The sequence below is a fragment of the Spea bombifrons genome, chromosome 2 (genome assembly GCF_027358695.1).
Source record: "Spea bombifrons isolate aSpeBom1 chromosome 2, aSpeBom1.2.pri, whole genome shotgun sequence".
Classification (NCBI taxonomy): Eukaryota; Metazoa; Chordata; class Amphibia; order Anura; family Pelobatidae; genus Spea; species Spea bombifrons.
Window position 1 is genome coordinate 66707977 of NC_071088.1, and position 72089 is coordinate 66780065.

Consider the following 72089-nt stretch of genomic DNA (forward strand, 5'->3'; position numbering starts at 1 on the left):
ATCTTCTCTAGCAAAATGGAAATTTTCCAAGCTAATAGCGGGGAGAAAAGGTTTTTCCAGCACATGGCAGGGAAAACAGGGTCTCCAAGGCTACATACAGGAAGCTAGGACAACCCAAAAGTAGGCAGGGAAGCTAGAGTTTAGTGATAACTGCTCTGAAGAGCCTGACTGTAGCCAAGTTGATGCAGCCATGTGTACCCATATACCGTATTTGCTCGATTATAAGACGAGGTTTTTTTCAGAGCAAATGCTCTGAAAAATACCCCTCGTCTTCTAATCGGGGTCGTCTTCTAATCAGACCTCAAATAGAGGTCTGATTAGGAGACTAAGATCCAGATCCCCCGCACCGCTGCAGGGGACCTGGATCCTCCTGTCTCACCCCCCCCCATAATACACACACTTACCGGTGCTTCCTGCTGTATTGCCGGGGCAGCGGGTTGACGTCTACGCGATCCGCGTAGACAACGTCCGCTGCAGCCGGAAGGAGGTGTGGCTAGCAGCGGGGGTTGTCTGCGTCCGTCGCGTAGACCTTCCCCGACTGTCAGAGATCAGAGTTCCTGATCTCTGACAGCCAGGGAAAGTATACGCGACGGACGCATACAAACCCCCGCTGCTAGCCACACCTCCTTCCGGCTGCAGCAGAAGGCGACGTCAACCCGCTGCCCCGGCTGGAAGCACCGGTAAGAGAGGACTGAGAAGGGGAGAGGGGTGAGAGAGGGGGAAGGGGGGTGAGAGAGGGGGGAGAGAGAGAGAGAGAGTGTGTGTGTGTTAAATGGGGGTATAGGGTGTGTGTGTGTTAAATGGGGGCATAGGGCATTTCTGGAGTGGCGTTAAGGGGGCATTTAATAGAGCACTCTGCCTCCTGAAATGCCTTATACCTCCCTATATGCCACTCTGCCCCATAATATGCCTTTTAACCCCCTAAATGCCAGAGTGGCATATAGGGGTATAAGGCATTTCTGGAGGCAGAGTGCTCTATACAATGCCTTTTAACTCCCTTAATGCCACTCTGCCTCCTGAAATGCCTTATACCTCCCTATATGCCACTCTGCCCCATAATATGCATTTTAACCCCCTAAATGCCAGAATGGGATATAGGGGTATAAGGCATTTCTGGAGGCAGAGTGGCACATAGGGGGTCAAAAGGCATACCATGGGGCACAGTGGCATATAGAGGGTTAAAAGGCATATCATGGGCCACAGTGCCATATTGGAGTGGCAAGCCTGGGGGCAGATGTGCGTAACTGGGGGACAGTTTGGAAAATACAAGAAATAAAAACAAAAAAAATATTTTTCTCAATCATAGCTTTTATTAAAAAAAATATTTTACACTAATTAACATTTACTGGTAAAACTTTTTTCCTTTGGGGTCGTCTTATATTCAGGCTTTTTCTTTTTTTCCTAAGTTAATAATCAGATTTTGGGGGGTCGTCTTATAATCAGGGTCGTCTTATATTCGAGCAAATACGGTAGTTCTCCATGTCTTCATCCCACATTGCTCTGGAACTGCATTGCTTTATACAAATAATTTGTAAGAAACCACCCAAGTAAGCAATGTATTGTGTTTTACTATAATTATTGTAATACTGTGTTAATTTGTACACTGCATTCATAAGTGTATAGCCAAAAAATGTATAATTTATCCTTAATCTCAACACCCATACATCTTTATTGTTGTTCAGTAGACACATATTAGACAAGTTAAGTTCTTAGTTAGAATGTTGAATGTATTCTGGTTTATTAAACATTATTTTATTTGCTAGTGTTCAGGTGCAGATTTTTATTTTCTGTATTGGTTGTTAGCATTTATCTTTTCCAAAATACTGTGTGCTTCTGTCACTAGCTGCTCACACACCATCTTGGCGCAGAGCTCATACACAGTTGCACTACAACAAATCTGTTTGATTTTGGGTGATTGCAAGTGCATTTGGTTCCAGTAGCTCCGCTTGTGTCTTTTCCATTTAGTGAGTATTTGTTAGTGTAAGCAATACTGTAAGCATATTTGCCTGGTGATTAGATTAAGTGAAATTAGGTTGTGTATTTTGCTCACCAAGCACATGGTGTCTTCATTTAGGAAAAAGCACACTAAGTAGCCATTGTGAGTGCTTGATACGTTTACAGTCCCTTCTCATAGTTTCTTGTCACACTTGCATACATTTATTTTGGTTTTGCAGCTAATGCTTGCTTGTTTTTAAAACATAGCAGTTATTATAAAACCTGTTATGCCTATTCTTGCTCAAACAATTTTTAATTTATCCTTAATCTCAACACCCATACATCTTTATTATCTTTTAGTAGACACATATTGGATACGTTCTTATTTCCTCCATAGGATAGCAAGTATGTGTAAGGGCAGTGTGTGTGTTTTATAGTCTATCTATTAGTTTTCTCCTAAAAGGTATAGACTGATGCAACAAATTTGAACCCATGGGGACTATTTACGATTATTATAAGTAGTTATAGTTATTATAATAGTAATTATAGTTATGTATTTCAGTGCAAAGCAACTGATGCATTTGCTTTGTGATCTCCTGATCCTGGGAAGTCATTGTGGACATTTGCCATAATCAGCCTTAAAATTATCCTTATTAGAATTAGATGCTTCATTGTTTTCCTTCAGTTTCATTGCAACGGCAAACGAAAAGAGCTACAAAGGGTTACCAAGTGAAGGGCTTTAGGAAAGTTATATAAAGATGTGTATTCATAACATTCATGATTACAGCCTATTCACCAAAACAGTAAAATATCTTGCTTCACATACAGCTGTAATTATACAACTTAGTTGTTGCTCTATCAGTGTACTATTCATTCATCTGAATAACTTGCTGATAAATGATTTTTTTTGCTGACAGTAAAGCTACCTTTAGAACCCAGGCTAAGCATGTCTTTGGTACTGTGTCATGAATCTGCCTTCTTATTCCTACATGAGAACCAGGCAAGGCCACAACCCCCCATCAATACTAAAATAAGCATCAGCAATCTTGGTACCCCCAAAACAGTAAGAATTTGTTTCAGTAATAGATCTCCGAATGCCATTAATACATTTTCAAAAGCATAATTTTTCCTTATTTGAAATAGGCTTTAAGAAACATTTCATAGTTTGAAAATGTTTGAAATGCTCAGTCAGGAAGGTTTAGAGACTGATGAGAATTAAGAGTTAAATTAAGCCCCGTGTGGTTTTGATTTCCTAAACATTCATGTGTTGAAACAGAGACACATTTCCTTAGATGATGCTACATTTATCAGCAGATTGCCCCATCAACGAGGACCATCCAAAAGTGGCTTTTTCCTGATTATCTTAAATTAATCCACTTAAAGCCCCTTAATCTAAAATAAAGCAACACTAAAAAAATAAATATGCACAGAACACACAAAAACATTGTTTGCTGTGAAAAACTTTATTAGACATATGCATATAACAACCATCTTTATTAAAATAGTTTACATAGTAATTGGCACCTTCATTAAGTTATTAGACAAGGATTGTGGACAGTGGTAAAGTCTAATCTTATATATAGTGTCAAAAAACATACTAAAATGTATTTGCTAAGTTGGCAATATTGTAGACTGCAAGCCTCTTTGTACTGAGAAATAGAGCTAATAGAGTAAATGTGTACATATAATATTGATAAGAATAATCTTCTTAATAAACATTGATACCGTTCTCCAACGGTTTTCCTCAGAATTGATCTCCATCTCTACATCTTTTATAAGCTTTGAAGAATTAACTATTCACTAAACATTGTGTTGATGCAGGTTTAAAAAAACAAACATGGAGATTTTATTAACTGCGTCCAAAGAAGCAAGATCCTGATGTATGCATGTGGGAGCAACCGGCATTGGGTCCGTAAATTTCCTGCAGGAGGACCACGCCTGGACCAATCAGCAAAAGCAACAAGAGGAAAACAAAAGTACGGAGTCCAAAAGTGCTGTTCAATGCTCATAAACCTTTTAGTTTACATCCACATTGAGCAAAACAACCTCCAGCAGAACAAGAACAATCTCTTCATGCATTTTAAAATTAAAAAATGGGCTTTGAAAAGTTTTGAGCTCAATTCATATTTACTTACCACCCTATTGAAGGAAATGGAGGCTAAGTGTGGTAAATGATTATTTTTATATAGGACTCAACCCACAGGGCAGAAACTGATGGGAGGAGGAGAGGGACAGGATGCACTTTGTGCCTCTTCAAGGCTGGAGGACTTAGGTAAACTGTATGCCCATGGATACTAGTTTAAGCACTCTTCATTTTACAGACAGGCCACAGGGTCTGACACAGGAACTGATGGGGGCAGCACCGGATTTTTTTTTTGACTGCCCATTTAACTGGGAACAGGATAAGGGTACAGGTAGATTCTATACGTAACTGAAGGTTATTTTATCACCCTTACCTTGCTGCATATGGAGAAAGTGGGGGAAACTGTTCCAGTGGGTCCCTATTTTAAATAAAAACATTAAATAGCATTGTTTTTCATAATGTCATTCAGCATGAATTGCCTGTAACTCCTAAAATTAGAGATTTCATAAACTCCAAACAGTGGTATATTAGTGACTTTAGTCATCTTAACCCATATCTCAAATGACCTCTAAGTGAAGAAATGCAAATGCATTTGATGTATGTATATGGATTTTATAAAATGGGGAACAATTTTAAAAAAGCACTTTTTCTTACTTTTATTGGATAACTCTTTTGAAATCGAATGAAAAAAAGCTACTAAATAGATTCTACTATTTGTCCTGAGTTTAGAAATACCCAATGTTTTAATGTTTTGGGATTTTTTTTGCAAGTTATAGGGAAATAAGTACAAGTAGCATATTATTTCAACCATTTTTTCAAATCTGGTCATTCTGCCCCCATGTCCCATTTGGGATACCTCTAAAGCTGGTCGGTTCAGTTTACCCCATAAAACAATACATGTCTGAAAACTGGATGCCCCAGGGTATTTCAGATGCTGGTATTTTAACTCTTTCCATGCACTTATTCTTCCAGCCTTTGTAGTAGTATTTTTTTTTGTAACACATTGTACTTCAGTTATGAATTTACACCTCCTGTTATATGACCCTGCCAAACACCCCAATATTTGTTCAGCAACATCCCTTGAGTACAGTGATCCTACCCATGGATAGGTTTGTTGGGTTGTTTGGGGGATATAAAGCCATATTTGGGAGCTGCACATTTTTTTGAATTTTGACATCTGATCAGTTCGTGCCCATCCCCTACTTGGGACATCTTGGTTGCCTCCTAACAAGGCTGGTGCAAGGAATAACAAACTTGACCTAACACATAAAAAGAAGCCCTGCTGTAGCAGCTGCCGTCCTCCATTGTCAGACTATTCTTGCTGATGACTGGCTGCTCATATTGATGTCAGTAGGAACACTTTACACATATATGTACAGGGGTTTGAACAGACCATCGCCCACAGCTTTTGATGAGCCAGTACTGAAGATGTGCACATGGAGATGTGTTTGGCTGAATACATCTACCGCACAGCATTTGCTTGGGTGATGAGGAAAGGGGCAAAAGCATATGGGGGAATTCTGCAGACTACCCCCATACAGTTGCAAAACTGACTACATGAAAGTTTAAAGGGACCACACATCTGACATTTCAATTAAATGCATGTGATGGCTGGAGGTTCACTTTAACGTTAAAGAAAGGCGTATTCTACTAATTACATACTTACATATTTTTGATCTATTTATTCTTCCCTGGGCACCTACAAAAAAATGCAATATGTTAATAAAAATGATTGCATCATCACAGATATTGTTCAAATAAGTAGTTAAGCACAGGAGCCAATGATGCTGCTGATTTGATGCTGCACATTTTTCTGCAAACCCTCATGTAAGGAATTTGTTTCTATTAAATTCATATATTCTGATTTTGGCTCTTTCCTTAATCGGATAGGCTCTCTTATTATCAGACTGGGAAGCTTTCAAGATAGCTACATGGGATCCCTACAGAAAGACATAAAATAGAATTATGGTGTCCCATCTATATACCATACATGGTGGGACACCATAATTCTATTGCATTTTATGTGAAGCATATCCTTACCATTAGTTTGTTTTTTGATATGTTTATTTGTGATAAAGGGTATCACAGTTTAGATTACAGCTTCACTATAACTTAAGCGCTGTAGACACATTTTGTTTTTTCTAATGTAGAAAATGTTTGTATAGTAATATTACATTAAGAACCATAAAGCTAACTCATGAAAAATATATAATTAGGTCACCTGCAGTTTCACAGATCATAGCGGACATAATTTTCTTTAAAAAGAAACAAATCTGTAGTGCATTTTTAAAGTAAGCATGGATGACTAGTATGTGTTTGTAAATAATAAATGCTATATAAGCATGGTATATAAAGGAGTGAAACATAAGCAGTAGTAAAAGGCCACCATTTTTGCATAGGCGACTTATCATATCCTTAAATGACCAAGGCTTTGCTTTTTGTAAAATAGATAACTGTGGTGTTATTGCTAAATAGAGAGTTGTATGCACAAACACTGCACTTTACTTTGAGTCCCCTCCCTTCATTGTGATGACCTCCTTCAAGTTGAGTTTTAAGGCCAGCTTTAACTGATGCCTAATATTCACTATGAGCTATACACAAAATATGAATTAAGTTAGGGGAATGGGAACCTAGAGAGACTAGCATTATTTAATTTTTTAAGATGACTTACCCCTTGAAATTATCAGTTGAGCAACAAGTAGTACAGGAAGTACTGTGCGTCATTACATCCATGCTTCCAGGCCCTAAAGGGATAACGAGAAACTATGGCCAAAATATATTTGTAATAGTCACAAATATAGAACAGCTTATATACCTTAAGAACAATTTCATATATTTGAAATAGCATAGGCCTTGTTCCCAGCACGTAATTCACCTTGGGAGTTGATATTTTTAGCTATGCTAGGCAAAAATGGTTGAGAGAAGATCATTTTCATCTTATGTTGTTACCTAAGGGCTTGAAACACTATCACTACATAATCTCAGGCATCATGTAATCTTCATGAGTTGGGCAACTTGAAATCAATGGGATATTAACATTGGATAACTGAATATGCGTCATCATAAAACTATTTTATTTATTATTTGATATTGTGTTTTGTTATTTAGTGTCAATGATTATATGTCCAATGATGAGAAGTGTTTGCTCACTTGGGAAAGACAACCAACCAATTGCAGAACAGTCTTTTAGCCCAATCGTCTTTGTGATATAGTTAGACATCAATCACTAATTCTAACTCCAATCTGCACACGTGAGATAATGTGACTCCTATCTGAAATAAATTGTAATAATTTGAAAGACCACGGGCATTAATGGGATTTACCGACTACTGTGTGACTGACATAACAAGCCAGTCACACAGTTCTTATTTGATACAGTGGCAGGCATTGGGTGAATTTTTCTGGCACAAAATGGTGCAAATATGTAACTTTTTATAAATTAAAAATTTGAAAAAAAAAAAAAAAATTCTTCTCTGTTTTAGTACAAATTGCCCTTTGTAATCACATAGACGCACAATCAACACTGCAAGTTTACTTGCCCCTTTTACATATCTGCAGTTAAAACTTAGATTTTGTGATTGGGAACATTGGCTTGCATGTCATTATAACAGGTGGCCACACACATCTTATTCACATGTGACCACAGAAACATAACACATAAATTAATCTGCATACATAGCTTAGAAATGAATCATGACCTTGCATAACTCTACGTATTTTTCTATGTTGGCCGAATAAAAAGGATCACCTTAAAAAAATAAAAAAAGACACCATCTTCTCTTCTCTACAGTGGTTTGGTCATGTACAGAATATGCTGAATTAAAACATAACATATGCAATATGTTTACATTCACAGACTTTTGAAAGAAGTTTTCTTTAACATGAGGAGGTTACACAATCTTCCCATGCTAGTTAGGGGGTATCCAGTAGATCGCTGTGCATTTTCAATCTATATATTTATTTGATGCATGGCTCTACAATCTTGGAGACTAGCCTATCATGGGATACAATCCAGTAGTCACTACCTTGGTAAACCAAAAAGGCAGCGATCAATCGGAATGGTCTTGTAGCAGAAGTGTATACAATACAGAAATTTAGGCACACATGCTGTAGGCAAGAGTTTATTTTCAAGACCAAGGACAACATATGTACATGTGAGTATGCCTTATTTGAAGTTGTGTTAGACTATTCACAGCTTTATCCCATGCAACTAAATTTGCACCGCTTATTACGATATACAAGAGATTGTATTTATGATTGACCACCTAAAAACATTTAAAGTCTACAGCCCCAGATACAGATGATCTGCTGCTGTTTTTTTTTTTTTTTTAAATAATTTTTTATTAATAATGGAAACATACGAAAGGACACAGGCACCAAAAGTAGGTTGTTCACATAAGAACCTTAAACAGGAGGTTCATTTTTTGTCTTGGATTTTCCATACTAGTTTGTTACCCAGTTATTTTGACCAGCTGTATTATTCCACCTAGCAGTTCAGACCATCACCCTTGAACCACTGATCTGTCAACTTCATGTTATTATGCATACTTTAGTTCTCCCTTAATGTTATGCATACTTTAAGTTCTCCCTTAATCATATTGCATATCTTTACTTTCAGGTGGCACATGTAAGCAAAGTTATAGGTTTCTTTAACCCTTATGCATGATTTTGTAGTGTGATGCACTAGGACCCATCAAGTTGAGTTCTTCTTTTGATACCACGTAAATTTAAGAAATAACAATGTTGTTTTAATAGCTCCTTTTTAAACATCTCATTCCGAGCTATGGGTTACTATTAACTAAAAGGCAGGATATGAATGGATTTCATGCATGACATCTTACCAATACGACTGGTGATTTGAGCCCTGAACATTTCAGATCTGGGTCCCAAAAAATCATGTTATAAACTATTAGTATAAAAATTAGTAGGTGATGAATACATTAAAATATTTTTAGTATTTTCAACAATGTTGACTAATAATGTATTATTCTGTGATGTTTTATTTATCAGTCATTATATAATACTATGAGTATTTCCTGTTCTTTGTCCATTTCCAATTACAATGTAAAATCTGTTGGAATTATAATCTCTATTTGGAAAATTAGTCCCCACTGAAATTTGCTCTACTCAGAGCCTACAAACAACTGCCAATATTTCAAAACAACCATAAGATAACATAAATCTTTATTAAGTTGCTTTGCAGTCACAAACTATACAGATTAGTGAGTGCTGTATAATCTAGTCAATACTGAAAATAAGAGCTAGATTGACTACCAATCTGTTGCACTTGCTTTATTTGAGATCAAATCTCACCAATGGCCTTCGTGATTAGGAATACACACTCCAAAACAAAGTGATTTCAAATTTGACCCTTTGATTTTTTTCTTTTTATTCAGAAAAGTAGTTTTGAGACAAAATGTTAACCGTTTAATATGCATTGTCAATTGTAAATATTGACCCACTCACATTCTTTGAAATTTTGAAATTATGTTTTTGGTTGGTTTGAAGTACAGTTTAAAAATAAATAGGAAAATAAACAAAACAAAAACGCAAAAGATCTTACCAAACAATCCAGGGTTAATCGATGCCAAAGCTACTGTGGTTTAGCCTATTCTCCATTCATGACATTTCAGGACACAGCAGATTCTCCGGATAGTCAGGTAAAAGGGAAGTAGTTAATATATACAGTACTGACAGGGTCTCACGTTCTGGATATCTGCATACAAAACCATAAGTGTTCATTATTTCCACATAGTGTGCGATGTAGTCCCTATGATAAACAAATATGAAAAGTGCTCAAGCAGCCAAGATTTCATAATAGTGTAAGCATTTAGCAGGTGCAAAAGCCGTTCTTATCTAAATTTAGAAATTAAATATTCCCTGCAAAGTAAGTACCTACTGCTTATGGACCCAAAGCCAACAGGTAGCTCTCCAAAGCATTAGCGCTTTCCACAAGTCTCAGTCACTAGAGAACTAGGGCTGTCTCAAAGCCACTGGGGACTTTAGTTCAATATCTCAATAAGCAGCTAAGCAGCTATCCCAACATGAGTGAAAACTACTTTTTAAAATAGTATGCTTACACTTTATATGTAAAAACTAAAAATAATTAAAATAAGTGGGCGGTGCTTACCAAGGGTGACTGGAAAAATTTAGGTGCAAAGTTCAATATTTAGCATAGTTAATTTAATATTGCTACAGTTTCAAAACTATGGACCAGAATTTCTCCAGTTCTGCATGAGAAATGCAGTCTCTTATTTTTTGTTAAAGTCTTGCTCTCTTTTCCTTTTTTCTCTTGCTGACCCATGCTAGTAGTGTACTTTAACTAAAACCCCACCTTTTGTGCTTAGAGTCTTCCTTGTACCACATTTACCAGCATGACCCCAACTCTTGTCTGCTAAGTTTGTGTATTCATAAACATCTTAAAAAATCATGAGTAGAAACTCTTAGAATAGCAGAATAGGATAATATCTTTAGATAACACTAGAGAGTAAAACCCTGTTTTAAAGGAAAGGGGCTACTACATCCCTGTACAAAAAATTGTTTTATGCTGCAACTTACTTTGTAAGGATTTTATTATGCATAAAAAAAACTTGATACAAAGGTGGAGCCCATGTTTCATGCCAGTTTTGGCTGCTGCAGGTAGCTAATTAATGGAAGGAATATTATCCCATTTAAATTAATAAATGAGATCTGTGCACATGCCCCTTAGAACTCTCACACAAGCATTGCCGAGCAGGAGATGTGTTCAATCAAACATATCTGTGGCAAGGCAAGTAGCGGGGGGGCTATAATATGCATATTCTCCCATTTAAGATAATAAATGAGATCTGTGCACATGCCCCTCAAAACTATCGCTCAAGCATTGCCGAGTAGGAGATGTGTTCAATCAAACATATATGTGGCAAGGCAAGTAGTGGGGGGGAGCTATAATATGCATTTACGTGCTCATGATTGTTGGAGTGACACTTTTATTGGACCCTGCAGGAAAGATTACACCATACTTCACTACATTAGGCTATCTTGACTGCTGGTGCTGTGCTTCCATTTGTAAAATTACAGTAGTGTATTCAGCCTCTTGCCCATTGATGCAAAGTTGAGGGCTTACTAAGATCTTTATAGAGGTGATAGCTGGGGGAAACAAAACCATTGGTGATAGAATTAAGACATCCCAGCATTTTTAGTACAACATACATATGTATGTTTTGAATATATTATCTTAATACAGTTCTGAAAGTTAGAAAAGTATTACACATTTATAATTGGTGCTTTCAAGGACTGCAGTAAACAAATACCACTGAAAGTAACTTGTGGTATGTAGGAACCAAAACACTAGATTTCAATATCACTCAGGATTTTTGATATTGTCAGTGTATCTGAAACCAAGTTGTGTTCTACATAAAAATGCACTCTCTATGTACATAGTTATGCCAGTAGCAAAGGCATTTAAAACTTTATGGAAGTACACTGCTTTTTCCCAAACATATCCTAATCTGCAGAAACACCTAATGTCCTGCAGCCTATTTCAGGTTCAGCCTACTGCCATGGGCTGGGTGGTGACACTGCCCACTATGGAAAAGCACTCATACATCCTTTTTCAAGACTCGTTTAAGTGTGTCCACACTGAAAGGTGGTACACTATTTAAATGTTCTTTGGTGGCCAGCTGCATATATTCTTAAAGTTCAAAAAACCCACATCACCAGAAATTGTAAGGTGTGCTTTCATCTTGAAGCAGTAAGTACATGAGCAAACAATCATGTAAAAATATCTGGTGACATACGTAAGAAATAAAAAGTAAATTATTTATGTTTAAGAAACCCTATTGTTTAGTCCTGAACACAATGCTTTCCCCATTACGCAAGGTGCTATAAAGTAGGCTTGTTGGTAAATACAGCAGGACACTATTAATGTGACTCATTATCCACAAATGCCAAGCTCTCTCTACAAAAAAAAAAGGGGGAACAGTGGTATTAAAATGCTCAAACTGGTTAAAGATTATGAACATACACATTTACAAAAGCAAACTGTTATAGATGGTAAGGAATAATAAAAAAAACCCACAAGTGTAGCCTTTCTACCCCTAACTATACTGATGGAGCTGAAATCAACAAGGAGCAACGTTACTATGTATGATACATTTAAAACCTTGTAACACTATTATTAACTTCAGGTTGACATGTTCCTCTTTTTAGCTGCAGGGCAGGCAGCATTTTTGTTGCTTGTCCAGTTTATTAAATAAAATTTTTATTAGGGTCAAGTATCTAGCTTCAATTTCACATGCAAAAAAATAGATTGAACTGGACCTTCAATTTGTAAAAATGTTTACAATTTGAAACTTTACAAGTTGACTTTCAAGTACATAATCAATATCACTTTATTTACAAAATAGAATTTATTCGGAGAAAATTTGGATGGCAGATTCTTGACGTAGATCTTGACAAAGGTAATATGAATCCACGGTCAGTAAATGATTTTGATCTTTGAACTGACTGTATCCTCTGGTCAGACCTGTTTGGAATATGAATTTTGGTTTATACATAACATTCATCCATGTAGTTTTGTTACAACTGCTTTAAATGAGTGATCAAATTAGAACTGAATTTTGTATGGTATACACAAAGTATTCACATTTATTAAAGTAAAAAAAAAGTTGTCCAACTCTGTCATTTAATAATCAAAGCCTTTTGGAAACAAATGATACATTTGCCCTGTTTTAAGGGTGGATCCTAAATGACTAAGAAATTTTATGAGATCATTGTTATCACAATTATAAACCTGGGAAAATGTTGCAATGAACTGGAGACGTTTTCTGGTTCTGTTTGTTGGTTTGCGTACCAGCTTCAAAACTGAAGATCATTTAAGATAACTAATTATAAAAAAAGTTTATTTACTTATAGTTGATTCAATCAGACCAAACCCACAGATTGGTTGTTGCATTTTGATGATGGTTTGGATGCATTAATGTTGAGCATAAAATGTCGCATAAAACTGCTCGTCTATATGGACTGCTATAAAATATATAACACCGAACCAGAATTACGATCAATTGAAACTGCAAGAATACAGAAATTGTTTTCACAACATTTCTTCAAGTGTCTGAAAAACAGTTTGTTTGTAATTTTTTAATGGCCATTAGTATATTTTTATATGTCTGTTGAATTTGTCAATATCCATTTCTATATCGGAAGAGTAACTCATAAGTCAAGATTGGCTCATTTGGAAGAAACCCCCTCTGTTGAAGGGATGGAACAATCAGCTGGTAATCATTTCTGGGATCGGGATTACATTTTAGTTCTCATAGAAGCTTTTATTTCCATTCTAGTAGTTACCTACACTGTACATATAAGCTATAATCCTACTAAGATCACGCAAAAGTCTATTCCCCTCTGTTGCTTTCCTCAAAATTAGTTCCTAACTATCCCAACGGTAAATATTTTCCTTAACAGTTACACAAGCACAGACAATCAAAAACAGAAAAAGGGTGAAAGGAATATGACAACAAAGACCTGTGCAGCTCACGTATTGAAATGTTGTTTGGGTTCAAGTGCAAAGCAATATACAGAAGAGATATGGTGGTCTTAGAGGGTTTTTATAGAGGTGAGATATAAGGAGTTACTAGTGGGCACTAAAGCACCTGGTGTGTCCTTTTAAAGACCTATAAGCAGGTTGAGGAAGGAGTATAATATATGAAAAAGGTTACTTGCTGTATACAGTGCATAGGTCATGTACAACACAAGATCACTGGAACAACAGACTAATCTACTTCTAAGTTATTTACTACCCATAGTCTGCACAAGTTCTAAAGGAAAGCTACAGCCTCAGAAGCAAGGGATTCTATAAAGGTACATGAGAAATGCACCATAGAGTGGTAGAATTTCAAGTTAACTTTATTAATTGAAATATAATGGTTCTTATTTTACAACAGATAAGAACTATTCAGCCCACCTAGTCTACTCGTCTTTTTTTAAACTTCAATCAGTCATTGGTCTCACCTTATATTCAATATACATATCCCATACAAGTTTATAATACTATAAGCTATTCCTCTTATGCAACTTCCCTCACTGGTAATAAAAAGCTGCACCATACCTCATTTCATTGTATTTTTGTTTATTCATGTGGGAGTATTTTAGATTTAACCCCTTAATGACAAAGCCTGTATATGTACAGGCTCAAAATGCATTGTTTTCAATAGGTTTTGGGACCGCCCATTGTCCTTAAGGGGTTAAATCGTTCAGGATTTGTATTGTTTACAATTATTTGGTTTCATCAATAGCCACTGTGCATGTACAGTGTCTCAAACACATGTATAAGAAATCTCTGTTATATATCTTTACCCTGAAGTGTTCAGCCCATAAAGATATTGAAAGTACTTGACCAATCCCATTTAAAAAAAATGTGGGAATTCCAGCCTGGAAAAAAAAAGGAAAAATCCTTACAATAAAATAAAATAGGAACGTACCCCTGCGTGAAAAAAAAATATGTATGCATATGTGGAGAGGCATTAATTTCTGAGAAATGTATTGCTTCTATTTGGTAGTTTTGTACTTAATATCTTAAGTGGGTAGACCAGAAAGCCACCTAAAATGTCAGTGTCTTAGAACTGTACCATAAGTCTGTTTGGAGCGGTGAAACAAAGGGAATTTGATTCAAAACTTTTGGTTAAACACTTGTGTACACATTGGAAGATCACAAGTTAAACACATTAGGAAAGGTCCCTATCGTAAAGCCTCATTTCTTGCAGATAAAACCTTTAGTTTTAAACATGCAAGACACGGAGACAAACAACTATACTTGCTGTTATGCGTCTCTTGTAGTGTGTTACAGTCATTTGACAGCCAAATTTGTCTAGAGCATTTTGTATTAATAACAGTTTTTTTATTTGCAAAATTGATTTGATCACTCACATATGCAGTTCAAACTTTTGAAAATATTTCTCTTTTTTTTTTTTTTTTTTTTGCAAGAATCACAACTCAGAATTGGTTTTCTTTGTTTAATAGGATACAACCATGTTTCCAAATAGAGGAGGTTGTTTGAAGTAGGGTGTTTTCTTTTTTTTTTTTGCAAGAATCACAACTCAGAATTGGTTTTCTGTGTTTAATAGGATACAACCATGTTTCCAAATAGAGGAGGTTGTTTGAAGTAGGGTTTTTCGTTTTCCTTTTGAGTTTTATTGAAATTGTACATGAACAAGTAAATTGTAAATACAATCACAGAACAAATTGCCAAGTACTCTGGCATCCAAGCCAAAACAATTGGCAGGGAGGTTTTTTTTTTCTTTTCCAAAAAAATCTCAAATAACGTTTTAGAGGGTAGAGAAAGAAATTAAACCTACTTCTAGGAATGCAAAACATACAGTTATTTAACACATGAAACTTTTAAATGTTTAAAGTTTAAAACTACTAAAGACAGCACTAGTGTTTAGATTTATGTACATCATAATCCTGTGGCATATACGCCAAAGTAAAAGTGAAATGGTCAAAAAAACTAAAAACGTAGCATGATTAAACCTTACCCAACAGCTTTACGAACCGCTAAAAAGGGGAAAAAAACAAAACTTCTAAAACCAGTAAAACCAGACACTGAGAGCTTGTGGACCCTACAAGCCAATAGCATTTACTTTGCAACGAGTGTGATGTAGAGAAAAATCCTCCTAGGAACAGTCAATGTAATCGCTGCCATTGTCACCTAACAGAGCCCTTATGGAAAATATCATAATCCTACTAGAGCTTAAGTGCTGGATACCAATGATTAACCAAAAAATAAAATTAAAGAGAAAAAAAATGTATTTACAGTATGATGTGATGAGATTCAACCTAGTACAAATTACACATAAATGCTACTAGAGCGTGTTTCTATATATACATGTAGGTGTTGGTAGCCTTGCCTATTTCCACTGCTGCCCATACGAATCCTGATAAAATTCCTGGTTGTCATTACTGTAACCATAGTTACCAGTGTAATCACCGCCTTGCTGCAATGGCTGCTGGGCTATGGGCTGGGTCCCCCAGTTCTGCTGGTTGTTTGTCTGGCGGCGTTTGGAGTCTGGCTGATTGTATCCATCTGCCTTCCTTTTGCCACCAACATTTCCACCTCTACTGCCACGGTTGCCCCGTGAGTTGCGGCCCCGCTGCTGCTGTTGCTGAGAAGGCCCTCTTCCGCCTCTTGATCCTCTAGGTGGGCCCATGGGAGATCCCCTGGGGGCATAGCTGGAGCGGCCTCCACGTTGTGGAGGAGCTGGTCTTCCTCTTGGTGGTGGGGGCCCTCCACGGCCACCTCTGCCGCCTCTTCCTCTCATTGGGTAGCTATCATCATACCCATAGTATGGATCATCGTAGCCACCACGGTAGTCATGGTAGTCATACGAGTAGTAATCATCATAGTAATCTTCATAACCATAATAATCTTGGGGGTAGGAATAACCGCCTCTGCCACCACGTCCCCTGCCTCTTCCTGGGGGTGGCAAACGAGGAGGGGGATAGTAGTAATAATCATCATACCTGGCAAAAAAAGAAATACTATCAAACCAAGTGAAGGCTACTTTTGTAGATCAGAAATGTCTGCAATAGCAGTCTACAAGGTGTCTATTGCAGGATAGGGATTTAGCCATATTATGCATTAAATGTATGTGCTACAATCTCATCAGCAGGGCACAAGTGTTTATGACAAGTGTGTAAAAAAGTGAATCTATATAGCCATATATATATATATATATATATAGCCAAGAACTTCAGTCTTAAATGTAATTAATGATTCTGTGAATCTGTATTTATACAGTGATTCCACAAGCGAGTGCAGCTTTCATTACAAGGCAAAACTGCATTGTTAGTGAGGTCTTTAGGCTACTTCCAGAGCAAGAGTAGGAAGCAGTATGTGCCATCCAAGTTATATGACAAGCCAAAAAAAAAAATCAAGGATTTTTTTATAGTTGTAAATCTGCACTGCATTATTTGCCTTGCTTTAAAATCACATGTCAAACACAGGGCCATTGAAATTTTCAAACAGCAACAAAAGGGGATTCTCTTTCTACAGTTTTTGCATAAAGGTCATATTTCTATCTAAATGCAGTGTCATGTTTCATTGCATGGGTCTTTTTACCTAGAGGGGCTAGGAGCACATAGATTTATACATTCTACAGAGGTGGCTCCGCATGTGCTTCAGACAAATGGTGTTAATAAAGAAAGGTTAAGTACAATATGACCCTCTGGTCTTTCAATGCAATTTCACAGACTTTGAGAGATGCATCCATTTATAACAAATAAAAAAATGGTTGTTCTTTAAAAATGTCAAAAAAGTAGCAGTTCTTTAAAAATGTCAAATCGAAGACTATATTCTTACATATCTGATTTTAGGACCCCAGAATTTAGATTGTCATTGAGTTACAATCTGTTACTATTTTTAAAGCACCAGTGCCTCATATATATGTGTGTGATGCTTACACTGTTGAGTGCCAAAGAGGTTGTGCACAAAGTTGAAAAGGCCAAGGAATGCTCACCCCTCTGTCATTCAAGTGTACCAACTAAAAAAGGAAGGTAAAAAAATATATATACAAGTACTTGTAAAATTATTTCTTGTGAAAGAAATTATTATTATTATTATTATTATTATCCTTTATTTATATAGCGCCAACAGTTTACGTAGCGCTTAATACAATACATAAATTCAAGGGATATGACAAGACAAGAATTGACAGACTAAGACAAACCGATACATTTGGTGGAGAGAGAAATTAGTCATTACTACTAATTAATCCACAGCACCAGATACTTACGAACCACCACGGGAAGCCTGACGTGCAGCTTGTCGTTCCTTTCTTTTCTTGTCAGGAGGCTTTGCCAGCACTATTTCAATTTCCTCCCCTTCTAATTCTGTGTTGTTCATTTCATCCATGGCCTTTGGGGGGGAATAAAACAAACAAAAAAAAGTGAAAGTTTTAGAAGAAACAAACCCTCAGATTTTTTTTATTTTCCCCAGTCTTTAGTCTCTATGTGGACAGAAGTATTGGGACACCTGATCATTACACCAACAGGAAATTTGATGACATTGCATACTAAATGCATAGACATTAATATGAAGTTGGTTCTGCACTTTGTAGCTATAATAGCTTCCACTCTTTGGGGAAGGCTTTCCACGAGACTTTGGAGTGTTTGTGTTTGATTTTTTTTCCATTCATCAAGTGGAGCATTTGTGAAGTCAGGCACTGATGTTGGACAAGAAGGCATGGCTCGCAATCTCCATTCCAGTTCATCCCAAAGGTGTTCCCTGGGGTTGTGGTTAAGGCTATGTGCGGGCCTGTCAAGTTCTTCCACACAAAACAAAATCCAATGTCTTTATGCTGGACTCATGTTATTGCTACAATCACAATTATGTACCTTACAAACACTAAGGTAATACACAAGGATCTAAAACAGCTGCTTTGCTGGCAATCTTTTTCTTTTGACTAAGGCAATGATAATTTTATGACAAGACACGGAGGCTCCTATTGCTTAACTCTTTCTTTACTGGATAAAAATAGCAGCAAGAAAAAATGAATAAAGGTACAAAGAGAAAAAACATCTATAGGATAACATGTGACCCCAACAACCAATCCCACAGCAGACTGCTTCATAATGCCAAACTCCTCCTCCAAAACTTCCTCTTTCTTTGCTGCTCACTGGAAAGATAAGTATTACCAGTGCATTCTCTCATATTTACCATATATATATTTTGAATTCTTATATGATTTTTTCTGTTATTTTCGATATGCGTATGCTCTTTATTTATTCTCGTTTGTTTATTTCTCCTTCGGCTGACCCCTCTTTAGTATGTAGTGTTTGCTACCTCCGGTGTTTTTTCTCTCCTTATTGGCGTTTTGCAGGGCTTTTAGTTTGCTTCTACCGTTAGTATATTTGAATTGTTTACCTCCTAGACGCGAACCCGACGGCTCTGTTCCATTTTTCGGCTGTTCGTGGCTTTTTTTTTTTTTTTCTCTGCCATTCCGGCAACGTTAACACCTCATTTTGTATTGAGAGGCGTAAAGCCATTCTCTTAAAAGTGGAGCCTAAGTTAGTTAACCTTGCCCTTACTGAATCGGGCAAGGATGCTCAGGGGTTATTGTTTGGAGACTCTTTTATAAAAGAACTTGGGAGGTTTGTAGGGGCTTTCACTGCTTTAGACAAGGCCCAATCCTCTATGAGACGTGTCTTCGACAATCGGGTTTCCACCAGGGCCGGCAGATTCAGGGGCCGTCTGGCCGGCCGTAACACCTTTAGTTCATCACGAACTTCCAGAGGCTCCTTCTCCCAACCCCCTCCTACCAGGATGGACAACTTTCGACAGTACAGACAGGTTTCACCATTCTTCCCGTCAAGAGCCAGACCGTGGCGCTCACGAGGTTCGGGGAGAGCACAGCGACGTCCCTATGGTAAGTACGCCTATATCCATCCCTTCTTCCCGTCTTCAGGTGGGAGGTCGTCTCCGTCATTTTTTCCCTGCTTGGGAAAATCTCACGGCAGACATGTGGGTCCTCAATTGTGTTCGGGGTTACGAAATAGAATTGATAGATATACCGTACCAACCTGTTCTTCCGTCTCCTATTATGTTCTCCCCTCAAGACCAGATTTTGATAGAGACAGAATTGTCAAATATGGGAGAAAGGTGCTATAGAACTCGCCAACGCAGAGTCGCCAGGTTATGTAAGCAACATATTCCTGGTTCAAAAGAAGGGAGGCGGTTTTCGGCCAGTAATCAATCTCAGGTCTCTAAACGCATTAGTTCGTTACAGACATTTCAAGATGGAAGGAATCCATCTCCTTCGAGACTTGCTTTTACCAAACGACTGGATGGTGAAGTTGGACTTACAGGACGCGTATCTCACTGTACCCATGGCGGAATCGTCGCGAGACCTGCTCCAGTTCTTTTGGAAGGCACAGAGATGGCGTTTCACCTGTCTTCCTTTTGGGCTTTCATCAGCTCCGTGGTGCTTCACCAAACTGTTACGGCCTGTGGTGGCTTCGCTTCGTATGCAAGGAGTAAGGCTTATCATCTACCTGGACGATCTCCTGATCATGGCCCAGGACCAGCAGATGTTGTTGTTGCACCTTCGGTTGACGATTTCTCTGCTGTTGGATTTGGGTTTCCTCATCAACGAGGAGAAGTCATGTATGACGCCTGCCCACAGGATGGAATTTCTGGGTTTCCTAGTAGACGCGGAATCGGGATCCCTCAGTCTACCCTCTGCCAAGATCCGTGCTATTCGCAAGGAATTGACCCGGGCTCTCAACCGCCCTTGCATTTCTATTCGTTACCTTGCCAGGATCGTGGGGTTGTTAACATCATCAATCCAGGCAATCTTTCCAGCCCCGCTCAACGTCTGAAGATAGCTCACCTCCGCGAAGGGGCATCTTACGCAGATCTCATCTCCTTGGACTCGGACACACGGGACGAATTGCGATGGTGGATCAAGAACCTGGAAGCGTGGAATGGCAGAGCCATTATAGGTCCGCAGCCGGAGTTCACCATAGATTCGGATGCCAGCCTTCATGGTTGGGGTGCTCATTGCGAGGGATTCACTACGGGAGGCAGATGGTCTCCAGGGGAAACCAGACTCCATATCAATTGTCTGGAACTTCTGGCAGGATCGTTCGCGGTTCGCAGTTTTTCGAAAGATTGCGCCAATATTTGTATCAGGCTCCGGATGGACAATGTCTCGGCAGTCCGATACATCAACCACATGGGAGGTACCCATTCCAAGGCTTTAGCGAATCTGGCGTTGGATTTCTGGCACCACTGTCTTCTCAGGAACATTACCATCCAGGCCGAATACTTACCGGGACTGCGCAACACGGTGGTGGATTGGAATTCGCGATACCTACGGGACTACAGCGACTGGAAATTGGATCCGACGGTGTTCCTTTCTATTGCTTCTCTTTGGGGCCCCTTATGTACAGACCTGTTCGCCTCCAGACTCAACGCTCAGCTCCCGAGGTTCTTCAGCTGGCGCCCGGAAGCTGTGGCAGTGGACGCGTTCGCGCAGGATTGGACGGGAAACCTCCACTATGCGTTTCCCCCCTTTTCCATGATACCTCGTACCCTACTTCAAGTCAGACGTCAAGGGGTTCAGTTGGTGATCATTACGCCACTATGGAGGTCACAACCGTGGTTCCCTTCTCTGTTGGAAATGTCGATAGATCATCCCAGGTTGTTGCCATCGTCTCTCTTCCTTCTTCGGAATCCGGAGGGTCGTCCCCATCCTTTGGTACAGGAGGGCTCCCTGCTTCTGGTAGCATGGTTGATCTCCGGGAACCTTGGTCAATCCGCGGCGTATCGGACACGACTAATCGGCTTTTGGCAGCATCTTGGGCTCCGGGAACCAGAAAGGCTTACGGATCGGCTTGGGGAGTTTGGTCCCGTTGGTGCGTGGCTAGGGACTTGGATCCCGCTTCAGCACCTTTGAATGCGGTGCTCCAATTTCTTACATCTCTTTTTGAGGACGGAAAAGCTTACAGGAATGTTAACGTTTACAGATCTGCCATTTCTGCTTCGCATGGAGGCCTGAATGGTTGTCCGATCGGGAAACACCCTTTGGTTTGTCGTTTACTAAAAGGTGTTCGATATAGTAGACCTCCTCGTCCTAAGTATTCCACTACATGGGATGTCTCCTGTGTTCTCTCTTTCCTGGAGGCCTGGCCTCGGAATGAAGACCTTTCCCTAAAAGACTTATCAGCCAAACTGGTTACTTTATTGTGTTTGATCTCGTGCAAACGAGTAGCCGATGTCCGTGCTTTGGATTTTGACAATCGTTCCTTCGACCCGGACGGGGTAACCTTTAACATATCCAGGCGGACAAAAACGTCGATCACGTATTATGGGGCTCGCCGGGGTGGACACCTCGGTTTTTGGGGCTCATTCATCCAGGAGTGCAGTGGCTACCAAAGTCATTACTTTTGGTGGCCGTTTGGAGGATCTTATGAAAGCGGCAGATTGGTCCAGACATTCTACATTTAAAGAATTTTATTTCAAACCTGCCCCTCATCTTTTCTCCTCGTTTATTGCACAGCTTTAAACTTGCAATAGGAGCCTCCGTGTCTTGTCATAAAATTACATGATTTTGCTATTTACATGACGAAAAGTCATGATTTTATTAAAGACACGGAGGCGAGTATTGCTTCCCTCCCTTCGTCTGATTGTCCTCGTTCCCTCCCGATGATTTATTCTGGTATGGGTAAGTGGTGGATGCATACTTGTATGATCATTTTACTTTTTCTCTTTTCATTTCATCTTTGATTGTGAATGATGTTCTGTATTTTTCATTGCCAGTTTTGTATTTGTTGCCTATGCCGTATCATTCTGTTTGGTCCGCTGGTACTAACCGAGGAATCTCCTACTATTTCTTGTTTCTTCTGCAGCCTAAAGGGATTCCAGGAGGTTTCTTTGTTCTACGTTTCTCCCAGATGTGGATGTCGGGACCTTGACATTCGTGTTTGACTACTGGTTCCAAGTTTTCTTCACGTTCGCCAGCCAAGAAAGAGGAAGTTTTGGAGGAGGAGTTTGGCATTATGAAGCAGTCTGCTGTGGGATTGGTTGTTGGGGTCACATGTTATCCTATAGATGTTTTTTCTCTTTGTACCTTTATTCATTTTTTCTTGCTGCTATTTTTATCCAGTAAAGAAAGAGTTAAGCAATACTCGCCTCCGTGTCTTTAATAAAATCATGACTTTTCGTCATGTAAATAGCAAAATCATGTAATTTTCTAGTACAAATGTGTATGTAGACTCACCCTCACAGCAGCATCCCTGTCCTCAAAGTGCACAAATGCATAATCCTTCAATTTCTTCACTCTTTCGAGCTTTCCAAAGACTGAAAAGGCCTTTTCCAAAATCTCTTCAGTCACTGTGGAAGACAAGTTCCTCACAAACAGAACTTTAACCTAGCAAAAAAAAAAACAAATAAATAATAATAAAAAAAAACAGCACGAGTAAATTTAGGTAGTTCCCTAGTCGCATACAATGGGGTTACAGTTTACCTTTGCCATAATTTCAGGGTCTGGCTCCTCCACTGGATCTGCCCATTCTACAGTTACCACATTGCCCCACACTTTCACCTTGCCACTCATCAAACGGCGGCGTGCCTGGGCTGCACTTTTATGGTCTTCATACTCCAGAAAGCAAAAGCCACGGTTCTTCTTCTTGTCATCAGGCTGGTGGTAAAGGATTACATCCACCAGACCCTCTGCAAGGCATATATTATGTTATAGGTAAGAATAACATCCAAGATGCACACACTAACTTTTTCTAGTTCCAGAATTGCAAGAAGTCAAGAAAATATCCAGTCAAGAAAATATTCCAGTTCATCCCAAAAGCGTTCCATGGGGTTGAAGTCAGGGCTCTGTGGGGGCCAGGCAAGTTCTTCCACACCAAACCATGTCTTTATGGACCTTGCTTTGTGCACTGTCCAAAATGTTTTGGTATGTCCCTTTCAGCATACCAAGACATTTTGGACGATGCTATGCTTCCAACTTTGTGGGAACAGTTTAGGGAAGGCCCTTTTCTTTTCCAGGATGACTGTACCCCAGTGCACAAAGCAAGAGTCCTGACCTCAACCCTATCTTGTGGAAAGCTGTTATAACTGCAAAAGGGATGACCAACTACATATGAACGTCAATGTATTTAGAATGCAATGTCATAAAATTCCCTGTTGGTGTAATGGTCAGGTGTCCAAATACGTTTATCCATACAGCGCATGTGAGATATATATATATATATATATACACACACACACACACACACACACACACACACACACACACACACACACACTGGCCTCTTTATTAGGTGCACCTAATTGCTTGTTAACACAAATAGCTAATCAGCCAATCACATGGCAGCAACTCAATGCATATAGGCATGTAGACATAGTCAAGACAACTTGCTGAAGTTCAAACTGAGCATCAGAACGGGAAAAAAGGGGATTTAAATGGCTTTGAACACGGCATGGTTGTTGGTGACAGACTGAGGCTACAATTCGCACAGGCTCACCAAAATTGGACAATGGAAGACTGGAAGAACGTTGTCTGGTCTGATGAATCTCGATTTCAGCTGCGACATTCAAATGGCAGGGTCAGACTTTGGCGTAAACAACATAAAAGCATGGATCCATCCTGCCTTGTATCAACGGTTCAGGATGGTGGTGGTGTAATGGTGTGGGGGACATTTTCTTGGCACACATTGGGCTCCTTAGTACCACTTGAGCATTGTTTAAACAGCCTACCTGAGTATTGTTGCTGACCATGTCCATCCCTTTATGACCACGGTGTACCCATCTTCTGATGGCTACTTCCAGCAGGATAATGCACCATGTCACAAAGCTCACATCGTCTCATCTCTGTTTTTTTGAACATGACAATGAGTTAACTGTACTCCAATGGCCTCCGCAGTCACCAGATCTCAATCCAGTGGAGCACCTTTGGGATGTGGTGGAACGGGAGATTCACATCATGGATGTGCAGCAACTGCCTGATGCCATCATGTCCATATGGACCAAAATCTCAGAGGAATGTTTCCAACACCTTGTAGAAAGTATATCACGAAGAATGAAAGCAGTTCTAAAGGCAAAAGAGGGTCCAACCCGGTACTAGCAAGGTGCACCTAATAAAGTTGCTGCCATGTGATTTGCTGATTAACTTTTTGTATTAACAAGCAATTGAACAGGTGTACATAATAAAGTGGCCAGTGAGTGTATATATACACATTAAGCTAGTCTCAGGCTCAAATAATACAAATGTATAATACGAGGCCTACCAAATAAAGTTGGCAACAAATATATAAACATAATATAAATGAGAGGTTTTGGTTATATGAATTGGCCAAAGCATAATTAAGCTCACCTGCCACGTCAAGGCACCTACGCTCACCTCCTACATAGTGGGCACACAAAGCAGTTTATACTGCCACCAAAACCTTTTCTTTTCCCTGTTTGCACATATTTGAGGTTGTTGGCTCCTCATCAGTCTGGTTGAAGCTTGCTGTCCAGGGGTTAATGGGGAGGAGGTTAAATTGCACCTCCCCCAACACAAGGTTTTGGTAGCAGTATAAATTCCTTTGTGTGCCCACCATGTAGGAGGTGAGAGTAGGTTCTCACCCTATTGAGAGTGTGCCTTGACGTGGCGGGTGAGCTTAATTATGCTTTGGCCAATTCATATAACCAAAACCTCTCGTTTATATTATCCCCTTAAGGACAATGGGCGGTCCCTAAACCCATTGAAAACAATGCATTTTGAGCCCGTACGTGTACCGGCTTTGTCATTAAGGGGTTAAGTTTATATATTTGTTGCCAACTTTATTAGGGTAAGAAGCGCAGACAGTTTTTTTTTTTTTTTTGTATATATACACATTACACACACACAAATTCAAAACTCTGTTTTCTAACATAAGAAGGAATTGTAAACCGCATTCCAGAGAGATTTTAAACTGAGACAGACTTGCCAAACTGAGTTACACAGTCCAGGAATTATGGGCGTGAGTTAGTACCTGTCACTTTACTGAACTCCTCCAGAATATTTTCCTTTGTCTTGTTTTTGGGGATAGAGCCTACAAACAACCTGTTGTTTGCCACAGAAATGCAAACGCCAATATGCTTTCCAGGACGTATTTCATAGTTATCACACTGAAACAGAGAAAAAAACAAGCTGAGAACTAAAATGTCACAATGTGAGGGACTCAGGAATACTAACTTGAAATCTGCTGCTACAATATCATATTCTGGTTGTGTACAAATTACAGTAATACAAATGTATATTAGCAGCCCCCCCCCCAAAAAAAACACCTTTCAACTGTTTAAGATAGCCTTGTATTATATGGTAAATGTAGATTTAAATGTAGATTGAATTTGGAAAACTAGATAGCTTTTATAACGCTGGATAATGCAAGTAACAGAGAACCATAGTTTATGTACTAAGTTACAGCAATTAAAACAACCTCCCTGTTCATTATTAAAGTCCACCACAGTCGTTTCACCAGCAAAAGCTTGTTTTAGCTGCGTATTATGCAGGCCAGCTGACAAACTTCTTGCACAAGCAGCTCAATTGGGTTGGACCTTCAGAATGCATATGGAAGTCAAAAGAAACCGGCAGCAAACTCTACTGCCAACTCATGCATTAGAGAATAAATTGAATTACATTGAATTCGGTTCACATAGAAAAAGGCTCTCTGGAGTATAAGCTTTCATCCAAATTTAGATTGTGGCACAGATATATTCCTTACCTCATAGCTAATCTTCTTTAATGTAACTATCTTTTCAACAATATATTTTACACTGTAACCATGCTTTCCATCATTATGGAGTGCTAGATATCTTGCTGTCCTGCTTCCTTGACAAAAAAATACCATTGAGAAAAAAACTTTCAATTATGATTAAAGTGACAGTTTACTGTAAATCTTGGCCCCATTAAAGATGAATTCATATTAGACACTTAGAACAGAATCCCCCCCACCATGCATTTGAAAGGGGAACAATGTGAAAAGATACAGGGACTACAGAGCTTTCATATGAATTTAAGTGCATATGATGGCTAGGTGTCCTTTTAAGTATAATTATTAGCCTCTGGCCCTTTTTTGTCAGGAATTAGTGTAACCCACCAATTGACAGCAATAGCTGTAGCTATCCATGATGCGGGAACAAAAGAGCAAAAAATATCCTCTTATGTATTTGTATAGCAAGTATTCCCTACTTTTGCTGCATGTTGTCAAGAGCTGAAAATACCCACCAATTTGACAGCTTCTTGGGCTGCATCCTTATTACAGAAAGTAATAAAAGCATAGCCTCGATTCTGTCCAGAGAGTGGATCCATCATCAGACGCAAGTCCCAAATCGGACCTGCTTTCTCAAAAAGAGGTACCAGCTCATCTTCATATAAGTCCCTGGGTATCTTGCCCACAAACACCTGCTTAAAAAAAATACAATGGCTTTTAAACATCCAACCAAACTGTGATGCTTCAGACTACCATAGAATTATAAAACAATAAAAGACGACAGACACTAAGCTACTGAATTAACCACTGGTACCGACCTCTGTTCCAATCCCAGGTTGAGCACAAGAGGATATGGATTCTGGAGGAGGACCTCCGTATTTTCTCTGCCCTGTGGTTACATCCAATGTGTAGCCAGTTCTTTCTAGCAGTGCCTGGGGGGGGGATACAATTATATACAATTAGGAAAAATCATCAGAATATTTTGTCAAAACTTCCATAAAACAGGATCAACGCAATTAAAATATATACAACGTAAGATTAATAAATTGTAAGTGGCACACAGGAAAATAAGGGCTAATATGTTAAAACAATTTGCTAAAGCAGTAGATTTTATGTTAGATTGTTAGAATCATCTAGCCAGTATGCATTGAATGTTTCTGACAGCATCTCTGCAAATTTACCGTATTTGTTCAATCATAAGATTAGTTTTTCTTTTCAAGAAACAATTAAGGAAAAAAAAATAAGGTTAACACTAACAATTCAGATCTCTTCAAACAGTTTACCTTTATCTTTGATTCATCTGGACCCTTGGCATTCTCCAAGGCTTTGGTCCCCTGCTTCTCTCTTTGCCTATATTGTTTCATAACTCTGGAGCTTCAATTCTGCAAAAAACAAAATAATTTAAAAATGTAGCAAACACCATGGTCAAAATACCATTTGATTATATAGGGCTGCAGCTTCAACTGGTATCAATGGGTACATCTCTGTCCCTAAGGAATGATTAAAAGAAATAAGGGGCTACCCAATCTAAAACAAATTTGGGAGCGGGGTGGTCAATCCTGTGAGTAGGCAGAAACATTTGATGCCAGATAAGACCAATTGATCCGATCTAGTCTACCCATTTTTCTGGATGTAAGACTCAGATCTTACAGAGTCCTTGATCTTGTATTAGATTCAGGATAGCTTTACGCCCATCCCATGCATGTTTAAATTCCCTTTCTGTATCAGCCCCAACCACTCCTGTCCAGGTGGAAGGAAAGCGAACATTTCCACTGGGTCGGATTAAACAACTGCACATAGAGTCATGTATGCCAAAAACTGCACCCACAAAGGATAGAATTTAAATGGTAGTGCTTTATAAAGCTAAATTAAAAGATTAGCTTTATGAGATGGGAAGCATATATGCAGTACAACTTACATTTTGAAGCAAGAGGTGTACTCCAAAGACCCTCTTTTGTCTACCGATTTCTACATGGTTGGATTTATTCTCTAAAGCAGGAGATGGCAGGTGCATTTGTAGTTCTTTTAACTTTCATATGCATTCCGAAGGTCCAACCTAGTGAGCTTATTTTGCATTTCCTACCTATGACCAGGATGCCACAATTTATCTAGTAGAAGAGGCTTTAAGGACATCAAGAAACTCGTTTCTAGCTGCTGTGTTCTAGAACTAAGTAAGGATAGAGGCAGAAGAAAGGTGATCTTCTGTTTGTGATGGAAGCTGGTAGCAACATTTGAAACAAACTCTGGAACCAGAATAAGAGTAATCTTCTCCTCAAAGATCTTCAAAAACAATTCCCTCTTGGAAAGGGCCTGAATCTCACTCAGCCTCCTGGCTGATGTCAAGGCAATAAAAAAAGTCTTGACTGTCGGCAGACACAAAGAAGCTTGGACTTTACGCTGATTTACCTCAACTGGTTGAGAACCAGCATCAAACCCCTTTTGGGAACCCTTGCCTTGACAGCTATTTTTCGGTCAAGAAAAATGCTGAGGGCTGCAACCTGAACCTTGATGGTAGGGGAAAGGGACCTTTCACAAACCCACCTTGTAGAAAAAAATAGCAGAGATGATACAGCAACTGGTGAAATTCACCTACAATTATTTCCTCAAAATCTTCTCATAACAAAGAAGTCAGCTTAAGTGAAGCGATGAAAGGATTGGAAAAGCCCTTCTGAATCAGAATTTCAATAGCCATGCTGTCAACTTTTCAGGGGCCAAGTAGCTCACTGGACTCTGGCTAAGTAGATCTGGCGATACAGGCAGAGGAAAGGACAGCTCTAGCAACATCCTCACCAGCTCTGACTACTACATGTTCCACAGCCAGACCAGAGCAATAACAATAACAAAGGAATAGTCTTTTGTCATTTTCTGGACCACCCTTGATATTGTTGGCAAAGGTGAAAAAAGATACTTGCCACACTGAAGTCCCAGGCATGTGCATCCAGGCCTTCCAGACTTCCTCCGGGACCTAAGGAAAATAATCTTGTCACCTTTATATTGGATGGTGATAACTGGATGGCCCCATCTTTGGCATACAAGATTTAATACCTCTGTTTGAAGACTCCACTTTCCCAGTAGCACAGGATTTCAGACAAGATAATCTGCAGTGATGTTCAGAACACCTCTGATAAAAGCAGCAGTCAGCCTTTCCAGAAATGACTCCACCTGGAAATGCATGCAGTTAGTAGGCAGAGATTGTGATGGCCTTTTCAAGTAATCTTCACAGATCGACTCCTGATGCGCTATTCCCAATGCCTTAACACATTTCAGACTGTGAGAAGCTCACAATAATTGAATGATTCGTGCTGCACATTGTAAACCAGCTGAAAGGATATCACATTGCTCCTTAGAGATTAGCATTTCCTAACCGCCAAAGAATAGACACATTGTTGGGAAGCATGGTGTAATTGTCCACAGGCAAGGAAGACCTGTCATCTTAGAAGAAAAAACTGTAGTTGATGCATGATCGCTAGGACTGAGGCAAACCTGATGCTGAACTTCAATTCCAGGGCAGATCTTATTAGAGAAACCATCCTCCTTTATTTTAACAGGTGTATCTTTTAAAGCTAATCTCTTGCTTAAAAGGAAAGAGGAATCTAACTATTAGTATATAATTTAAGAATTTTTCAAACATTTTCACACCAAGCCCCACTTATATATATCCATAAATCTCACCCAGAAGGATGCACAATCCTCACTGTCAAAACCTTGCAAAGTAAAGGACAGAAGAAATGACCATCATTAGTTGCCTTTAGATAGCAAAAAAAGTACATACATACATATACACACAAAAATGTGCCACTGGAACACAGGAGGGATGGTTGTGGTTAAAGGGCCTCTGTACATCTATGAAGCTAAATCATTAAAGATCAGCCGTTTCCCGCTACAGTCATATACAACTTTAGCAATGTCTATGCTGTATTTCTGATCCATTTTATGTTATCTTGAGTGACTAATATATATATATATATATATATATATATATATACATACATACACACAATTTTAAATGATTCAAGAACTATGAAACCAAACATTTCACGAAATAGTTTGATTTGTTCATACAATGAAACGCCACATATGGTTGAGTACTGATTAAACTGGGTGTCCCAAACACCATAGAAAGTTGGTTAACAGCAAAAGAACCAACGCAAAACCACCACTCTAATGCCATCCAATGGACTTTAATGCACTAGCCTAACTACAGGGGTAGCAATGGTGGCAGCTGTGACGGGGCCCGTGCCGATCATGTGAACCCTTGTTCCTGTCTCCTCGTACCGGTTCAAAATAGCTTAGAAAGGGGCCTTCCGACCTAGACCTCAACACTCCAGGTCCTAAGGGCCCTTTCTAAAATATTGTTAATCAGCACGGGAGACAGGAGCTTATCAGGGTTACATTATGCCATGGATGAGTAGGTGTGTGAGCATGTATGTATAAGTGGGTGAAATGGAGTATGTGTTAGAATGAATGTTTGGGTGTTAGTAGGAGTAAGTGTGTTTACATATATGTGACAGAGAGTATGTCGGAGGGAGGGCAAGGGCCAAAGAAGGCACAGACAAGTTGTGAAGTTGGGGGCCATGGGCAATTTTCACACCAAGGCCCTCTGGTTCCTAGTTACTTCCCTTTAATGGATATGATAGTTGAGATATTCCTTTAACTTTTCATAATGCCCTCCTTGTAAATGTATGAGAGGATTTATGTATGGGAGTGATTCATACCCAGAGGCGTATCTAGGGTATGGCACCTATGGCTCGTGCCATAGGCGCCATTTGAAGGGGCGCCAGTGAGCGGCTTTCAAACGCCGTCTTTTTTTTTTTTTTTTGATGCAGAGGAGAGAGAGGGGCGCCTAGCAACCGCTCGGCGCCCCTCATTCTCCTCCACGAGGCCTCTACCTCCATCCCGGTTCCGGTGAGCGGCTTTTTTTTTTGATGCAGAGGAGAGAGAGGGGCGTCTAGCAACCGCTCGGCGCCCCTCGTTCTCCCCCGCATCAAAAAAAAGAAGACAGCGTTTAAAAGCCGCTCGCTGGTGCCCGCTGCTTCACTGCTGGGCGCCGAAATATGACATCATATTACGGCGCTCAGCAGTGAAGCAGCGGGCACCAGCGAGCGGTGCAGGATGACAGAAGCATTGTGCTCCCGTCGGTGGACTTCAAGGTGATAGAACTACGGGGGGGTATATAGTGGCTAGGGGGGGAGAGGATATATAGTGGGTAGGGGGTGAGAGGGTATATAGTGGGTAGGGGATGAGAGGGTATATAGTGGGTAGGGGGGAGGATATATAGTGGGTAGGGGGGGAGGATATATAGTGGGTAGGGGGAGAGGGTATATAGTGGGCAGGGGGGGAGGGTATTTATTCCTTCAGTGCTGAGATCACAAGTGAATTTCAATTGATCTGGGTTTGTGTGTTGATCTATACCCGCTATCGGCAGCAGGTAGAGTTGGCGTTTTAACTTCACTACTCATTATAAAGGGACATCCACAGCAACTTTCTTCAGCAAGAGCACAGATATGATACATAATAAAATGTGTAAGAAGACTGAACAAATCTCACTGATTTAACTATGCATTAAATTGCGCCAATAAAGCTCTCCCTGGAGCAGAAGCTTACTGCAGTTGGCCCTTGAGGTTTAGTGAAGTCAAGGAGCTAAAACATAACTCTTCTGCCAACAAGACACTCCTTAGAGGTGTAAGCAGGCTGTCTGATAACAGTCCTCTCACCTGACATTAGGAGCCAGCATCTCTACAACACTGAAAAGGATTTAAATGTCCTTAAAAGCTTCCATGACATTAGAAAAAAATAAAGCAGACAGCTGCACTAAGACACTTGTATTTATTTTTCATATTTTTATAAAGTTCTGCAACACTTAAGTAGGAAAACTGCTAAATTGTGCACTGAATATTTTCTAAATATTTTATTTTTATTTCTTTTAAATTGGGTTGATATTTATTGAGAATTTTTTGTAAAATGCTGGCTTTTAGCACTAGTACAAAAACATTATGTTGTTAATAAACATAAAATAATCAAATTAAATTGTATCATAATATCAAATTACCCGTAAACTTTTACAATGACATATGAGTCGGCTAAAACAGAAGTTGAAGTTTTAACAAAGCAAAAGAGGTCTTAAATCTAACCAAAGGTTCAGAAAGAAGAACTTGCATATAGCATTATATATTACAGCACACATGCAAATGTGCATTAGATCTTCAATTAATACAACCTGATCATGGTATACAATACTTTAAGCTAGAGCGTAAAATCAATTTTACATTATAAGCTTTTATGACCAGTGAAATCTGAGTGGTCCCTTTAAATTTACAGGTGGTCCCCTTTGCAAATGCATCATTTTGCAGAATCCCCTCATATGCATTTGCCCCTTTTGGCAAAACGCATCTCCTGCCACATTGTATTTGTATGACCAGGCAGCTCCAGTGCTTGCTCAGAGAGGGGGGAGTCTAATGAACCCCACCATGCAGATGTGAAGAAAGTGCTCCCATGATTTCAATTGGAATACTTTCCTGCCACTGATTGGCTGTTTGCTTCAGCCAATGAGTGGCACAAACAGTCAGACCATGGAGGTGGTGTTCGACTGCAGATTCTCCATGAGGTTTTTTTTTTTCTTTTTACATTTTAAAAAATGCATAGTAAAATAGTTTAATATGTATAATGGAAAGGCTGCCTGTGACATTAAACCGACTATCTGCACTGTACAATGAGTAACAGGACAAAACAAGTAGTGTATAATGTAACAGTTTGGCTTCAAATAATTTTTTATGCTTTGAAACGTATTCTTTATTTAATAGTTTTGCTGCAAATAGAAATACCAGTATAGGTTCCAAGATGTCCTACACATGGAAAAAAATTCCTTTGGCCCCAGAGTCATTTATAGCTAAAATTAGAGTAGCCTTGTATAGTTCATGTTAGGGTCATAGTAATGTTCTACACTGAAAAGGCTTCTTATCAATGCAATCTCTTAATAACTTGGAAAGACAGGGGCGAAGAGTATAAATTAGGTGGTGTGATACTTAAAGCATACAGACAGTATAAATATAATTTTTAAAACACACACACTTTTTTGATACTAGCTAAATAACCATTTGCAGGAGTCACATATACCACGTCTTATCAGTCTTGCACAATTAATAAACTGGTTAACTAAACACATTTCCACACATAGATTTCTTAATAATTTACAAAAAAAAATCAGTACTGACACAGAGACAGGTATATTGTGTTTTCGTGTAACGATAGCAGGGGATCATTTTATTTTAAGATGACAGACATTTTACAGCAGTAGCTATGGTATTTTTTAGACCGGCAAACATAGCTTTCAAAGAGTTTGGTACACAAAAGATCTATAGAATATGCAAACTAGTGCATACTTGTCTGTTTTAGTGGAATGATTAAACAGTCTTTAAGGGTCAATTCATATTTTTTCACTAAACTAAAAAAATTAAAAAAAAAGTAGAGCAGTGTATTAAATTTCACCAAAATACCAAGAAAACTATTGTTAGAAAGCTTTGAATGATGCCACACACCCATTGCTTCATCGAGAACTACCCCAATACACAAAGATCATATTTAAACTTCCCAATGTGTACTGTCCTCTTCTTTATAAGACTCGATTCATATTTTCATTAAGTAAAGTTGACAAACACACACATTGTATGATCTCAAAAGCACGTAATCGTACAAGACACAAGTCATAGAACTACTTAGAAAACGTTAGATGTCATCATGATACTTAAGCCACCTCTACATGACGTAACCAAGAACACAGACCACAGCGATGTCATGCCAAGTTGCTAATGGTTTATTGCACGTAACAAAACATCATAGACACTTAAATGAATTGTAACGTAATAGCTAAATATGCCTCGTAAAAAATAGACTGCGTACACACTATTAAACACGTATATCCAGGGACTGAATTGCATAGACGCTTTACTCCTGGTCCACGGATGACATGAACAATAATTAACCCCATTCAAATAGACACCGGCTCCACGCCTCCTCCTTATCTCCTAACACAACAAGAACAATGGCGGCCGCCTATTGACAAGGAGCTGCCACTAACACCGACCACCACGTTATTTGTTTTCAGGGAATCTAAGGCCACGAAGTACAGCCGTTTATATATCATATATGGAGGCACTTACCGAGCCCGGTAAAATGTAACACCCCCAATCCCGTTATCAATACTCTACGATGGTAAAATGGCGAGCCTCCCCTTGTCAAAAACACGCCCCCTTCTCCTGTGTCATTCAACCAATCACACAAGCCGTATGCAAGGTTTACGAAATTACATTTCAGGGGTTAGCCTATTAGATCACAAAACTCGGGAACGAGCGGGAATGGAGGTGGAAAGTATTGGCCAATTAGAATGCTGAAGAGAAAAAAAGGGTGCCAATATTTTATAAGAAAGGGATATGAGATTGATGGCAGTGGAAAAATCACAGGATCATCCAATCACATGATAACTTTTAGGAGGCGTGTCAAAGCGAGTGGGCGGGAGTAAGAGATGCTGATGACAAAATGACAATAGAGACCTTACAGTCGTGGGTAATCCTATTGTTAAACGCAGAAAAGGGAAAGCACTGTGGAGTTAAAATATAAAATCATTGTAATTCCAAGCAACGACATTCAAGGACAGCAGCTTTGGGTAATGCTTCCCGCCAATACCGTGCGTGCAGCGGGATGTGCACCTTATGTGTGATGAACAAGCGAGTTTTAATGAAAATTTGCGTTATTCTTCTAAGTGATTTATTCAGTTATATTAACACACATAATTTATAAATGTAGTTCAGATTTGCCTCTGGGTATTCTTCTGATACTCTAACTGTTGGATTTCTAATTCTTTGAACATTTTTTGTGAGCTTGCATATTTCCCAACAATATATTAATTATGAGGTATTTAGAAGAATAATGTATTTTATTCTCACAATCTTATTACAATTTGTGTAATCTACCAAATACATATGCCCCTTACCCCATTCAAAGATATTTTCTCAGACAGCAAATCAAAGAGAATTGGTGCCCGGCAAATGTTCTCAATTTTTCTTTTTTTCCCAGACAACCTAGGGGTTGGCACACTGGGCATCCTTTTTTATGGGCAAAACAGCTCATGGACCAGGCTTGAATCAGCTAGGTTTTATGTAGGGAAGTGGACCTTACTGCAATGTGAGTGACTCAATGGATTATAACCCTTTAAAATCCTCATTATTACTCAGTGTACCACATTTTATATTATATTTAAAATGTTTGCAGTGTCTACCCATTCTCAATGTGTTGTAGTAATGTTCAAAAAAATATTGTATTGATTTATCCTACCAAATATTTTCTGTATTGAATAAGAAGCTGGCCATATAAGAATTTGCCACTGAATGGCTTCTTGAAGCAGTCAATCAGTGGCAAGAAAATGCTCCCGCTGAAATCAGTGGGAACGCTTTCAGTGCGTGCACACAGGAGACCACCACATATAATGAACACCAGTGGTTAAATCATCTGGCACTGAAAATATACCATCTATGTACCGTATTTGATTATAAGACGACCCCCACAATTTTAATATTAATTTAGGAAAAAAAGAAAAAGCCTGAATATAAGACAACCCTATAGGAAAAAAAGTTTTACTAGTAAATATTAATTCACATGTAAACTATTTTTCATATTTAATAAAAACTATGATTGAGAAAAAATATTTTTTTTGTTATTTCCTTTTATTTGCCACTCTGCCCCAGTTAGGGTCATGTCACGCCGGTGCTCTGTCATAGATGCCCGGCGGAAGTGCCGGCAGCAGAGGAGAATGTCTGTGCATATCCCACAAATGTTCACCGACTGCGGGATGCGCACAGACAACCCCCGCTGTTGCCGGAACTTCCGCAAGGGCTTCTATGGTGGAGCACTGAAAGGTCATGTGATGCCGGTCATAGAAGCTCCGGCACAGATGTCCACCAGCTGCCAGAGAGGAGAATCCAGGTGCCCTGCAGTGCTGCGGGGGATCTGGATCTTAGTCTTGTAGTCAGACCTCTATGTGAGGTCTGATTATAAGACGACGGGTATTTTTCAGAGCATTTGCTCTGGAGAAAACCTTGTCTTATAATCGAGCAAATACGGTATATATCAGAAGATATATACCGTATATATCTTCTGATATATACCGTATATATATCAGAAGATAACGTGTGACAGGATTATGTATTTATGCCCACTGTACAGTTGTAACAGGTGTGGAGATGATAGGAACTTAGAAGCAGAACCAGGGTATCAGAACAAATGCCCTGGCTTCCGTTTTCACTGGAGGTCAGGTGGTATAAAATTGGGTTGGTGACGTCACTTGTGTGCACGCCATCCTCGCTCACTGCAAGGAAGGCCCAAACGTCTACTAACAGGGAAAGTTAGATACATCATGGTGCATCACAGGACCTTGCGGTTGCAGAGATAAGTTCTTGCAACAGTACTGCAGAATATGAGGATGCTATATAAATTTATAAATCGTATAAACATTTTTAAAACTATTTTAACACAACAGATCACTAGCACTACAGGATGGAAAAATGGTGCTTTAATTAAAAGATAGAGTTTGGGTGATGCCAGGCAAGTCAAAAAACTTCACTTTTCCGCACTAGACTTCCTACTGATGCTGCTGAAATCTTGTTGGAAGACTTGCATTGAATATGACCAGTTTCTCACCATGGACTGTTACTAAGGATGGTGAGTCCCTATGAACTTGTCTATAAAAAAAAACAAAATCAAGGCTACTCATGCAGCTTGACCCTGCCAAGAATCATGCCTATGATACTTGATTTGTTGACTGATTATCAGTAACTGATAAGTATTACAAATCCTGTGTATGTGAAGAAGCCACACTTACCTACAATTAGACACTATAGTACAACTTCATTTCAGCCCGACTACTCCGAGACTTGGTTCTGGGGGTAAAATGCTTAAAATTCACTGTCTGCCCTAGACTGGAAATAGTGATAAAAATTCCCTCCTTGATACCACCCGCACTTAATTATGATGATATAACCAATATCATAACCCTGCCACCACCAAGACAATTTAGAAATAGGGTGTTTTGGTCCCCCCAAGGAAAGCAGACTAAAAAACCGACAAAATATTCTTTAACAAAATATCTATGTGATTTCAAATTACTAATAAATCAGACTAATCAGTCTTTACCAGACAAAGGCAGAACTTAATAAAGGAATATTTATTATGAACAAAAAATAGTCACAGTGCATACAAAAACAGATGATTTATACCAAACAGGTGAAAATTAAAAGGCGGAATTAACAGAAAACCCAACTACTCACTTGGAGGATAAAGTAACAGTTTTTCTGTCCATAGGGCTCCAGGAAGGAAAATTGGAGACTTACTCAAAATTAGGCCCGGAGTAAGCACACTGACTGATTTCTTATCACGAAATGTATACTTTTTAAGTTTAGGTTGAGTTTCCAAGCCCGCCCAGAGGTGGTCTAAGCCGAGGGAAGGTATTCCTATAGGAACCATAAGTGACCTCCCCCTTGTGTTGTGGAACCATACCAGTCCAAATAGAGCATTTTTATTTTATTCTCTCTCCTGTGCTTGCCCCAGAGATAATTCTTGCATCTTGTAATTTCTTGTAAATTATGAAATCTATAGATATGTCACACTTGCTACTTATGACTCAATGCCACAGACTTTACAATTTCTTGCACTAGCCATATTTGAATTCTTTTTGTAGGGTGTGCTTGCCCATTCCAGATATGCACAAAAGGAGGTATTTTTATGAATCTGTGGGTTATTATTAATGTATGTTTTGGATATGACCCTGGCAGAAATGGTTTCATGGATCACTGTGGATTACTCAGCCAGTTTAAAACTAGATTTAGAGGCCCCTCATCTGTAACAGTTCACACTTTACCCTGGTTAGAATCCCAGGTTCAAAAGAGAAATTCATGTTGTAAGACCTTTTGGCACCACATGCCTACACAATCAAATTAACCCCTCTCATGCTGAATTTTGGCCATACATCTCTACCAGGTAGCAAGTCCATGTATGTACTACACAAGTCGGCGTGACAGCGTCATGCTCAGGTACCAGTAGTCCTGAAAAATTGGGATATTAGCATACTTGTGCTGGTGGGTTAACCCTATACTCCCTGGGTGGATTGAATTTGGCCCTACCCAACATTACCTGGCTCTATACTCTCCTATCTCTCATATGGAGCTATAGGAGGATAGCTATAGAAAATTTCTCAGCACTTATTTATTTGAATTCATGCCTTCATTGTTTTTATTCTACTTTTTTCATCTAATTTTTGAAACTGTTTCATAGTCCTACCAGTGATCTCTCCCCATATGCCCTCAAGGCTTTGGGTGTGGTGGAGGGAGGGCAGTTTAGGGTGTAGCAGTGTTTTGACCTTTCAAGGGTCTCAGTGGCTTTCTTCTGGAATTTCCAGGTATGTAAAATATTTAACACACTAAAATTAAGTTATCAACCTGTAGTAATTATTTAGTAATTTGAATTATGTTTCTGCCTTATCGACTAAGGTTGTTTACAGATTTGTCCTTTTATAAACTAAAACACTTTAGTGTGTTTGCTGTTTGTTTCATCTATTTTGGTAATTACATGGTTTTTATTAAAATAGTTGCATCAAACTAGAATGTTTTTGCTATTTGATATGCTGGAACAGTATTCTGAATAGAACTTACCAACTGCAAAACTACACCACAAAACTTCTATTTCTAAAAACAATCCCAGCTGTTTTAACAACAGAGGTAATTCTTTTTTTTTTTCTTTCAATTCATTCTTTATTAAATATTTTTTCAGTAAAACATACAGTTAAATACAAAAATTAAGAAGGAGACAGTATTACACATACATGTATACGGTATATTGGGGTATATAGAATGTCTAATATCTGAAATTATTAAATATAAACCCTTCTATTTCAAAGTTTATATTACCCAGTCAAGATTCTATCATACATACAGTGCTTCCTGGGGGGAGAATCTCGGAGAAGGAGAGAAGGGATAAAGAAAAAAATTCAAGAGTATAGGCCACGGAGTTCAACATATAACCAGTAATATCAGTGCACAAGAATTCATTATCCTTAATCAGTTAGTTGGAACCAGCGATGCCAAATCTGCTCATATTTCCCTTTTGCATTGGCTTCTTCATAAAAATATTTTTCTGCAGTACATTGTTGATTTATCTGAGCTTTAATCTCAAGCCATGATGGAAGGTTCTGATTTTTCCAATTTCTAGCTAAACAGATTTTGAAAGCCAGTAAAATATTCAGCCAAAGAATTTGATTGTTCCCGTTAATATCGGGTAAATCTATATGAAAAAGAAACTTCTGCGGAGAAAGTACTATGTGAAATCCAAATAGCTTTAAAAAAAAGGTCAGTTATTTTTGTATTTTAAACTGATTTAAACATACACAATCCCACCATATATGTTTATGAGTACCTATTTCGATATGACAACGCCAGCAAAAAGCTCCCTTTATTGGTTGAAATTTAGCTATACGAGCCAGTACCATATATACATAAGTTTATAAAAATTTTCAGGTGACCTGCCAAGCTTTATGCCAAGTAAGTAAGGGAATGGAGAGGTCAAAATCCTTCTCCCAATGTTTTTGTGCCTTGCTCTCATCAAAGTTTTTATTATCTTTAAAGAGTTTCAAAATCTTAGATATTATCCTTTTGGAGGTAGAGGAAGTAACATGTTTAAACCAAGGGGTGGTCTCAACAGGCGAATTAGAGGTAAGAAAATGCTTAAGTCTAATATATTTAAAGATATCATGTGAAGATAATCCACATGTTCCAATCAAAGAAGGGAAGGAGGCCATTTGAGTTCCAATGTAAAGATCTCCTATCTTTCTTATACCCAGCAGTCTCCAGCTATCCAGAGAGAGATCAGGGACAAGATAGAACATCTATCGGGCAATTCTTTGTAAATAATATCCCATCTTCAAGTCTTTTTTTAATTTTATAAAAAGTAGATAAGATATCATTAATTATTAGACTGGGATTTTTTTTCTTTTTAAATTGAGTTTGAGGCAGCCAGAAAAATAGAGAAGGAAATTTTTATAAATATGGCTCTCTATATCATACCAGCCTGGGACATTTTTCTCTTTTGACAAATTCCAGGCTAACATAAACAATATTTGAGAAGCTTCATACAGGTCTTTTAAATCCGTATAGCCAAGGCCTCCAAATTCTGTACTTCTCTTAAGGAGGTCTGTTGGAAGTCTTACCATCTTTGCCGCCCCGACAAACCGGGAAAACAAATTATCCCAATACTATAATCTGGTTAGGAACTTGAAAGGGGATTAACCCAAAAAGATAAAGAATTTTAGGAACAATATAAGCCTTGAGAATGTTTATACGCCCCATCCACCAGATTTTACCTCAGAGAAGAGTTTTTTATGATTAAGAGTAGAAATTTCTTCTACAGCTGTTACAATTTTAATCCCTAAATAGTCAATCTGTGTCAAATGGGCATCATTTTGAACCTGTGTTTGAATTAGAGCTATCTGAAATGCTGATAGATAAAGAGGGATCAACTGCGTCTTGGATAAATTAAGTTTGTAATTAGAATATTGACCAAATCTCAGCACTCCTTCCAACAAAGCGGGAACAGATACTAGAGGGGAAGACATTGTTAAAAGGACATAATCAGCATAAAGAGTAATACGGTAATCATATTCACCGGTTTTTATACCCTGAATATTAGTAGAATTTCTAATATACGCCGCAAGAGGTTCGATTGATAGGGCATATAACAAAGGCGCCAATCGGGATAAAAAAGCGGTCCGAGTCCAACGAAGGGCCCTTTATTTTTGCCGTTGGAGCTGTATATAGAGCCATCGTTAAATGGTAGAAAGACCCTATTATGCCAAAAGCCCGAAGAGTTTCCGCCAGGAATCTCCAATTCACTCTATCTAATGCTTTTTGAGCATCTAAAGCCATTATCACCGAGGGGATTTTATTTCTATGAATAATTGCAATTATATTGAAAATTGAGTGTTTTCATCCCCTGCTCTACCTGGCATGAATCCTGCTTGGTCGGGATGGATAAGATCTCTAATCACTTGAGCCAATCTTAAAGTTAATATTTTGGTATAGACCTTAACATCGATATTAATAAGAGAAATTGGTCTATAATTAACGACCAATGAGGGATCCTTTCCTGGCTTCGGAATCGGTGATATGCTTGTTTCTAACATTTCTCTTGGGAAATCTTTACCTGAGACAATTGAGTTAAATGATCTTGTTAAGATGGGGGAGATCACCGGGTCCAAGATTTGAAAAAATAAAGCTGAAAAGCCATTAGGGCCCGGTTCTTTCCCCCGTTTAAGTTCACGAATTGCATTAGAGATCTCTTGTGATGAAAATGGTTGGTTCAACTCTATCCGTTTTTCTTCAGAGAGTCTTGGAAGACCAAGGGTCTCCAAGAATCGGGTCATATCAGAGATACAAATCGCAGGTTCAGGTAAATTATATAAGGCTTCAAATTAATCTTTAAAGGCATTACCTATTTGTCTTGGTGATATACAGGTTTCTCCATTGTATAAGATTTTTTAAATTCTAAATTGTTGGCTTTGTGCTTTCAATCTGTTAGTGAGAGCTTTGCTCACTCTATTATTATTACAGTACCAACGCGCTTTCAGTCTCTCCATGGCTATTTCTGCCTTAAATTTAAGTTTAGGAAGTATTAGTTTTTGAGTACTCTCTATCTGACTACAAAGCTCTATGGAGAGGTTATTCTCTCTCTCAAGTAATGCCAGATCGATATAAAGATCTGCAAGATTCTTTCCTCTCTTTTTTTAACCATGCTCCCTTTTTTATTAAATAACCTCTAAGAACACATTTGAGAGTGCACCAAAGGTTCAGATCCGAGGTCTCTTTGTTATCGTTTTGTTCCAAAAATGACTTTGTCTGTTCTATCAGTTCAGCCCTATCAGCTTCACTTTTTAAAATAGCTTCATTAAGAGTCCATCGGGTTTTCACCGATGAGGTAATACACTTTTCTAAATTTATGTACATTCGAAAAAAAAAAGAATAATCTCTATCTTCCGGATGTTGGACCCTCCAGACATCAGAAAGACCATGTTTAAAAAGACAAGCAGAAAATGCTTCTGCTTTAGCTTCCAAACATGAATCTGTCTTACGTTTCTTAAGTGTCTTACTGTCCTTCTTTATATCTGTTATACCGTTCAAATCACCTGCCATAATTAATATCCCTTTAGAAATTACTATTACTTCCATAGATCTATTTAGAAATCTAGTTGAACCTTCAGATGGAGCATATAAACTGACAAACGTATAAATAACATAGTTTATACTACAAATAAGAATGATCCTCCTCCCCTCCTGATCGATATCATGTAGATGCAATCAATATTGCCACTCCTCTTTTTTTGTCTGGGAGAGAAGATGGAAACATTTCTCGATACTAGCGATATTTCCAAATCGAGTCTCCCCTGGCTCCCTTCCAATGTGTCTCCTGAATAAATGCAACATCCACCCCGTCTACTAGATACTACTATTTCATAGTCCTACCAGTGATCTCTCCTCATATGCCCTCAAGGCTTTGGGTGTGGTGGAGGGAGGGCAGTTTAGGGTGTAGCAGTGTTTTGACCTTTCCAGGGTCTCGGTGGCTTTCTTCTGGAATTTCCAGGTATGTAAAATATTTAACACACTAAAATTGTAACCAATCTGTAGTAGCTATTTAGTAATTTCATTTATGTTTCTGCCTTATCGACTAAGGTTGGTTACAGATTTGTACTTTTAAAAAACTAAAACACTTTAGCGTGTTTGCTATCTATTTTGGTAATTACATGGTTTTTATTAAAATATTTGCATCACTCTTTTCAAACTAGGATGTTTTTGCTATTTGATATGCTGGAACAGTATTCTGAATAGAACTTACCAACTGCAAAACTACACCACAAAACTTCTATTTCTAAAAACAATCCTAGCAGTTTTAACAACAGAGGTAATTCTAACACTTTCCATGCTGTCATTTCTTACCAAGCTTCTGAAGTACGTGGCTAAAAGTGTGAATTTTTTTGGTGTCCTTTTGTCTTGTGTTTTAGAAGACTTTAACCCCTTAATGACCTTTGCCGGTTCTGGACCGTCAAAAAATTAAATTAAATTAAACGGCGTTACTGTAATGCCTCGATGTCGAGGCATTCAGCAAGGCCGAGATCGGCATTGGGGGCCATGTCTGGCCCCTCCCCGGGGCGTCAACAGCCGCCATACATTGTATGGCGGCGGACGCCCGTTTTAAAAGCTTAAACTTAAATGGTGTCGCTGGAATGCCTCCATTAGGAGGCATCCAGCGACACCAAACACTTACCTCTGGATGGGCTGTGACCGCTCCGGAGAGCGGTCACAGCTGCAGCTGCCGGTGTTTTTCACCATCAGCAAGATGGCGGCCGCCCTGTAAAAGAAACAATCAAGTTTTAAAAGTTCGCTAGACGTCTCCAGACCCTCTAGAGAACTCTGGCTCCACTTGCAGGTTGAATACAGGTACTGCATTCAACCATGCAAGTCAATGGAGCCCAGCTTTCTAATCACAATGTGATTAGTAAAATATTCAAAAAATTAAAATGGAAAAAAAAATGTGCTAACATTTAAAAATAATTATGCAGTGATGTCACTAGATGAACCATCCAGTACCAGCAAAATGTGTAAAAAAAATATAAAAAAAAGTATTAAAAAAATAAAATAAAAAAATAAAGTTTATTATTTTGAGCAAGTGCTAAAATTTCTCAAAAATCTCAACAAAGAGTTAAAATAAAAGCACTCCAAATACCCAAGGGCTGTCTAATCTAAAAAAAAAATGGCTGATGGGGTAAATTGGAGTGGCCGAGCTCAAATATAGGGCATAGGTACAGACTTTCCAAAATGGAGAAAAAAGCGCACTTCCCAAATGTGGCATTTTAAATCTCAAACAACACGACAAACCCATGCATGTCGGGTATCACTGCACTCAGGAGATGTTCCTGAATACACATTGGGGTGTTGTTTGACAGTGACATATACCAGAACCTGTATATCTATAACTAAAGTACACTTTGTGTGAAAAAAAAAATTACTATTACAAAGTTTGACAAAGTGTAGTTGTATAATTGGTGCATGGAAAGGGTTGAAATAAAAGCATTTGGAATACCCTGGGGTGTCTAGTTTTCAAAAATATATGGTTTGAATGGGTTAAATTGAGTTAACCGGCTTCAAAGATGTTCCAAAGAGGAGATGGAGGCAGACTGACCAGATTTGTTAAAAAAGATTTGGAAATCATAAAACGCTGCCTGTACGTATTGCCCTATAACTTACAAAAAACAGCAAAAAAAAAACAGTGGGTATTTCTAAACTCAGGACAAGTAGTAGAATCTATTTAGCTAGTTTTTTTACTTGCTTTTTTAGGTGAGTAAAAGATTTTTCAAATAAAAGTCATAAAATGTGTTTTTTTGTTTCAATTTTTCACCATGTTTTTTTTATTTTTTTTTTATAGTAAATAAGATGATACGATCAAAATAATGGTATCTGAAGAAAGCCCATCTTGTCCTGAAAAAACACAATATATAACTTATGTGGGTACACTAAATTGGTGAGGAGAAAATTACACAAAAGTGTCAAAACAGCCTCGGTCCCACAGGGTACAAAACGAAAAATGAGCCCGGTCCTTAAGGGGTTAAAGAACCAGAATTTGATTTTTACAGAAACAAAAATAAAACAAAAAAAATAACCTAAAAAAATGAAGAGACAAAGCTATACAAAACAAAACAAATTCTACAGAGCAAATCGAATTTCAGATCGGGAGAGGTTCTAACATAGAGGTAACCTAGGGAAATTTATTCCTTCTAGTTCATCAGCTGGGTTAATCAGGTCTCATATCTGGTGTATTTATTACTTGAATATTCGATGGACCAACTAAGTTCTTTTTCTTAGATAACTGATGGTATAGTTTCTTAGAAAAATTGATTTATTTTTGAAAGGTCGATTTCCAGTTTTGGGCAATTATTATTTTCGAGACACACCAAGCAATGGATAGCAAGAGCTTGTAGTTCTTTAGGAATAATATTTAAATTCAGGTGCAACAAAGCTAAATCTGGAGAAGAGGGCAAAGTAAGACCAGTAAGTAGTATGAAAGGATCATATGCTTCATAAGGATCATAAACCACCAACCACCAACTATGTGAATGAGCCATCTTTATCTCCACATCTCCAGCAATTTGGCAGGTGGTTAGGGAACAATTTTGTTAAATTTTTTAGGAACTAAGTACCACTTGTTCATCAATTTGTATTGCTTTTCTATTATATTTAAGCAGTGTATTATCTTATTCACCATTTTTAACAATCTTAACCAATCTTTCATGTTAATCTTAATATTCAGTTCATTTTCCCATTAATTTATAGCTCGGGGTTGATGATCGTGGATAGAAGCCTATTGGCCTTACTTAGAACCGGGCTGCGGAGCTGCATATCTCTGTTTTTCCCTGCCTTGCCTCAGTTCCCATGTTTTGCTGTGGTCCACTCCTGGGTTTCCGTATGCTCTGTCCTGAACCTCTGATTCCTTGATTCCAGTCTGCTCTTTGCTTCAGCTCCTGTTTCCTTTATAAGGTGTGTCCCACCCGTTTGTTCTGTTTGTCTCAGTCTGCAGTCTAAAGGTTTGTCCTTCTCGGTTCTGTGTTTGGATTCAATGTTTAGTTTATCAGTACTTTCGTATGCAGGGCTTAGCGTTAGGACCCACCGTCATTGGAGTACTTCGGCATAGTGGTGGGCTAAGCATAGTATGGCCATATGATGTGACGGAATCTCCAATTGTTATCTTTTAGTCCTAGGCTAGTTCCTGTATTCATGTTTGTCTCTTATGTACCGTTGCCCTTCTTCCCTGAATCATCTGAGGATTTCGGTTCCTCTCTCCTCTCCCCATGTCCCAGTTAATATGTCCTATCCTTGCTTAAAGGAGAAGCATCCGAGGATTCCGGCTCCTCATTCCTTCCCCTGTGTTCCTTGCCTTGTTCCCTGTCATTTGTTGTGCCCTGTATCATGTATGTCTTGTCTGGTTATGTTCCTTGTGGTTGCCCTGCACCAGGCCCTATCCAACTCCACTACTGCGCAATACCTCCTGAACTCCATCTTTGGGCGCTCTGGGTCTTTACAGTCGTCTGTAGGGACCCAGTTCCGTGACACCAGGGAAGTATTTATTGTCTGCTCGCACTTTCGAATCCAAAAAAAAATCTCGCCGAGTAGATAGATAAATATTTCCTTGATGGGTAGTAGTAGTTTCTGAGCAAAAAAGGGAATTAATTGACCTTCGTCCAAAATCTCAGTGATACTGTAATTATTTGATATTGCCCAATCATTTTAAACTGGATACCCATCTTTTTCTTTATCTGGTGCCACATTTGAATTTTCTGACCCAAAACAGTATTTTTAAGCAGAAAATGGTGTGATTTCTTCTTGCGACTATTAAGCCAGATTTAAAAATCCAGGGATGGTTTCCCCACTGATTCAGACTCAAGGATGTACCAAGGTTCCAAACAAGAAAAGGGGTTCTTGTAGTTTGTATTCATGAACCGCCATATTAGCATAACAGCAATGTTTGATTATTGGATAATTCAAGCCGCCCTGGGACAGAATGTTTGCACTGATTCTCACTTTCTTTACAATAGCCACTCCTCTTTTCTTCATATCAGTCATGGAAGCATGAATGACTATAGGAAACTTAATGCCATCCCATTTCTGCTCTTTTATTTTTCGTGTAGAAATCCCAGTTATATGTTTTCTTTGATCAGCGTATTATATACAAACCCGTATTTTTTGTAGCATATAAACCTTGAGTATTATCTGATAGGAACTTAAACATTATACATATATAAGGCAAACAGGAACCCTCACTTGTCTCCATTGATACTCACCCAATCCAATTACAAAAAGACATAAAAGCACCGCAACATAAAAATACCTATTTGTAGCTACAAAAGCTTTAAATAAATCGAAAACTGAGCAACTACAAATGGAATTTTTAACAGGCCTACAGGTACAGAGGGAAAAAACACCTTTGGGCTCAAAATAATAATTCTAATGATTATAGAGTATCATCCATAATAATGTGACCTGTATTGGATTTAAGTACACTATATTGTGTTACAAAAATTGACCTGTGCTAATAATAGATGGTGCAGAATTAGTATCCATAAACACCAAGATTTATACATGTAAAATAATAATAAAAAAATTCAAAACCGTAGAAACTTTGTAAACACATATAAATAAGTGGTATGGTTATAAGGTATCATTCCTAACATTGATATTTTAAATATGTAATATTATAATAGAAGGAAAATTGACCTGTGCAATATTGAAAGAGGCAGACTTTATACACCAAATTGTAAGAAGAAAAGAAAAACTGAAAAAACATACATATACTCTGACACACAACAGGCATAGCCACTGTGAAGAAGGGGGAGACCTCCTGCCACCTCGCAGCAGCCGCTGCAGAGAAGAGGGAGTTCCTGCTCTGTCGATGAGGCGTCATCCTTGTCATTATATTCACGCCCTCTAGCGCCCCTAGTGGAAATTACCTTGCCTTAAAAAGGGTGGTTACGTGCAAGCCACACTCAAGATGGCCGTGGGACTATTCCTCAGTACACGTTTCTGTTTTATTTCCTGTTGCAAACCCGGCTTGTTTATTCGTTGTTCCTGATTTCTGGTACCCTGACCTTGGTTAGTTCTTCGACTAATCCTACTCTCTGCCGTCCTAACCTTGGCGTGTCTGACCTTAAGCCTATATCTTGCTGTCCTGCCTGATATCGGTGTCTCCTCCTACGCTGTGTGTGACAAATTTACGCCAATGCCGGATTCCATAATGATCCATAGGCAACCTTGTTTAATACGGTCAGTTCAAGAATCTCTGACCTGACCTCACGTCGTTATAAAAGCGTGCTCCACCTGTGCCTCAGGGCACGATTATTGTGTATAGTGACTGACACATGCCTGAATTTGGCCCTGTGAAACCTAAACTTATATCCTCTGTTCGGAGACCTCTGAAAAGGTAATATCACTATTATCTTAACTCCTGCCTGATTTGGATTAGATCTGTGAATTATCTGAACTCCTGTCTGATCTGGATTTGAACTGTGGATAGAAATACCCATTGTGGATCAACCCCCATTGATGCTACTCTGGATTCCAACCTGTACCCCACAAGTTCTATTGACTTTCTGCTATTTTCTCTGTAAAGAGATTCTGAACTTACCTTGCCATTTCGGATCATTTGGAGATAATCAAATCAGTGATTTCATTTGACTTTACCTACCTGCCATATTAATCTGAACCTGTGTGCTCTGAGAGATTGCCTTATATTTCAAACCTGTTTTTCACCGCTGACAATAAATACGAAAGGATTCATTCATCTCATTATAGTGTTTTGCCAAATTTATTTCCACACAATATGGCTGACTAACCTGACGCTCAGCTCACACATGACAGCCAAATTATAAGCATATTAGTAAAAATATATATATTGTTTTATTTCAGGATGATAAGGGCTTTCTTCAGATACCATTTTTGATTCCTTTAAAAAAAATTATAAAATATGATGAACAATTGATGAAACTCTTTTAATCATCCAAAAAGCTAATGAAAAAAAAAACTCCTAAATAGATTGTACTAGAAATACCCAATGTTTTTATATTTTCTTTGCTTTTTTCTGCAAGTTACTGAGCAATAAGTACAAGTAGCATTTTGCTATTTCAAAACCATTTTTTTCCCAAATCTGGTCATTCTGCCCCATGTGCTATTTTGGGTATCTTTGAAGCCAGCCAAGGCAATTTCTAATGAGTTTAGAAATATCCAAAGTTTTTATGGGTTTTTTTGCTTTTTTCCGCAAGTTATGGGGCAATAAGTACAAGTAGCATTTTGCTATTTCAAAACCATTTTTTCCCCCAAATCTGGTCATTCTGCCCCATGTGCTATTTCGGGTATCTTTGAAGCTGGCCAAGCCCATTTACCCCATCAAACCATATATTTTTGAAAACTAGAAATATCCAAGGTATTTCAAATGCTAGTTTATTTAACCCTTTCCATGCATGAGATTCTACCACCAGCCTTTGTGGTAGTAATTTTTTTGTATTTGTTTCCACACAAATTGTATAAATTTATAGCTCCAGGTATACGTCGCTATCAAACAACACCCCAATATGTGTTCAGCAATATCTGCCAAGTACGGTGATACCCCAATGCATTGGTTTGTCTGGGGTTTGGGGACTAAAAGGCCGCATTTGGAAAGTGTGCTTTTTTCCGCCATTTTCGTCAGTTTGTGCCTATGCCCTATCTTTGAGCCCGGTCACGTTCATTTTTTTTAATTAGACACCCCTTCAGTTTTTGAAATGCTTTTACTTTAACTCTTTCCATGTCAAGATTTTTGGGAAGATACAGCGCTAATTTTAGCACTTGCTCATAATAATAGACTAAATTTTTTTAATTTTTTTTTTTTCATTTTGGACTTTTTTTTGCTTAACATTTCCAACTTTGTTATTTTTTTTTAAAGGACGCGCCATCATTTTGTGAGTGGCAAAATCACACGCAGTGGGGGTCGCATTCGGTGTCGCTGAATGCCTCATTATCGAGGCATTTCAGCATCCCTTTTAAAACGGGTATTGATGCCCCAGGGAGGGGCCAGACATGGCCCCTGATGCCGATCTCGGCGTTACTAAATGCCTCGACATTGAGGCATTACAGCAACACCGTTTAAGCGATGAAAGTGATCGTAGACCACTTTCTAAGCTTCATTAATGAAATGACGTGCCATGCACGTTATTGGCTGTTACCTGACCGTTTGTGTCTGACGTGCCTGGGCTGTCATTGGACATTAAGGGGTTAAATAGTGCAGAATTGTATTCAATAAATTCAATATGTGCCAAATTATAAGCATAATAGAAAAAAAGCAAACCCTCATGTATACACAAAATTTAGAAATGTGAATTCAGGCTATCATCACTTCTATAGTGCCCTAGTGAAAGTAAAATTAAATTAAAGTATTATTAAATAATGCAGAAACAGGTTATACTCCAGCATTAGATCATTAGAAGAAAAAAAATAGATTTTTTTTTTCAAACATTAAGTGAATTTTTGCTTAGCAGCCATTTGCTGACTTTCAGAAGATCTTCAAAAGTTACTGTGCTGTCATCCAAAGTAGAGGACTGCATTGGGATGCGGGTCCCGCCAAAAAACTAACAGGCGCGGGCGGTCTTGCTGGTGTTGCGGGTGGTCTCTTCTCTTGTTCCGTGACTCTGCCGTGTTCCAGGGCGGAACAAGAGAAGAGACGCTGTGAGGGAGCAACGCGAAGGCAGCCTTGTGGGACTGCGCGGGAAATCTGTAGATCAGGTAAAGGGGTGGGCGTGACTGACCACATATGTGATAACACAAAAGAATCCTACCACACCTTCCATAAACAACATAATGTTATAAATACTGTGGTGTATCATTTTAAAAGTGCAATCAAGGATCTCATCCTCAAAACAGGGAAACTCCTATAAACTTGTATACCTTATATGAAAAGAGTTCTACACAAGCCATTATATTAAAAAATATATTTTTACTGTACAAAAAATTTAAATATAAAAACATATACAGTATTTCATAATTTAGACAACAGAGGTTTCTAGGAAACTAATCAGAGCATATGGAGGAGCTATGGTTGCATATGCATAAAGTGCCTCAAGTGCATGTAAACAATAAATCAATCATAAACTGCTTAGTCATTCCAATATTATTGCCTATTACTCACTATGGAGTGCACCCATTGATTCTGTAAACATATAAAGGACTTATAACATTTTAAATAAATACATAAGTAATCCAAATAATCAAAAAGACGTCCTAAAAGTGCTGTAGTGCTTACATAAAATCACCAATGGAAAGAAATTATAAAAAAGCAGAAAAAGACAATTGCTCATTCAGGCCAGCAGGTGTCATAGTACCTAATTGTACAATCCACCTGCATTCCTTTTGAGCTAGAATTCTTTTAACATTACCTCCTCGTACTCCTGTGTTGATCCTTTCAATTCCCTTTACTTGTAGACTTGAGGGATCACAATTATGTGAGGTTTTAAAGTGATGTGGTATTGTTTTTAATATTGTCCAATGTGACGCATTTCTAGCCGCCAAGATGTGTCGTACGTGTTCTCGAGTGCGGATTCGTAATTCTCTTGATGTTAATCCTATATATATTTTAGGACATCCACAAGTTGCATAGTAGACCACATTTTTAGTACTACAGGATATATATTGGCGGATAGAATATTCGCGAGATCCGTCTGCTGATTTGAACGTATTGGCCCGAACTATATTCTTACATGCTACACAATCACCACAGGGATAACATCCTAACCGTGGATTTGTTGTTCCAAAAAATTGTTGATTTTTTGCTACATAGTGGCTTCTAACTAATAAATCTTTCAGGTTGTTACCTCTTCTTGCAGTAAAGGAAACCCCATCTGGGATCACAGACGCCAGAATCGGATCTGTTTTTAGGACTCTCCAATGTTTTCTTATAGCTTCTTGCATATGTTCCCACTGACAGTTATACGTTGATATAAATCTAGCTGTATTATCATGTTTATCCTTATTCCTCTTCTTTTGTTGGTTTTGTAAAAGATTTTGCCTTGATTATTTTTTTGCTCTTCTATAACCTATCTTAATGCATCTCTTGCTATAGCCTTGTTCAATAAATCTTTTTGTTAGATCTGTACTTTGATTTTCAAATTTAGTTTCTGTTGAACAAATTCTCCTCATCCAGAGAAATTGACCCACTGGTATTGCTCTAACTGTAGACCTAATATGGGCAGAATAAGCATGCAGCAACAAATTAGTTGATGTGGCTTTTCGAAAAACATCAAGTCTAGCATCATGTTGTCTTTCTATTTTAAGATCCAAAAAATCTACCTGTTGGTAACTGTAGATGTAGGTTAATTTTACATTGATGTCATTTATATTGAGGATCGTCATAAAGGATTCCAAATCAGACACTGATCCCTGCCAAATAAATAAAATGTTGTCAATATATCTCAACCAACGCCGTACATGGTTCACGTACTGTGCTCCGCCACACTGCAAAATGCTTCTCTCCCAAAATCCTAGGAAGAGATTTGCTTATGACGGGGCAGTGCATTGCAGTGCCTCTTTTCTGGAGATAAAATCCATCTTTAAATGTAAAGAAATTGTGACTCAAAACAAATTGTAATAACTGCAATATTAATTGATTGAGATCTGTGTCTAAATTACTACTTTCTAGATAGAACTGAACAGCTCTAAGTCCATCCGTATGTTTTTTTTTTTTTTTTAAATCGTTTTTATTGACATCTGTTGACCAAAACAAAGCATGTCGTACAACACATGAAGTGACGCAAGAGACAATGTCCAGCAGGGTTACATCAGCAAAACATGACGAAGCAAACAAATGTCTCAATAAAGCAGAGGAGCCGGGTACAACCGGCAGACATAAGTCACTTCAATCCTGACATGAGAGACGTATCAGACAGGGCATATCACAGATGTGGTTTTCACGTTTTTATACATAGAAATCAAAACAACAGAAATAAAAGAAATGCGAACCGGGAGCAGTAAAAAAAAAAAAAAAGAGATGAGAAGAGAGAAGAAAGGGAGGAGAAGTATAAGAGAAAAGAAAAGAAAGGAAACATAGAGGAAAAAGGGGGGACACGAGAGAAGGGGGGGAGCAAGGAGGAGTCGCACCGAACTCCCAGGGAGACCTGATGGAAGCTAAAGGTGTAATAGAGGCAACACCTGGTCCTTGTCAGCAAACTCCGTAAGCCATGGGTCCCAAATCGCCTCAAACCTGCGCATAGTGTCGTGAAGTTTCGCCGTGATCTTTTCCATAGTGATCATGTGCCATATATTGGAGTCGATTTCTCCCGCCGTAGGTGGGCGCCCCTTCCACCTGCGTGCTACTGCTTGTTTTACAGCCGCACAAATTCTATGTATCAGACTGTGGTTACATGAAGAAAGATCTGGAACATCCACATCCATCACCAGCAGCGCTACTTCAGGAGATTCCGGAATAGGAGAGTGTAAGGCCTGAGACAGCCGCTGAAAACAGTGGTGCCAGAGCGGCGCTATATATGGGCACGACCACCACGCATGAATATAAGAGCCCGTCTCCCCACAGCCACGAAAGCACCGACGATCACCCCCAGGGCCCATGTGAGATAGCTTCGCAGGCGAGAGGTACCACCGTGCTACCACTTTGTAGAGACGTTCTTTAACCATAGTGTTGATGGTAATTTTATGCATAGACTCAGCAGCATCGTCCCAAGCCTCGACCGAGAACTCCCTATGCAGATCCAGATGCCAACTCTGCCTATACGTAGGGGAAGAGCCGAATTTAACGGCCAAAAAATGGTCGTAATGGGAGGAAATGGAGTGGTGTAGACGTTTACGCACTAAAAATCTCCGTTCAAACAGTGTCTGGTCACCCACGTACCCCCGCTCAAGTAAGGTCAGCATAAAGTGTCGGAGTTGTAAGTAGCGGAACAATTCCCGGGGCGGGATGTGTTTGGTGTCACGTAGGGTCTGGTACGAAATCACCTTGCCTTGGTGTATCAACTGGCCCGCTCTACCAAGTCCCGCTTCTATCCACCAGGCGAATTTAGTTGGTGTAAGTCCCTCTGGAAAGGCTGGATTATGTATTATGGGGGTCAAGGAAGACGAGCGTTCTGTAAGACGTAATTTGTGTTTATATGTGGACCAAATGCGGTAAGATGCTTTCATGGTCACGAGAGCGTTTGAGTTCTGGAAGTTCAAAGTGTCAGTCCAGAGAATCAGTTGCAGTTGATGGTGTGAAAGGCAACCGCGTTCAATATCCACCCACGGCAAGACTCCCTCAGGAAAGGACCAGGCTTCCAACTGGGAAACCCTTGCAGCTAAATAGTAGAGATAAAGATGCGGTACAGCCAGGCCCCCCTTGCGTTTGGGCATGTACAACGTCCTCCTCTGGACACGCGCTCGTTTGGAATTCCAGATAAAGGTGAGTATATGTGATTGGAAAGCGTCAATATCCGATTTCTTAATTGGCACAGGAAGAGCACGGAACAGATAGAGCAGTCGAGATAATGTGTTCATCTTTATGGCGTAGATTCGGCCCAGCCAAGAGATGGGATATTGGGACCACTGCGCTAGTTCTTTACGAAGCGTAGACAGAAGAGGAGGATAATTAGATTGATACAAAGTAGACGGGTCATTCGTAATGTTGATACCCAAATACCGGATATGAGACTGGCGCCACACAAACTTAAAAGCAGCTCCAATCCTCCGTACTAGGTCGTCTGACACAGTAACATTCAACGCTTCACATTTTGCATCATTGATTTTATAGCCGGAGATCTGGGAGAATTCACTGAGTTGAGAATAAAGGTTAGGAAGAGAGATCAAAGGATTCGTTAAAGTGAGAAGGATGTCATCCGCGAATAAACTTAATTTATATTGGCGGCCATGAGCAATTATGCCGTTTATATCGGGATTGTTACGTATAGCGACAGCCAATGGCTCCAGGCAGAGTGCGAACAACAATGGCGAGAGCGGGCACCCCTGCCGGGTACCGTTGCGAATCGCAAAGGGCAACGACTCATGACCCATTAAAGCCACAGATGCTCGCGGATCCCCATAGAGAGCACGAACTCCATTCAGGAACCCGCCGTCAAATCCAAATTTGGCTAAAACTTCCCACATGTACCTCCAATCAACGCGGTCAAACGCCTTTTCGGCGTCCAGAGCTAGTAACATGGCAGATTGACCGGTCGATTTAGCTAAATCAATCAGATTGACCGTGCGCCGAATGTTATCGGGGGCTTCCCTCTGTGGGATGAAACCAACTTGATCAGGGTGGATGATGGTCGAGATGACAGCACTGAGGCGTGTGGCGAGAAGCTTAGCATACAATTTGATGTCAGCGTTGATGAGGGATATCGGTCTGTAACTGCCACAGTTAGAAGGATCTTTCCCATCTTTATGAATGACTATAATCCTGGCAGCCAGCAATTCGGGCGCAAGGGAGCCCCCGTCTAGCAGTGCATTAAAGAGCGGCAACAAACGTGGAATTAAGATCTGTTGGAATTTTTTGTAATATGTGCCTGGTAGACCATCCGGACCCGGCGCTTTGGATGCTTTAAGGGAAGATAAGGCAGCCTTAAGATCGTCCTCCGTAAAGGGCAAACTCAGGGAAGCGGCGTGGGACGCTGACACTTTCGGGAGCGACAACGAGTCTAGGAAGCGCAAGATATGTTCGGAGCCTGCGTGGTTTCTAGGAGCCTTGTTGCCGTCATAAAGGGATTTATAATAAGATGCGAATTGTTCCGCTATATCCGCTGGGTTCACCCATGTCTTGTGAGTAGCATCAATGATCTTGGCTATGTTTTGCGTTTTACGTTGTGCTCTCAACCGTCTCGCCAACATTGTATCCGGCTTGTTGGCCTTAGCAAAAAATTTCTGTTTCGTTAGATTCAATGAATGCAAGACCTCCTGGCTGAGCAACAAATTCAATTCACCTCTGGTGCGTATAATAGACTGTAGGGTCGAGGCATCTAACGTACGCTTATGTTGCGCTTCTAAGTCGGTAAGAGTAGTTGTGAGAGCGTTGATTGCAGCCTGATGGAGTCGTTTACGTCTAGCCGAAATTCGAAGGAAGGAGCCGCGAATGTAAGCCTTATGAGCCAACCAAATCGTCTGCGGGCTCACGTCAGGGGTGTCGTTTATAGAAAAGTACTCTGTGAGGTCTCTGTTAATTTCAGCAACAAGCGATGGGTCCGTCAACAAAAATTCATCCAGCCTCCAGTGTCTTGCAGTAGGAGTCCGGGGAGACAAGACGATGGAGCATTCTACCGCACCGTGATCTGACAAGGAGATAGGGTGAATACGCGCCGAGAAAGCAGAGGGTACCATATGTTGACTCAAAAATATATAGTCTATACGCGAATAGGAGCAGTGAGGATGGGAGTAAAACGAATAGTCCAACTCTTTGGGATAACGCAATCTCCAAGCATCAGTCAGAGCTATCGTCTTCACAAAGTCCCGGAGATATTTCGTATTCTGCGGAGTGTGTAGTAACGGGGTGTCCCCTTTCCTATCCAGGTATGGGTCCCAGATCGCATTAAAATCGCCTCCCACTATAATCTGCTGAGAGCGATAAGGTAAGAGGAGGTCAGTGAGAAGGGAGTAAAATGATACAGCGTTAGTGGAGGGCGCGTAGACATTGAGAAGTACTATCGGAATGTTGCGCAGAGTCCCAGTAAGGAGTAGATATCTGCCCCATTTATCCGATTTCGAAGTGTGAAGCTGGAATCCCAGGGAAGATCTGAGAAAGATGCTAACCCCGTTTTTCTTTTGTCGCGGGTGAGCAGCGTGGAAGTGTACATTATAATAGCGATGCCAGTAGGTAGGTATATGAGTCTTGCGCAGATGTGTCTCTTGCAACATAACCACGTCACAGTGAAGCTTTTGGTAGTAGCGCATGGCCATCCGTCGCTTTTGAGGCGTATTAAGACCCCTAACATTGTGTGTAATTATTTTGAGATCGCCAGCCATGGGATCCGGTGGAGGAAGAAGCCATTTAATGTGAAGGTAGGCATAGGCGACAAGGGTGGGTCGAAGGGACCAAAATAGCATGACCCCCGTATAGAGACGGGAAAAAAAAGAGAAGAGAAGAAGAAAGGACAGACGAGAGAAACGACGAGTGAATAAAAGAAAAAAACAAATGCAAAAAAAAACATTCTCAAACTACATAACCAGTGAGGTGGGCTACTGCACTGACACTGTGGAGGCCCCATCTCGACAGGAGGTCGAAAGGCCTGGTGGACAGGCAGTAGATAGACCCTAACGGTCAGGTGAAATGGGGATGTAACCTTCAGCAACCAAAACGGCCTCCACAGCCTCAATGGATAATAAAGTTAAACTACCCACATAGGGAGCAGGTGAGAGGGATCGAGTTAACGAGAACATGTAAACATGTAGGGGAACCAACCATAGGCACCTTGGAGACACAGTGCGGAGCCAAACAATGGTAACACAACATTAATTGCGGCGTGGTAGGAAAACCGCGCCCGAAAGCCATATTCAAACAATAAAAAAAAAAAGAACCTAAAAGAAAAACCAGGACTTAGCTGACCCAGACGCAATAGGTGTGAACGGGTGACCGGGTGCTCGAGGCAGAAGAAGTCCCCAAAAAAGGTCCAATGCGGTGGGTGGGATGGACGTCTAGACCCCTAGATGGAGCCAAAGCCCCACACGGACGGGGTCAGCAGCCATGGCAAACGTAGCGGCCCATCTGAAGCGGCGCGGATAGCAGAGGTAGAGCAGCTAACGCAGGCAAACGGAGTGTCGAAGGCGCACACCGGCGACCGTCGTTCGGAGCACCGTCAGCGATGGGAGGTAGGTGCGGTGGATCCAGGCGACGCATCTGCAGATCGCGGGGCGGTGTCATCGGTCATCCGGCGCCGTGGAATGTCGGTCCATGCGTCCGCGGGTTGCAAGCCGGGCTCTATCCGATTCCGTTTGCGGCCCAGGGATAACGGTGGAACATCCAGTTCCATCAGTAAGTCTTCAGCCTCGGCGAGAGATTTAATAGTATAGCTCCTATCTCCGATAGAGGCCTGAAGTGCAAATGGAAATCTCCAACGATACCTGACATTATGGGCCCGGAGGTGGTCTGTCAAGGGTTTAAGGGCTTTACGCCGCTGGAGAGTCCTAGGAGCCAGGTCCGAATAGACTTGGACCTCCCTGTTGTCTAGCGATAGAGTGAGTGTCCGGGCAGCCTTCATGATACTCTCTTTGAGAGAATAGTCGGTGAGCTTGACTATAATGTCCCTCGGTCTCTCATCAGTCTTCGGCCTCGGTTTCAGGGCTCTATGCACGCGATCAATCAGGACTTGATCCGGCGGAGTATCAGGCAACAATTGAGGGAGAAGACCGTGCAACACCTGCTTCAAATCAAGGTATGTCTCCGGGACCCCGCGAAGGCGGAAATTCGCCCTCCTCGACCTGTTTTCCAGGTCCTCTTGAGCGTCCTGCAAGGATTGTACCTCCGTGTGAAGGGAGACGATGTCCTCAGCCATCTTGCCATGCGCACGTTGCAGGGAGGCCTGGGCTCGTTCCAAAGTGTCCGTCCGCGTCCCAATCTCGGCGATGTCCCTCTTCAAGTCTCGCAGTTCCGTGCGGATATGATCCATCAAATCGTGTTTGACCGAGAGGACAAGGGATTTGATGTCATCGATATCTTGCCTGGTGCAGGCTGTCGCCATGTCGCGCGGTAGGCCCAACGGCTCGGGCGGAGGCAGCGCGGGAAGCTCAGGAGAAGTCGATATTCGATGGAATATATCTGGGACCGTCGACTTCTTAGTGGACTTACGCGGTCCCCCGGGCATGCTGCAGAAGATCCCCGCGATTCGGAACGGCAGGGGGTAGAATAAAGGCTAATAATAGTAGCTTATGTAGAGGCTGTGTGGAGGAGAAAAGGCACTACACGGCCATCTTGGTTCACGTCCAGCCACGCCCCCCCATCCGTATGTTTAATAGAGGTGTAGAGTGACTCTACATCAGCAGTTACCAATAACATATCTGGTTCTAAGGCGATCCCATCAATCCTCCCCAATACATCCGTTGTGTCTTTAACATAAGATGGCAAGGTTTCAACTAATGTTTTAAGATAAATATCTATAAATTTACATATTGGGTCACATATACCATCGATCCCCAACACAATCGGGCATCCCGGAGGATTGAGGGGATCTTTGTGTACTTTAGGGATTAAATAAAAAGTTGGAATTTGTGGATATTGTTTGATTAGACCGTCTCTTATTTTTTTTTAGATATTATTCCCTTTTCTTCTGCCTGCTCCAATGACTAAGCACTTTATGATTGATTCATTGTTTACATGCACTTGAGGCACTTTATGCATATGCAACCATAGCTCCTCCATATGCTCTGATTAGTTTCCTAGAAACCTCTGTTGTCTAAATTATGAAATACTGTATATGTTTTTATATTTTAATTTTTTGTACAATAAAACAATATATTTTTTAATATAAGGGCTTATGTAGAACTCTTTTCATATAAGGTATACATGACCACATATGTGGCAGGAGCGGGCAGGATTGACCACATATGTGGCAGGAGCGGGCAGGATTGACCACATATGTGGCAGGAGCGGGCAGGATTGACCACATATGTGGCAGGAGCGGGCGGCATTGGACACACATGTTGCGGGAGCAGTCACAAAATCAGCGGGAGCGGTCGGCAGCAGGATTAAAAAAACAGTCCTGCGCAGGGCTCTAATCCAGTACTTTATGTGCCCGATTATAAAACAATCCCCCAAAATTTGAATATGAATTTAGGAAAAAAAGAAAAAAAACTGAATATAAGACTACCCTATAGGAAAAACGGAAATTTTTACTCACCGTAAATTCCTTTTTCCTTAATACAGTGGCAGTACGATGGGTATTGTTCTTTTCTCGGGACAAGATGATTCTAAAAAAACAATTAAGTGCCCCGGAACCCCTCCTCCTTACCCATAAAAACCGGGGCCGAACCGGAGGTAGACAGTAAGTAACAAGACAGACACCAAATAGCTTGCCAAACATAATTTATTACATAAGGGAGGGAAACTGGTACTGCCACTGTATTAAGGAAAAAGGAATTTACGGTGAGTAAAAATTTCCGTTTTTCCCCACATACAGTGGCAGTACGATGGGATGTAGCAAGATCCCAGAAATGGGGGGCCATATTAAGAGACCACCGCCTGGAGCACCTTACGCCCAAAATCCGCCGCAGAGGAGGAAGAGATGTCTAGCCGATAATGGTGCACGAAAGTGGAAAACGAGGACCAGGTAGCAGCCGTACAAATGTCCTCAGGAGAAGCTGCAGCTTTTTCAGCCCAGGAGGCCGCCATAGCCCGAGTAGAATGTGCCCTGATGGGCCATTGTAGAGTGAGACCACTAGAGTGGTAAGCCATGCGGATGGCTTCCACCAGCCAACGAGAAATAGAAGCTTTAGAAACTGCTGACCCGGCCGCCCGTCCAAAATATTTGATGAATAGCTGGTCTGAAGAACGGATGGAGGAGGTACGAGCAATATAAATTTCCAAAGCCCTCTTGACATCTAGCGTGTGCCAAATTAATTCATCCGGAGAAGAAGGACACGGGAAAAAAAGTAGGAAGGACCAAGGGCTGACTAATACTGGACCGGGAAATGACCTTAGGTAGAAAAGAAGGTTTAACATGGAGAACAACTTTATCTTCATGAAAAATCGTGAACTCCGGAGAGGATGAAAGCGCCTGGATTTCCCCAACTCTCCTAGCCGATGTAATGGCCACTAAAAAAACTGTTTTCAGCGACAGAAACTTCATGGATACCTCCTCCAGAGGTTCAAAGGGAGCTGAACACAAGGCTCGAAGTACAATGGCAAGATCCCATGATGGAAACAAGGACCTCCTAGGAGGACGGCGAATAGTAGCGGCCTTAAAAAAACGTCTAATAAGTACGTGAGAGGCCAGATCTAAAAGAAAAAAAATGACTAAGGGCCGAGATCTGCCCTTTAAGGGTCGAGACACTAAGGCCCAAAGTCAGACCTTCCCGCAAAAAACAAATGACGGAATTGATGGCAGGAGGAAAAACGGGAAGGTGCCTAGCGGTGCACCATCGGAGGAACTTAGTCCAGACCCAAAAATAAATCTTGGACGTTGAATTCCGGACTGAAGTCAACAGAAAGTCTGCGACGTCCTCGTCCAAACCCTGGTCACTCAAGATCAGCCTTGCAAAAGCCAGGCTGTCAAACGGAACATCTGAAGAAGCTCCGGGCGAAGGTCGACGTTCTCGAGAAGATGTGGAGAAATTGGAAGCTCCCAAAAGGTGATGGTCAACTGCCGGAGGAGGACAAACCAACCCCTGTTGGGCCAGTATGGAAGGATGGCCAAGACCCTGGCCTTGTCGTTTCGGATTTTCAGCAGAACTCGAGGAATCAATGCCACTGGCGGGAAGATGTAGGCTAACCGGAAATTCCACACCATGGAAAGACCGTCCAAAAATTGCGGAAGGTCCCATCGGTTGAGGGATGCGAACACCGGGACCTTGCGGTTCTTGCGAGTCGCCATCAAATCCACTTCCGGAAGACCGAAGCGTGACACCAGAGTGGAGAAGGTTTGAGGGGTCAAAGACCATTCTGTCTGTGACCATCTTGCTCTGCTTAAATCGTCCGCAATTAAATTGTAGCGGCCTCTGATGTGCGTCGCCGAAATGTCCGTCATATGAAGTTGGGCCCACTCCATAATAACTGCGCACAAGATCTGAAGACTCCGGACCCGCGTGCCGCCCTGCTTGTTGATATATGCGACGGCCGCTGCGTTGTCTGATTGGATCTTGACAGCTTGACCCTCTATAAACGATCTGAAGGCCAGGAGAGCCTGAAGAATTGCTTTTAGCTCTAGGAAATTTGAAGAGCGGACAGCATCTACTGGAGTCCAATCTCCTCTTCGAAAAAGGGATCCCAAATGGGCTCCCCATCCTCGGCCGGAGGCATCCGTGGTGATGATAATCCAACTTCTGGGACGGAAAGAGAGTCCTCTGGCGAGATGGGACGACTGCTTCCACCAATTCAACTGGGAGAGAACCTGGCCACTTATAGTGAAGGACGTTTCCAGATCTTCTTCTTGCCTGGACCAGTTCGAGAGGATCTGCCATTGCAAGGGACGAAGTTGACACCTTGCCCAAGGAACCGCCGGGATGGCAGAGGTGAGAAGACCCAGAACGCTCATAGCCTTCCTGACAGAGCAAATTGGATTTCTTTGCAGCTACGAGATCTCTTGTTTTATCTTGAGGCGCTTGGAACGCGGAAGATAAACGCAAAGGGACATTGAGTCCACCAAAAACCCCAGAAAAAGAGTCCTGGAAGCGGGAATGAGGCAAGATTTTTTCTTGTTGATTAACCATCCGTGGAGTCCCAGGAACTTCATAGTAGCGGAAAGGTCTGACAAAAGTTTCTCCCGGGAGGCCGCCATGATCAGCCAATCGTCCAGGTAAGGAATTATCGAGATATCTTGTTCTCTGAGATGAGCTGTCAAAGGATCTTTGTAAAAACTCTTGGGGCTGATGCCAGACCGAATGGAAGGGCCTTGAACTGGAAATGATGCACCCTGTGATTGACGCGCAAAGCAAACCTCAGAAACTTCCTGGACGCTTCGGCAATCGGTACATGAAGATAAGCGTCTTTCAGGTCTAAGGTGACCATCAAATCTCCCTCCTTTAGCACCTGAGTGACTGAGGTGATACTCTCCATCCGGAAATGCTGGTAGGGGATACAGCGGTTTACTGATTTCAGGTCCAGAACCGGATGTCAGGAGCCATCCGGTTTTGGTACTAGAAACAACCGGGAATACACTCCTTGAAATCTTTGGTGAACGGGAACCTTCTCTATCACCGCTTTTCCCAGAAGCTTCATGCTTTCGGAAAAGAGAGACCAATTTTTCCTTTCTAAAGGGTAGGACGAAATCAGGAACTGGCGGACCGGAGGCCGAAAGAACTCTATCCTGTAACCCTCCGAAATAATCTGACGAACCCACGGATTTTGTGTGGTCTGTTCCCAGGATAGGCTGAAGTGTCGTAGGCGTCCTCCCACCTTGCAGTCAGAACTTTCTTTTATCCTGCTTCTTCGGCCGATCTTGGAATTTTTTATCTCCAAATGGCCCACGAAAATTCTGAGATCTGGAGGATTGGAAGACTGGTCTCGGGTTCCTATAAGGATATCTGCGGTTCCACCTTGGCCTTCGATCCTGAGGCAAAGCTCTTTTAGTATCCGAAATCTGCTTAATAAGATCCTCCAACGGAGCACCAAACAACTTCTTACTCTCTAAAGGTAAGTCACAAAGCGCAGATTTAGAAGCTGAATCCGCCGTCCAGGACCGTAACCAAAGGGCTCTGCGTGACACAGACGACAAGGCCATGTTCTTGGCTGATAGCTTAAGGGACTCCTGAGCTGAATCCACAAGAAAATCGTTGGAAAGCTTTAAATTCTTCAACAGTTTATTAATCTCCGAATCAGCATCATCCGCAAGACGATCCTGCAAAAGTTGAAGCCACATGTGCTGGGCCCTAGCCACTGCAGCACTAGACACCGCCACCTTGCATTGAGCTCCTGCCGCCTGGAACACCCGTCTGCAAGAAGTCTCTGCTCTCCTGTCCATAGGGTCTTTGAGCCCGGACACTTCACCGATTGGGAGAGTAGTCTTTTTGGAGAGCTGGGCCACCTGTATATCCACTTTGGGGGGGATCTTCCCAAGAATATTCCCCCTGAAGCCTGAACAACTGCTTAAAGCGTTTAGAAATGAAGGCTCTTTTTTCAGGGTGCTTCCATTCCCTGGCGATAAGGTCATCCACTTTAGGGAGTACAGGAAAACCTTTAACCTTCCCCACATCACCTACTAGGAGCATACGAGTCACCTCCTTGGTGAACTTACGGAGATCCTGGGAGGGGAAAAATCATCTCTTCCTCCGAACTATCACTAGAAGAACTAGAGGACCGGGAGACCTCACCCGAGGAAAGGTCTGAATGAGAGGAAGACCTGGATCTCTTGCGCTTTTTTTTTTTTTTTTTTTTTTAGGAGGGAAGAGGATAGGAAAGAGTCAAGATAAAGAAAATATCTTACCCTAACCTCCTCTGAACCGTGTCGGGGGGCTGGTGACACGGCTGCACTGTACTGACGAAAGCTCCAGCAGTCAGACAGGCAAAGCGCTTAAATGCAATTTTAAAATTGCCGCCCTCCGGAAGATCCGATTCGCGCATGCTCAGTAGCGTGATCGGATCTTCAGTGGAACGCAACGACACCCGGGCGTGCGTTCCACCTAAACTGCACATGCTCCCACTTCCTTGCTCTGAAAAGGAAGAAGCCATTACATCCTCCGTAACGCGAACCGCTACGGAGGGAAGCCTCTCTCTGCTCACCACCCGGTGAGCAATCGGAGGCAACGAAGACCCCCAGGCAGCAACCCGTGTGCCTCACCAGCTGCCGAGATACCGAACTCCTGTCCGGACCGCGAAACACCTGTCCGTCCCTGCAAGGGACAAGAAAAGAACTGTCTACCTCCGGTTCGGCCCCGGTTTTTATGGGTAAGGAGGAGGGGTTCCGGGGCACTTAATTGTTTTTTTGGTCTTTAGAATCATCTTGTCCCGAGAAAAGAACAATACCCATCGTACTGCCACTGTATGTGGGGAAAAATAGGAATTTTACTCACCGTAAATTCTCTTTTCCTTAATATAGTGGCAGTACACATGGGGTGTTGCTCTTCCTTAGGGACAAGGATCTGAAATACAAAGTTAAAACCCTCCCCTTCCTTAACTCCTCCTCTTCCTTACCCATAAGACCACACCGGACCAAACACAGCCAGTAAGTACCAAGAATACCAACATGCTTGAAAAATATCTTTAATGGTAGACAACATGAGGGAGGGAAACCTGTACTGCCACTATATTAAGGAAAAGAGAATTTACGGTGAGTAAAATTCCTATTTTTCCTGGCATATAGTGGCAGTACACATGGGATATAGCAAGATAACCAAATGGGCGGGGAATACTTAAGAGGCCAATGACTGGTGCATCCTGCGCCAGAAAAAATACCACAGAGGAGGAGAAGATGTCTAGTAAGTAATGCTGGACAAATGTATCGAAGGAACACCGGGTAGCTGCCTTACACATATATATTCAGGAGATGTGGTAGACTTCTCAAACCTAGACCCCGACATAGCTCTAGTGGAGCGATTCAAAATATGGGACAAGATGACTTGCCTGCTGCTTGAGTGAGCTAGTCAAAAGGTCACTGTAAGCTACCTCAAGATGGCTAGCATAATCTGAATATCTACCAAAAAAGGACAAACAATTGATCCGTATAGCGGAAAGCAGTGGTGCGATCTGTAGAAATGTCCAGAGCTCTTTGGACATCCCAATGTGCCATTGTCTTCTGCGGAAATACCTGATCCTGATGGAAAAAATGGTGACCATAGCAGCTGAAGACAGAGCAGTAGTTACCCAGTTGTCCTGCTGAAGTAAGAGTCACCTTCAGTGACAAAAAACTTCTTCCAGCGGTTCGAAGGGTACAGAATAGAGAGCTAGAAAAACAAGGTCAAAAACCCAGGAAGGAAAAAAATGAGACTGTCTGGAGGTTGACGAACAGTTGCCGCTTAAAGAAATGTCTGATCAGAACATACAAGGCTAAAACCGAAAGGAGAAAAAAATACTGAGGGAGGATACTAGCCCTTTTGAGGTCGACACATTAAGACCTGCTAAGAATCTGTCTTGCAAAAAACCACGAGGACGGCCCTGCATAACCAGGAGAGGAATTCCTCCAACTCTGAAATCCTCCGAATAAGGAGGACCTCTGCATTGTCATGGGAAAGTCCATTACTTCTAAGGATAACCCTCGCCAAAGCTAGGCCATCAAAATGACCATCTGAAGGAATTTTGTTCTCCACCAGCTGGGACGAAAATGGCAGCTCCTAAACTCAAGGCCATATTGTTTAGCTCTAAGAACTAAGTCTGTATTGGCCAATATGGGATAGATGTTAAGACCCTGGCCTAGTCTGATCGAATCTTGAGGAGGACACGTGGGATCATAGCCAACGGAGGAAAAATGTAAGCCACCCTGAATCTCCATATCACTGGCATAATGTGCAACACCAGAAGGTTGACCCGTGAATACAGAGAGGCTAAAACCCAGAAGATTGCTGTTGTCTCTGGTTGCCACAATGTCGAAACCTGGAAGACCAAACTAGAACCAGGATGGAGAAGATTCTTTTGTCTAGGGAATAAATCCGATCTGCTAATGTAGTCTGCAATACAATTGTCCCTTCCCCTGAAACGCGTGGCTGACAAATCTTGTGGTTTTGTTGAGCCCATGCCATGACTTCTTCCGAGAAGGCCTGAAGTTTTGGAATCCGGGTGCCGCCCTGTCTGTTGATATACGATATAGTGGTAACGTAGTCGGCTTGGATTCTTACAGCCTTCCCTTTAACCAAGGACTGAACCACTCGAGGGCCAACAAAACAAAATAAATAAATTAAAAACCGCTTAAAGAGCTCGATAATTTGAGGACTGGGTAAGATTGTTAGTGACCGCTTGCCCTGCCTGAAGAGGTAACCAAAATGCGCTCCCCAGCCTGTTTAAGGCATCTGTGGTCAGAGTGATCCACTGATATTGATGAAAGCAAAGACCATTGCTGAGACGATCTGCCCTCCTCCACCAGTTTAATTGGGCTTGGACACTGAAGTCGAGGTCCAGATTTTCTTATCTCTGGGACAAATGCCCAAAGATGTCCCCTTGAAGTGGCCTATATGTGCTGAGGCAAGGTAACAGAGTCTCTCTAAATCAGTGGCAAGTTGGGCGATGTCTATTCCTAGCATGGGGGGTTAATTGCTGGAAGTCAGCCGGTGAATCCAATTAATTTGCACTGAGACATTTAAAGGGTGGCCGTTAGAGGCATAAGTTGTCTGAAAACAGGGAGAGAGGCAGTAAAGCCAGAGTTCCTAAGACTTAAGGAGAAGTTACGGTCCAAAGAAACGTGTGTTTTGCTGTAACTACTTATGACTGGAACTGGATTAGCTGGCCAGTTAGTATAGGTAGTCTCCAAGATGGAGTAGGATTTGTTTGTTTTTTTTTATTTACACTGTGAGGCGCAATACTGTGGACCTCAAAGAAAGCTACAATAAACCACATTTTGCTTTCATTCTGTTGGTGTTGGGAGTTTGATTGTAACTGGGCCATCTTACCACAGTACCTTGGAGCAGCTTACTGCAGGGATACAAGTCGTCAGAATGCCCAAGATGCTCATAGCTTTCCTAAAGGGCCAGGTATGATTTTGTTGCAAAGCTGACACAACCCTTCTTACTTTTCTGATCTTTGATCTGGAATAAAGAGCCATAAGGAGGAGGAGACCATTATCAGCTGCAAGAACTGCATACTTAGAAAAAAATAAGGTTGGACTTTTATGAACAAAACATATCTGTATGAACCATTGCAGCCGACCACCAATTCCATCAGAATTAGCCTAGGCTCTTAGGATGTTACTGAAACCTTTTGTCCTAGCTTTGTCTACAAAATTATGCTCCTAATAAAAACGTTGAAAAGGCCTGGTGTTTAATCCGGGCACCTCCTGTTCCATCTGGTCTTCTTATCCTGTGCTCTGCCAATGGGGAAACAATGCCATCTTAATGAGAACGAAGGCCGGAGCTGAAATGGATTCGATGAGCCGGTCGTCCAGGGATGGGATGACCCTGATACCTTATTCTCTGAAAGTTGAGAGACTCAAACTGGAAATGGAGAATTCTCGGCCCATTCTTTATAGAGAGCCTGAGGAATTTACTGGATGCAACTGCAATAGGCACATGCACATGAGCATCCTTCAGGTCCATGGTCACCATGAAATCAACTTGTTCGTGACCAGGAACAGCCTGGAGTAAACATTCTGAAAATTCTGCATGTTTTGGATTCATTCTTATAGAAGGGTTGCACCTGAGACAAAGTGTTAGACATCCCACGTCTGCAGGTTTAAGACAGCTGAACTGGACAGCTTCTCTGGCAAGTCTTTAACATTCACTAACTGGCTTGAGAAACAAGACGATATCAGTGATGATGTGAGTGATACTGTTTCACAAGAATGTGGCTTGTGTTGGCCATTTAAAGGCAAATCGTCCGCACTTTGTTCCATACTTAGTGACAATGCATTTATTGCTTAAAATTATTTCCGTCTGCAATGATCCTCAGGATCCAATTGTCTAACCAGCTTATGCCCTACAAAATGTTAAAACAAACAAGGCCGACATAGATGCTGTCCTGGCCACTGATTCTTTTGGCAGACACGACAATTATAAAAGGCTCAATTTCCTAAATTGGCTAGATACTTCTGTATCCGGTTCCCTCGACAGGAAGTACTCCCATCCAAGTGCTAACCAAGCCCAACCCTGCTTGGCTTCTGAGATCAGACGAGATCAAGTGCATACAGGGTGGTATGGCCGTAGGCCTAATGCCTGTTACCAGATGCCTAGAGCTCTAGCCACTGAAGCGCTAGACAATGCTACTTGCACTGGAATGCTGAGGATTGGAACATACTTAGGCAACTCTTAGGCAACATGCAAAATCCTTTGGATGCTTCTCACAGATTACCTCTTGTAATCACCTGGAGAGATCTTATAAAATTTCCAAAGCTCTTGTGGAGGAAGGGTAATTATGTCCTCCTCTGACTCCTCACAAGATGAGCCTGAATTAATAGATTTTTAACACCTGGTATTCCCCGGTGGAAATTAACCAGGCCTAAGCCTGTTTAGCTACCGAGATTATGGCCATAGGACAACAGATTCAGGAACCAACGTGAATGAGACTATCAAACTTGGGTTCCAAAGCAAAAACAGACGCAGTCTTGAATGGTTATGTGCAAGGTTGTCTAGAAGCCAACGCCCAAAAACTGCATGTCCTGAGCAATTAAGCTGAGCAAGGATTGCCTAACTCCTTTATTCAGCCGTCCGGCAAGGGGGTGCACAAAACATATTTGGACTTAAAAGGAGCCTTAATCTTTTAGAAAAAACAATGTTACAGGGCAGAGGCTTTTTTAAGATTAAGATAAATTAATCATACCTTAAAAAGGCCTCAATCCGTGTGGGGGGTTGGTGCCACGGATATCCAGTACCGACAAGCCCCACTGCTGTCAGACTGGACTGCACAGCTTAAATTTTGTGCCCTGAAGATCGGATCCGCGCATGCTCTGTAACACGATCAGATCTTCGGCGGAAAGCAACGCCTCCTGGGTGTGCGTTCCACCGCTGTGCTACTGCTCCTTCCCTTGCCGGCCTGAAGAGAGAATTCTTATTCTGTTCCATAACATCCGCCGATGCGGATGTTCCTACCTCACTCTGCTCACCACCCGGGGAGCAATTGGAGGAGGGATCCCCCTGGACACAACCCGTGTGCCCCACCGAACTACATGTCCGCCCCTGACAAGGGACAAGGAAGAACTGGCTGTGTTTGGTCCGGTGTGGTCTTATGGGTAAGGAAGAGGAGGAGTTAAGGAAGGGGAGGGTTTTAACTTTGTATTTCAGATCCTTGTCCCTAAGGAAGAGCAACACCCCATGTGTACTGCCACTATATGCCAGGAAAAAAAAGTTTTACTAGTAGATATTAATGTAAACTATTTTTTCATATTTAATAAAAACTATGATTGAGATTTTTTTTTCTTTTATTTGCCAACCTGTCTCCCACAGTTATGCAAATCTGCCCCACGGCTTGCCACTCTGCCCCCAGAAATGCCTTATACCCAGCTATATGCCAATCTGCCCCCCTGATGTATCATATCCCCCTATATTCCACTCTAACCCTCAGATATGCCTTATACCCCCCTCATCAATAGAGGCATTTCAGCAGCATTTGAGCTTAAGCTATCAATGATCGCTTCCTAAGCTCTTTTTAGCCGGCCTCCATATTTGCTTACCAGCGGCAGCCTTTTACTTATATATATATATATATATTTTTTTTTTTTTTTTTTGAGTATGTGAGGGACTCTCAGATATCCTTTCAGGAAGTTTGCAATGTCACAGATCACAGCAATTTTAAAGCAGCCTCTACATGTACAGGCATCATCACAGATGCATTGCATTTGATTCTTGTACGTCGGGCTGTCGTGAAAGGGTTAACTAGTTCACATTTGTGGTTGATCTTGAAAGTGTCAGTTATACTACAGGGTATGTTGGCATGCTATAATTGATCAAATCATTATGTAATATAGGAGGTATGTGTATACCTATTAAAGAAGAAACAGGTAAGAACACCAATGATTATAATTTTATTGAGATATACCGTATATACTAATCATGTCACACACAGGAGATCTTAGCGCATATGACTCCAAACAACGGAGATGCAGATATGGGCAAACTTAGTCATCATGCTTCAGCTTCTTCATTTGGGTCTTGTGACGCTCAATTTCTTTTTGCAGACGTTCAATTTCCCCCTTGTGATGGCGGATCTCTTCTTCGTGGTGTTTTCGCAAGCCACTTAGTAGCTCTTGTTCTTTTTGCCTACAGGTGCGAAAGCGAAAAGGGGGGGGGGGGGCGCATCACAATCAGGTTGCTATTATGCAGTAAAATCCTAATAGACTTTGGAATCAATCTCTTGATTCTTGGCCTAAATCAATTGAGATTGCACTTTTAAAATGATACACACTGTCCTGTCAAAATGGTAGCTTTTATATAAAACTACTTGGTTACACTTGAACATAGATTGGGGTGGTTAACAGAAATCATAAATGGGTCTATTCACTAGACTGTGTGCTTAAGCTTAAGCCAATTCCGATACACCAACATGTAAACTAATTCTGTGAGAGGGAAGCTGTGATAAAAAAATGTAGGGGGTGAGTATATTTCCCTACGGACCCTCCATCTCCTGTACATTTCCAGTAGGATGGGGGTGTTTATCAGTTTTGCCCCTTTTGCCAGAAGAAAATAGTAAAATGAGTACCAGAATGAGATCAATTCAAATCTATAGACACCATCTTAGCCTATGGCAACTATTCAAATCAAGCAAGCCTGCAAATGCTGGTGGACGTTCTCTCTCGGGTTCATGCCCATTTAAAGGGTTTTTCTGCATTTGAAACTCCCAACCAAAAAACATGTATCTTAAACCCCCAGGTTAAGTATGTTTTATTTGTATGAACCGGCAAACAAATCAAAGACTAGCAAATTTCAAACTAAAGATTATTCAATGCACTATAGTTTGATCTTTTCAGCTGTAGTCACCCCTCATATTAAAAAGAGATATATATATATATATATATATATATATATATATATATTTTTTTTTTAATCACACATACCGAAAATATCTCTCTTCCTCAGCAGCCTCCCGTTTTCCAAAGGCTCCTCCAGCCTCTCTGATAGATCCTCCGCCTCCACCACCTTTTCCAGCACCTTTTCCAAGTTCTCCCAACTGTAAAAAAAAAAAAAAAAAAAAATCCAGATGCAATGTTAAAAAGCTTGGCTGTCAAGCAGAGTAGCCAAATAATGAGCAGTTTCCTTTTTTTGTTATTCTACTGAATGGGAAGGGGTTTTTTTTTTTTTGGCTTTTTGTCCAGGTTGGGGTGGAAGAGTCCCCAGGTATGGTTTTACTCCCCTTAACTGAATGACTATATTCAAAACTAGAGTTTTGGGTGTAGTAAATGGGGAAAAAGCATGATAAATATCTGCCACATATTACGCAAAAGTATAACACTACTACTTGCTGACAAGTTCTGCACCATTTTGTTCCACCAAGTCAAATGCATATCTAAAAATCAAGCCAGATTGATGAGTTATCAATTTGGCAGCTTAACCCCATTCAGCTGTAACATCCCCATCTCAATTTACTGTAGACAAGTGGAGCTTCTTTTGCAACCATTTTCCCCATCTTAAATTAACAATTAACACAGGAATAAAAACACAACACCTATTTGTTCAGTGTATATTACATACACACTAATATAATATAACATCTCTTGATTCTAAGTTAATTTGAACAGGGCCCTCCTTAGCTGCTTCTCTAGGTCAAAATGTTATGTCCGGGCTACCCATTGTACAGCGCTACAGGATTTGATGGCGCTATATAAAATATATATGACTGGATCATCCCTCCATGATACCATGGTAAGATGCCACTGTAAAGCCCCGAGCAGGGCTTTTTTTTTTTTAATCCTGCCCACGCCCATTATCGCCCCCTCCCACAATGCGTGGGTTCCACTCCCACCCCCTTACCTGATCTGCAGATTTCCCATGTGCTC

At 40.6% G+C, this 72089-nt stretch overlaps 2 protein-coding genes across 6 annotated transcripts in view; both read right to left on the reverse strand.

Annotated features, from left to right (window-relative positions):
• Window positions 1–6090: 6090 nt before the first annotated feature.
• On the reverse strand, window positions 6091–34482 carry LOC128472684 (heterogeneous nuclear ribonucleoprotein R). Of its 5 annotated transcripts, XR_008346198.1 has the most exons (13): window positions 34399–34482; window positions 29288–29404; window positions 29155–29207; window positions 27526–27624; window positions 27061–27174; window positions 26758–26937; window positions 25523–25658; window positions 23020–23225; window positions 22774–22923; window positions 17788–17909; window positions 15972–16516; window positions 9582–9734; window positions 6091–6762 (listed from the first exon to the last, which is right to left on the reverse strand). XR_008346198.1 is itself a non-coding variant. In XM_053454609.1 (12 exons), exons 4-12 carry the CDS (start codon window positions 27604–27606, stop codon window positions 9694–9696), a joined length of 1575 nt encoding a protein of 524 aa, XP_053310584.1. In that variant the 5' UTR covers window positions 27607–27624; window positions 29155–29207; window positions 29288–29404; window positions 34399–34482; the 3' UTR covers window positions 9016–9693. The 5 variants fall into 5 exon arrangements, 4 of the variants coding, with proteins under 4 accessions (XP_053310584.1, XP_053310583.1, XP_053310581.1 ...); XM_053454609.1 differs by lacking the exon at window positions 6091–6762 and having other exon boundaries at window positions 9016–9734; XM_053454608.1 differs by lacking the exons at window positions 6091–6762; window positions 9582–9734 and having other exon boundaries at window positions 15165–16516; window positions 26758–26934.
• Window positions 34483–70104: 35622 nt separating this feature from the next.
• The window catches only part of ATP5IF1 (ATP synthase inhibitory factor subunit 1), a 2825-nt gene continuing 840 nt past the window's right edge, over window positions 70105–72089 (reverse strand). The window contains exons 2-3 of the mRNA XM_053454612.1: window positions 71151–71263; window positions 70105–70356 (exon numbers count right to left, since the gene is read on the reverse strand). Of these exons, the coding sequence (XP_053310587.1) occupies window positions 70215–70356; window positions 71151–71263 (255 nt within the window). The 3' untranslated portion in view covers window positions 70105–70214. The remainder of the gene's footprint in view (window positions 70357–71150; window positions 71264–72089) is intronic.

Bases quoted from the DNA above. Each gene is read 5' to 3' on its own strand.
- LOC128472684 (XM_053454606.1), bottom strand. From the start codon at position 27,606: ATGAAACAATATAGGCAAAGAGAGAAGCAGGGGACCAAAGCCTTGGAG. The intron at 27,175-27,525 runs GTAAACTGTTTG...TCCCCCCCCCAG, and splicing joins CAGATGAATCAAAGATAAAG to GCACTGCTAGAAAGAACTGG. The intron at 17,910-22,773 runs GTGAGTCTACAT...TCCCCCCCAAAG, and splicing joins ACAGGGATGCTGCTGTGAGG to GCCATGGATGAAATGAACAA.